This window comes from Lycium barbarum, chromosome 2 (assembly GCF_019175385.1).
Source record: "Lycium barbarum isolate Lr01 chromosome 2, ASM1917538v2, whole genome shotgun sequence".
Taxonomy (NCBI): domain Eukaryota; kingdom Viridiplantae; phylum Streptophyta; class Magnoliopsida; order Solanales; family Solanaceae; genus Lycium; species Lycium barbarum.
The window spans coordinates 119,059,464-119,131,552 of record NC_083338.1 but is presented as its reverse complement, the minus strand read 5'-3'; positions in this window follow the sequence as shown (position 1 = coordinate 119,131,552).

Sequence of the window (72,089 nt, the reverse complement as noted above, 5' to 3'; positions counted from 1 at the left end):
TAATATTAATTAGTAGTATGAAACAAAGAAGATTAATATTTATCGAAGAATTTTGATATTACCCAGCTCCTCTCACCTTTCATTATTATTTAAATATTATTCATAAGTAATACTCCCTCCGGATCAAAAAGAGTATTTACTTAATCATTTGCACACTCTTTAAGAAAATACTAACTTCTAGGCAAAAAGAGCTAATTTGATTAGACTACCCCTAATTAAATAGGTTTTGGGATTTGATCACATAGTACTTAATAGGGATAAATCTGAAAAAATAAGGTTAATTCTTTCTTGATTTGATAAGTGGACACTCTTTTTTACTCAAGAAACAAAAAGCTAAGTGGACACTCACTACTAAAAAACTGCTAAAAATCGACGGATAAAAAACCGACGCACTGCGCCGTTTCACAAAACCGACGTTAAACCGACTCACGGCGTCGGTTTTTTGTATTTCTAATTTTTTTAAATTATTTTAATCAGAAAACCGACGGACGACGTCGGTTTTTTGGGCAGAATTTTGAAAATATAATTCCGCCAAAATAAACCGACATCCCACGTTGATTCATTAAAAAAAAAATATATAAAACCGACGTCGTACGTCGGTTTTATTTTAAAAATATTATAAATAATATACAATTCATTTTGTTTTTTAAAAAAATAATAAACAATTTTTTTTAAAGAAACCGACGGACAGGGTCAGTTTTTTTTTTTTTTTTTTTAATTTTGGGGTCAAAATCCGGTCAAACGTGCGGAAAAACCCGATGGACAGGGTCAGTTTTGTCCGTCGATTTTTCTTTAAATTCATAGCAGACGGGTTTCATACCCATTTCAGCTGCTCCCTCTTCCAAATTAAAACCCCCATTCCCCCAAATCCTACCCGGCGCCGCCCTCCCTTCCGCCCGGCGCCGCCGCACATTTTTCCGCCGCCCAGCGCCGCTGCTTGCGCAGCCCCTTCCCACCTACCCCAAACCCATTTTGAAGGTTAGTTTCTCTTAAATTAGGGCATTTAAAATTCTTTTAATTTTAGTTTTATTTGTAGATTTTAGGCCTAATGCTAGTCTATTTAGCTTTGTTAAACATCATTTGCAATGTTATTAATGTTGAATTTGTGAAAAACAAATGTAAACTTTATTTGACTAGTTTACTTGTCATTTTTTTCTTTGGCTTGAGATTGTGCTATATTTCATATTCTTTGTCAATGTATTTGTGTTAGCTTAGTTATCATTCTTTGTAATATTATTGATGTTGAATATGTGCAAAAATATATACTTTAATTATTTGACTAGTTTTTTTTTTTTTGGATTGTGCTTTTTGTTAGAATTCCATAAGTTATTAGAATTGTTATTGATCATTCTAAATTAGAATTGATTGAGATTGTGCTTTTCAAAGTTAGATTTGTTAAGTTATAGTATTTCTATAACCTCAATACTAAAATGTAGATTTTATTTCTCTAGATTTACTTTTCAATTTTTAGAATTGGTTGGAATTGTGCTTTTCAAATTAAGTTAGAATTATTAAATTATGTTAGAATTATTAAGTTATAATATTTCTATAACCTCAAAACAAAAATGTAGACTTTATTTGACTAGATTTTCTTTTCAATTTTTAGAATTAAAGTTAGAATCCATAAGTTATTAAAGTTAGAATTGTTATTGAGAATTCAAAGTTAGAATTAGTTGGAATTGTGCTTTTCAAAATTATATTAAAGTTAGAATTTATAAATTATTAAAGTTAGAATTGTTATTGAGAATCCAAAGTTAGAAATGGTTGGGATTGTGTTTTCTTAAGTTATATTTTAAGATAGAATTCTTAAGTTATAATATATTTCTATAACCTCAAAAATGTGTGGGTATATTTTTGTAGATGGATCGTATGTAGATGTATAATATGAATAATAGTAATCGTGTGGGTGTACATGATGAATTTGTTGAAGGTGCTGATGGGTTTATCACACATGCAATGACACTTTACCCTTTTCAAAATGAAGGGGTAATTAGGTGTCCTTGTTCTCATTGCCGGTGTATGAAGTATTTGAAACCGGAAGCGGTTAGGGTTTATTTATATAGTCGTGGGTTTAAGCAGAAATATTATGTTTGGACTGATCATGGAGAGACTGATGGGGTCAATGGTATATTTTACAATATGGTTGTCGGTGAAAGTAGTGTGTCGCAGGAATATAGTCACGTCCAATATGATAGAGTTAATGATATGGTTAATGATGCTTTTGGCGTACAATCTGGGTTTGAACCTGAGCAAAATTTTGAGGAACCTCCTAATGAAGAAGCAATGCGCTTCTATCAAGAATTAGAAGAGGCTAGTCATCCACTTTGGGTAGGGAGTCAGCATTCTAAGTTGTCTGTTGCAGTTAGAATGATTAACATCAAATCAGATTGGACTGTTGCTGAAGCTTCTATGGACTCAATGATTAAGCTTGTAGGGGAACTAGTTAGTCCGGAATTCGACATACCTAAGAGTTACTATTAAGCAAAGAGATTGGTTTCCAAATTAGGATTGTCGTATGATAGAATTCATTGTTGTCCAAACGGTTGTATGTTGTTCTATAAGCAAGATGTTGATTTAAATGAATGTAAAATATATGGACATGCGTGTTATAAGCGGACACCGAGTGGGAAGATGGTTCCAATTAAGGCGATGCATTATTTACCTATTATACCTAGGTTAAAGAGGCTGTTTGCATCGCCGAGTTCTGCTCCTCACATGAGATGGCACAGCGAAAATAGAAGGCCACACGGTGTTATGTGTCATCCATCAGATGGAGAAGCGTGGAAACATTTTGATAGAACTTATCCTGATTTTGCTAGTGAACCAAGAAACATTCGTTTGGGTTTGTGTGCGGATGGTTTCACACCATACTCTGTTTCGGCTGCACCCTATTCTTGTTGGCCTGTATTTCTTACTCCATATAATCTATCGCCTGAGACGTGTATGGCAAGTCCCTATATATTCCTAAATTGTGTTATCCCTGGTCCTCGTAATCCAAAAGTTTTGATTGATGTCTATCTACAGCCTTTGATTGATGAGTTAAAACAATTGTGGTGTGAAGGTGTAGTGACATATGATATATCAACTAAGAGCAATTTCAATATGCGTGCTTCTTTGATGTAGACTGTTAACGATTTTCCTGCGTATGGGATGTTTTATGGTTGGATGACTGCTGGAAAGCTTGCTTGTCCTCATTGCATGTAAACTAGTAAAGCTTTCACTTTAAAACATGGCCACAAATATTCATGGTTTGATTGTCATCGTCAATTCTTGCCTATGGATCACCAATTCAAGAAAATGAAACAAGCATTTAGAAAGAATAAAATTGAAAATGATCCCCCACCTCGAACATTGTCAAGAGAAGAAATTTGGGAGAGGGTTTGTCACTTGCCTAAGGTCACAGAAGTTGCCCCTTATAGACTACCTGGTTATGGTGTTGAACATAATTGGACTAAACAGAGCATATTCTGGGAGTTACCGTATTGGAGAGATAATCTTCTACGGCATAATCTTGATATGGTGCATATTGAAAAAAATTACTTTGATAATTTGTTCAACACTATTATGGATGTTAAAGGCAAGACAAAAGATAACCCAAAAGCTAGATTGGACCTAAAGGAATATTGTAGGCGCCCTGAATTGAACTTGCAAGAGTTAGCGAATAATAAAGTGTTCAAACCCAAGGCTAGTTTTTCATTCACTTTGGAGGAGAAACGACAGATTTGTCAATGGGTTAAGAATTTGCGGATGCCAGAGGGGTATGCGTCTAATTTTGACAAGCGTTCTGATATGAATGAAGGAAAATTAATTGGTATGAAAAGTCATGATTTCCATGTTTTCATGGAAACTTTGATTCCTATTGCATTTGGCCGCCTACCGGAAAGAATATGGAAACCAATCACAGAGATAAGTTTGTTCTTCAAGGATTTATGTTCTAACACATTGACGGTAGAAAACCTTCAAAGAATGGAACAGAATATACCAGTCATTACAACTAAGCTCGAGAAGATCTTTCCATGTGGATTTTTTGATGTGATGGAACATCTTCCTATTCATCTTGTACAAGAGGCGCGCCTTGGAGGCCCGGTTCAAACTAGGTGGATGTATCCTTTCGAGAGGTAAGTAACCAAACTTACTAGTTCTTTCTTTAACAGTATTTTGTTAACTAATTACTGTTCCTATTGATATTAAACATGTGTGCAGGACCATTGGAAAATGCAAAAAATTGGCTAAGCAGAGATCTAACATTGAAGGATCTATTTGTGAAGCGTATCTTGTAAAGGAAACAACACATTTCTGTTCATATTATTTCGGAGAGCAAGTGTCGTGTATGAGAAATAGGCCCAACCGTAATGATGAGGGTGGGGTTGAACATAACTACCCACCAATGTCCATCTTTAATCAACCAGGACGAGGTTCTAAAAAGCCTCCAAAACGAACCCTGAGTAGTATAGAGAGGCAATCAGCTGTGACACATGTTTTGCTCAATTGACCTGAATTTCAAGTATATATTCGGTGAGTGTCGAATTATGTTACTGAATTAAATGGGTATCTGATAAGGGTGAAATTAATGAAAATCTTGCATATGTCGAGCAGTTACTTCGTAGAACTTGAGGGCGATAAAGCCATATATTCTAAGTTTTCCCATTGGCTGTACGATTTTGTAAGTGTGGAAATTCATTGCATAATTTCAATTAAATGTAGGCTACATAGAAGTTATTGAATTTTAATTTTCCTCCTTATTATATAGGTTTATCATACAGGAGAACATTCCCAATTTGTGAAAGATATAGCTCTTGGACCAGGCAATGAAGTTAGGACAATGAAAAAGTACATTGTTAATGGCTACAAGTTTCAAACCGAAGAATTTTCTCAATATAAGAAGACGAATAAAGTGGAGTGTGCATTAAAGGAGATGCTGATGGTAGCGGTGTAACTGTTGATTATTACGGTGTGCTGCAGGAGATCATACAACTTAAGTATCCAGGTTACCCTAAGAAGAAGATAACATTATTTCGGTGCAAGTGGTTTGATCCAAGCCAAAGAGGTACAAGGGTGAATCGTCAACATAACGTAATTGAAGTCAAACACACAAGACAATACAATCGCTATGATCCCTTTATAATTGCACAAAATGCTAAGCAAGTCTATTATGCTCCATATCCTTTGCGTAGGGATAAGGCTGATTGGTGGGTGGTTATAAAGACTAAGCCTGTGGGAAGGATTGAAGTCGATAATGCATTAGATGTGGCGTATCAAAATGATGTACCAGTTGTTCATCAAACGGTTGACACAGAGTTAGAAAATAGTTTGGAACATCCTCAACACATATTAGAAGTGTTATATCCCGTATTTTTGAACCTCGGAGCATCTGCTGGGGTGGGGCCCACATACCGAGATTTTTTTTGGAACACCTGAAAAGTCATATGAATCACATATGTAAAGTTAAACACAACTCATGAAGTACCTTTGGACCAAATCAAAGTTGAAACCCTCCAAACGAATATTTTTAAGAAAACGTTTTCGGGTGACCTGACTTTGGGGGGCACAAACTGTATTGTAAGTTTGGAATTTCGAAAATACCTTGAAATAGAAGTTGTAGATAATTGAATTAGCTTTCAATCCATAGGTCGTGGGTTCCCAGGTGAGGTCGGTACAAGGAGTTATGAACGTTTTAAGGTCGAAAGGTCAGTGGGCTAGGCCCAACTCGGGACCAACCGAGTTGGCCCAAAAAAAATAAAATAAAAATTTAGGCCCAATGTTTAAGGGGTGGCCGGCCAAGTGAGGCCCAACCCATGGCTTTAATGAATATTTCCATGTGCTAATTAATTATAAAGGGATCACTATCCCTTAGAAGGTTCAAGAGACTTAGAAGAGAAAGAAGAGCAAAACAAGAGCAAAAAAAAGAAGGCATTTCGGGTTTGGTGTGGAAAATTCACCACCAAAAATCTTGTGTTAAAAATTTGTATTTTGTGGTTTCCTTACTAAGTTGAGTCCCCTCTTCAACTTGGTGTAGTTGGTTTGGAGAAAGGAGGCCTTGGTTCACCAAAGTGATCACAAATTCAAGTAAAGAAGACTAGAGGAAAAGGTAAGAATTTATCCTTTATTCTTGTGTTATGGAGTTTTGTTTGGGTTGTAGTATATAGAAATGTGTTGATTGTATGGAGAAATGGAAGTTTGCAAAGTGGGTGTGTGGTACATATGTGTAGCCATGTGTATTTGTATATTGTATAGCCAAAAATGTATAGAATTCATGTTGTATTCTAGTTGTGAATGTGATGGAATTTATGTTGAGAATGAAAGTGGAATAAATTTGATTGAATGGAGAAAAATAGCATATGGCCGTGTGGTATATTTGACTTGGGAATGAAATGGATTAAGTTTGTTTAGAGTATTGGAGTGTTGTTGTAATGCTTGATATGTGAATGAAGTTAGAATGATATAAGTTTGTATTGAATTGGAATGTAGAAACTTATGTCGTTTTAGTATGGTTTTTCCGACAATAAGGAAATGAAGTTGTTTGGTTGTTAGTTGTGATGACCATTGATGAATTTGGAAGTTGGAAACTTGTTATGAAGTTGTATGCCAAAGATTTGATGTTTTGCATAAGTTATGATTTTGGCGGAAGATTGTATATCATGTATATCGAGTGTATATCTTAAGGAAAACGATATGAAATGTTTCTAGAACTATATGGTCATGATCATGATGGTTGTTGAATATGAAATTATTGATCTTAGTTGAAAGTTGGGTTGAATTGAAGATTATGTCAACTTGTGAGAAAAATGACTAGTTGAAGGATATTTGTGTTTTTAATGTTCATTGTTGATATTGTTGTTGTCGTTTGGGTTGTTGTTGATGATTTATAGCCGAGTTGAATTCTCGGGGTGTCATATGTATAGGGGAAGTGCTGCCGAAATTTCGGTAGCCAAATATGCTTAAAGTTGAAATAATGGCATTAATAATTCACAATTGGTAAACTTGACCAATTGCAGTTTTTCGACGAAACGGGAAGTGAGTTTGGAAAGGCTTAAGGAGCGCGAAAGGTATGTAAAGCAACCCCAATTCTTCCCTTGGCATGCCCCTAGTGTGTTAGGGTCGGATCCGGGCCTCGAAGGACCTCTTGGCCCTCGGAATCCGCAAGACAAAATTTCAGTTTTTCCTTCAGTAGAATTGAACCATTTTGATACGCTTTTTCTGAAATTATGCAATTTTGCTCTAAATTATTCAGAAAGTCATAGAATGTTTGTATAACCTTTTTAGGTGATACTATATGCTTAGAGGGCACAATTTGAGCCCGCCGCCTTGTTTGTCCCAAGGCGGGCCCGCTATTTACGGTTTTGCCCCTAATGTGTTAAAGCTTCCTTTTTAAGCGATTTTTGAAAGAAATGTTTTAATTACCCTACTAATCGCTTAACGAATATTATTTTAAATATTCTGTTAAATATTATAAATTATTTTGACACTCGGAATGACTTCGGGAAAGTTATACTTCTGTAATTTATTATGATATCCGAAATACATTTATTATGATTCCGTCCGACCCCATTGGATTTGTTTGTCTTTGATACGCTTCATCGAGTCTTTGAAAACATTTATTATATTTTTAAATTGCATTAGTCTCTCACTACTCTATTCGTGGATGTCCCAATGTTTCCCACACTGAGCCCGGGCCAGGATATGTTGTCAAGCGTAATTCTCTGCATTGTTCGCCGCGTCCCGATGTGAGGGGGCAGGTATACGCGTACATGGGTCTGTGGAGTATGATGTGCCATGTCCGCCTATTCTGATCTGATCTGTATGGCCATTTTGATATGACATTATATGATACGGGGCCACGCCCCTTTTTCTAATTCCTCTGTATAGTGGCACCAGCGTCGGGAGGGTGGCCACATTCTGTCTGCCGAGTCCCGTGTCAGGGACCGGATATGATATGATATGACATATGTTTCTGTACGCATTCTGTCTGTTTTGGAAATATGCATTTGACACTCTGGATTCTGTACTCATTTTCTGTAACCATTATGATTTGACTTCTGTGATTCCGCTTTACATATTCAGTACATATTTCGTACTGACCCCCTTTCTTCGGGGGCTGCGTTTTCATGCCGCGCAGGCACTGACGACAGGTTCGCTGATCCACACGTTTAGGATCCTATTTCTGCTATTTGGGGCGCTCTCTTCTACAGAGCCCATCTTTTGGTACAGTCTGTCACTGCTATCTGGATATGTACTTTGTTCAGGGTATGACGGGGCCCTGTCCCGTCTTATGATTATGATATGTTCTGTAGAGGTCTGTGGATACATCTGTGTGGGTTCTGTACATATGTTTGGGATATTCTGTTCTGTGATGGCCTTATCGACCTATGTGTGCCAAGTCTGCTTTTCTGCTAAATTCTGTAGCGACCACTAATATTATTATTATATTATTATTCTGTTAATATGCTAATTTGGGGTATCGGGTACGTATAGGTGCCCAGCTCGGGCACTGGTCGCGGCCCACGGGGTTGGGTCGTGACAAAAGTGGTATCAGAGCGGTTCGTCCTCGGAATGTCCACAGACCGTGTCTAGTAGAGTCTTGTTTATCGGTGTGTTGTGCACCACACCTATAAACAGGAGGCTACAGGGCATTTAGGATACTACCCTTCTTTCTGTCTTAGATCGTGCGATAGAGCTGTGTTATCAGGATGACCCCTTCCTAACGAGTGGCTATATTTGCAGATATGCCTCCAAAAAAAGCGACAGCGGCCCAAAAGGCCAAGTCAGTTGCCGTAGGAGAGACTAGCCGGGTCCAGAGGACTACCAGGGCCCAGGTATATATTGCTCCGGAGACTTTGCCCCAGACAGAGGGTTCTTCTACACCGCCACTCGTGGAGGAGATTGGGGCAGCCGTAGCTGCAGATCGGGGGACGGCTCCACTGCCAGCTCCCGCAGTTCCAGTACCTGAGCCTCCAACTCCACGGCCAGGCACTGAGGATCAGTCTATGAGGGAGGCAGTCCAGTTGCTGACTAGACTTGTGGCAGGGCAGGTTCAGGGGCATGGACTGGGAGGTGACCGGGCAGTCAGGCGTGATAGTTCGAGAGCCCGTGAGTTTTTGACTTGTAACCCTCCAGAGTTCTTCGGGACAAAGCCCGAGGAGGATCCTGAGGAGTTTATTAGGAAGATGCGACGCACTCTAGATTTGATTAATGCTTCCGAGACAGAGTCAGTCGCGTTAGCTTCGTACCGGTTATATGATGTGGCGGCAAACTGGTACGAGTCATGGGGGCTATCCAGGGGGGACGGCGCTCCTCCAGCAGTTTGGGGCGATATTTCTCAGGCATTTCTTGGACACTTTCTGCCCCCAGAGTTGCGACGAGCCAGATCTGATAGATTCTTATTATTGAGGCAGAAGGGCCGCAGTATTCGGGACTATAGTTTGGAGTTTGATTCCTTGGCCCGATATGCACCTACTGTGGTGGCTACTACGGCGGACCGGATGCATAGATATATTATGGGGCTGGATCGGTATTTTGTTGATAGCTGCTTAGTATTGGCTGCTCAGCCCGGTATGGACATTGCCCGTATCCAGGCCCATGCCCAGGGCATGGAGGATCGGGGCAGAGGAGGACACCAGCCTGACAGGGGCCAGGATCGGAGACAGCCCAAGAGGGCCAGGTCATCTGGAGACTTTCGGGGCAGACAGCCGCAGCAGCCTAGCAGATTTTCATCTCAGCCGGCGCAGAGCGCGCCTCCCCAGCCTGCAGGTCGCAGATTCGATAGCCCAGGGTATTCAGGAGCAGGCCAGAGCTCCAGGGCTTCAGGTTCGCGGACAGATAGGGGTTCTGGTCAGATGAGGCCACCCAGGGTTCAGTGTTCTTTTTGCGGCAGATACCATACGGGAGAGTGCTACAGAGCCACCGGTGCATGCTTTTCTTGTGGCCGTCAGGGCCATTCTGTGAGAGATTGCCCGTATAAGGGTAGTTCGGGTGGTACAGCGCAGCCTACCGGATCAGCCGCTGGGTCTTCATCTTCGTCAGTGGCTATGCGCCCTACGGGGCAAGGTATTTCGGCACCAGCGGGTCGCGGCAGAGGCCGTGGTGGAGCTTCTGGTATTAGCGGTCCTTCGAACCGTATTTATGCTTTGGCCAACCGCCAGGATCAGGAGGCATCTCCTAATGTCGTTACAGGTACTTTATTGGTCTTCTCTCGGTCTGTGTATGCATTAATTGATCCAGGTTCAACTTTATCATATATTTCACCTCTTGTTGCCGGTAAAATTGGTATTATGTCTGAACCTATAGAGCCATTTGAGGTAGCCACACCGATAGGGGACTTTATTGTAGCGAAACAGGTTTATAAAGACTGTTCTGTGATTGTATGTGGCCGTGATACTAAGGCAGATCTGGTAGAGTTAGATATGACTGAATTTGATGTTATTATGGGTATGGACTGGCTAGCTTCCTGTTATGCTAATGTTGACTGCCAGAATAAGGTGGTTCGCTTCCAGTTTCCCGGGGAGCCAGTTTTAGATTGGGCTGGAAATACAGCATCGCCGAAAGGTAAGTTTATTTCATACCTTAAGGCAAAGAAAATGATTAGAAAGGGTTATATCTATCATCTGGTACGGGTGCAAGACTTGGACGCAGAGACGCCGACACTTCAGTCAGTCCCCGTGGTTAATGAGTTTCTAGATGTTTTCCCCGACGAGCTTCCAGGTCTTCCTCCAGAGAGGGACATAGATTTCTCTATTGATTTACTCCCAGACACTCAGCCTATCTCTATTCCTCTGTATAGAATGGCGCCTGCAGAATTAAAGGAGTTGAAGGAGCAGCTGAAAGATTTGTTGGATAAGGGCTTTATCAGACCCAGTACTTCGCCTTGGGGAGCCCCGGTATTATTTGTGCGTAAGAAGGACGGGTCGCTGCGTATGTGTATTGATTATCGGCAGCTGAATAAGGTAACTATAAAGAATAAATACCCCCTCCCCAGGATCGATGATTTGTTTGATCAGCTGCAGGGCGCTAAGTGTTTTTCGAAGATAGATCTTCGATCCGGTTACCACCAAGTGCGAGTACGAGAGGCCGATATCCCTAAGACAGCTTTCCGGACCCGATATGGGCATTACGAGTTCAGGGTTATGTCTTTTGGGCTTACTAATGCCCCCGCAGTATTCATGGATTTGATGAACCGGGTATTCAGGCCATTCTTGGATATGTTTGTAATTGTATTCATTGATGATATCCTGATTTATTCTCGGTCTGAGGCGGAGCACGCAGATCATCTGAGATCGGTATTAGGGGTACTCCGGCATCAGAAATTATATGCGAAATTTTCTAAGTGTGAATTCTGGCTGTCTTCAGTGGCTTTCTTGGGGCATTTTATTGCAGCTGATGGTGTCCGGGTGGACACACAGAAGATTGAGGCCGTGAAGAATTGGCCCAGACCTACGACGCCCACAGAGGTACGCAGTTTCCTGGGGTTAGCAGGCTATTACAGGAGATTTGTGGAGAAGTTTGCTTCGATTTCAGCGCCTTTGACAAGGCTGACTCAGAAGGGAGCTAAGTTCCTGTGGTCTGACGCTTGTGAACGGAGCTTCCAGTTGCTGAAGGAGAAGCTGACTACAGCCCCAGTTCTGACTCTTCCAGAGGGACCGGACGGGTATGTTATTTATTGTGACGCTTCTGGCATGGGGTTGGGCTGTGTATTGATGCAGCATGGCAGAGTTATAGCGTATGCTTCCCGGCAGCTCAAGAAGCATGAGAAGAATTATCCTACCCACGATCTGGAGCTCGCAGCAGTAATTCATGCTCTGAAGATATGGAGACACTATTTATATGGCGTTCATGTGGATATCTATACTGATCATAAGAGTCTCCAGTATATTTTCAGGCAGAGAGAGCTTAATTTGCGACAGCGGAGGTGGTTGGAGCTTCTGAAAGATTATGACGTGGATATTCTGTATCATCCGGGTAAGGCTAATGTTGTTGCCGATGCGCTCAGTCGGAAGTCTATGGGCAGTTTGGCCGATTTACAGCCAGACAGGAGAGAGATAACCCGTGATATTCAGCAGTTGGCTAGTCTCGGGGTTCGTCTGGCCGATTCTGGAGATACACGGATTTCTGTTCGAGGGGTTTCTGAGTCATCCCTCAGGGACGATATTAAGCGGCGTCAATACGAAGATCCTGTCTTAGCTCAGTACAGGGACACAGCCTATGATAAGGAGAGGACTCCGTTCGAGTTTTCACCGGACGGTACTTTGTTATACAGAGGCAGGTTGTGTGTACCTGATATTGCAGGCCTTCGGCAGCAGGTTATGAGCGAGGCACATTATGCTCGCTAGTCGGTCCATCCTGGGTCTACGAAGATGTACCATGATCTCCGATGCTTATACTGGTGGGACGGCATGAAGCGGGATATTGCAGAGTTCGTCGCCCAGTGCCCTAATTGTCAGCAGGTCAAGATTGAGCATCAGAAGCCGGGTGGACTGTTGCAGGAGATGGAAATCCCGACTTGGAAGTGGGAGGTTATTAATATGGACTTCATTACAGGTTTGCCTCGCACTCCACGGAAGTATGATTCCATCTGGGTCGTTGTTGATAGGCTGACGAAATCAGCCCATTTGCTTCCCGTCAGGACTACTTATTCCGCCGAGGATTATGCCAGGCTCTATATTAGAGAGATTGTGAAGCTTCACGGAGTTCCTATATCTATTATTTCTGACAGAGGCGCCCAGTTTACGGCGCGTTTCTGGAGGTCGTTTCAGGAGGGTCTAGGGACTCAGGTGAGTCTGAGCACAGCCTTTCATCCTCAGAGCGACGGACAGGCCGAGCGCACTATACAGACGCTGGGGGATATGTTGCGGGCCTGCGTTATTGATTTCAGAGGCAGCTGGGATGATCACTTGCCATTGATTGAGTTTGCATATAATAACAGTTACCATTCCAGCATCCAGATGGCTCCGTACGAGGCTCTATATGGCAGGAAATGCAGATCGCCGATTGGCTGGTTTGATATTGGCGAGTCAGAGTTGATTGGCCCAGATATGGTCCAGCAGGCCGTGGACAAGGTAAAACTTATTCGGGAGCGACTGTTGGCAGCCCAGAGTCGACAGAAGTCATACGCGGATAAACGACGTCGACCGTTGGAGTTTCAGGTAGGCGATTGGGTATTCCTGAAGGTATCGCCTATGCAAGGCGTGATGCGGTTCGGCAGAAAGGGTAAGCTCAGTCCGCGTTATATTGGGCCTTATCAGATTGTTCGAAAAACTGGAAATGTCGCCTATGAGCTAGATTTGCCATCTGATTTGGAAGCGGTACATCCGGTATTTCATGTCTCTATGCTTCGTAAATGCGTCGGTGACCCTTCTAGAATATTTCCTGCTGATGATATTCAGGTGACGGAGCAACTATCGTACGAGGAGCAGCCCGTATCTATTTTGGATCGTCAGGTAAGGAGGCTTCGGAATAAAGATGTAGCCTCTGTTAAGGTACTGTGGCGGAACGATAATAGGGAGGAAATGACATGGGAGGCCGAAGAGGAAATGAAGAAGAAATATCCTCATTTGTTATCTATACCCACAGGTAACCTTAAATCCCTGCTTTAATTTATTCCAATATCAATCGTGTGTCATATGTGACGTCTGTAAACATGAACTCCCCCAAAGTATTTTCAAACCCTATGAGATTAATTTAACATTCGAGGACGAATGTTCTAAAGGGGGGGAGGATGTTATATCCCGTATTTTTGAACCTCGGAGCATCTGCTGGGGTGGGGCCCACATACCGAGATTTTTTTTGGAACACCTGAAAAGTCATATGAATCACATATGTAAAGTTAAACACAACTCATGAAGTACCTTTGGACCAAATCAAAGTGGAAACCCTCCAAACGAATATTTTTAAGAAAACGTTTTCGGGTGACCTGACTTTGGGGGGAAAGAACTGTATTGTAAGTTTGGAATTTCGAAAATACCTTGAAATAGAAGTTGTAGATAATTGAATTATCTTTCAATCCATAGGTCGTGGGTTCCCAGGTGGCGTCGGTACAAGGAGTTATGAACGTTTTAAGGTCGAAAGGTCAGTGGGCTAGGCCCAACTCGGGACCAACCGAGTTGGCCCAAAAAAAAAAAAAAATTTAGGCCCAATGTTTAAGGGGTGGCCGGCCAAGTGAGGCCCAACCCATGGCTTTAATGAATATTTCCATGTGCTAATTATAAAGGGATCACTATCCCTTAGAAGGTTCAAGAGACTTAGAAGAGAAAGAAGAGCAAAACAAAGAAGGCATTTCGGGTTTGGTGTGGAAAATTCACCACCAAAAATCTTGTGTTAAAAATTTGTATTTTGTGGTTTCCTTACTAAGTTGAGTCCCCTCTTCAACTTGGTGTAGTTGGTTTGGAGAAAGGAGGCCTTGGTTCACCAAAGTGATCACAAATTCAAGTAAAGAAGACTAGAGGAAAAGGTAAGAATTTATCCTTTATTCTTGTGTTATGGAGTTTTGTTTGGGTTGTAGTATATAGAAATGTGTTGATTGTATGGAGAAATGGAAGTTTGCAAAGTGGGTGTGTGGTACATATGTGTAGCCATGTGTATTTGTATATTGTATAGCCAAAAATGTATAGAATTCATGTTGTATTCTAGTTGTGAATGTGATGGAATTTATGTTGAGAATGAAAGTGGAATAAATTTGATTGAATGGAGAAAAATAGCATATGGCCGTGTGGTATATTTGACTTGGGAATGAAATGGATTAAGTTTGTTTAGAGTATTGGAGTGTTGTTGTAATGCTTGATATGTGAATGAAGTTAGAATGATATAAGTTTGTATTGAATTGGAATGTAGAAACTTATGTCGTTTTAGTATGGTTTTTCCGACATTAAGGAAATGAAGTTGTTTGGTTGTTAGTTGTGATGACCATTGATGAATTTGGAAGTTGGAAACTTGTTATGAAGTTGTATGCCAAAGATTTGATGCTTTGCATAAGTTATGATTTTGGCGGAAGATTGTATATCATGTATATCGAGTGTATATCTTAAGGAAAACGATATGAAATGTTTCTAGAACTATATGGTCATGATCATGATGGTTGTTGAATATGAAATTATTGATCTTAGTTGAAAGTTGGGTTGAATTGAAGATTATGTCAACTTGTGAGAAAAATGACTAGTTGAAGGATATTTGTGTTTTTAATGTTCATTGTTGATATTGTTGTTATCGTTTGGGTTGTTGTTGATGATTTATAGCCGAGTTGAATTCTCGGGGTGTCATATGTATAGGGGAAGTGCTGCCGAAATTTCGGTAGCCAAATATGCTTAAAGTTGAAATAATGGCATTAATAATTCACAATTGGTAAACTTGACCAATTGCAGTTTTTCGACGAAACGGGAAGTGAGTTTGGAAAGGCTTAAGGAGCGCGAAAGGTATGTAAAGCAACCCCAATTCTTCCCTTGGCATGCCCCTAGTGTGTTAGGGTCGGATCCGGGCCTCGAAGGACCTCTTGGCCCTCGGAATCCGCAAGACAAAATTTCAGTTTTTCCTTCAGTAGAATTGAACCATTTTGATACGCTTTTTCTGAAATTATGCAATTTTGCTCTAAATTATTCAGAAAGTCATAGAATGTTTGTATAACCTTTTTAGGTGATACTATATGCTTAGAGGGCACAATTTGAGCCCGCCGCCTTGTTTGTCCCAAGGCGGGCCCGCTATTTACGGTTTTGCCCCTAATGTGTTAAAGCTTCCTTTTTAAGCGATTTTTGAAAGAAATGTTTTAATTACCCTACTAATCGCTTAACGAATATTATTTTAAATATTCTGTTAAATATTATAAATTATTTTGACACTCGGAATGACTTCGGGAAAGTTATACTTCTGTAATTTATTATGATATCCGAAATACATTTATTATGATTCCGTCCGACCCCATTGGATTTGTTTGTCTTTGATACGCTTCATCGAGTCTTTGAAAACATTTATTATATTTTTAAATTGCATTAGTCTCTCACTACTCTATTCGTGGATGTCCCAATGTTTCCCACACTGAGCCCGGGCCAGGATATGTTGTCAAGCGTAATTCTCTGCATTGTTCGCCGCGTCCCGATGTGAGGGGGCAGGTATACGCGTACATGGGTCTGTGGAGTATGATGTGCCATGTCCGCCTATTCTGATCTGATCTGTATGGCCATTTTGATATGACATTATATGATACGGGGCCACGCCCCTTTTTCTAATTCCTCTGTATAGTGGCACCAGCGTCGGGAGGGTGGCCACATTCTGTCTGCCGAGTCCCGTGTCAGGGACCGGATATGATATGATATGACATATGTTTCTGTACGCATTCTGTCTGTTTTGGAAATATGCATTTGACACTCTGGATTCTGTACTCATTTTCTGTAACCATTATGATTTGACTTCTGTGATTCCGCTTTACATATTCAGTACATATTTCGTACTGACCCCCTTTCTTCGGGGGCTGCGTTTTCATGCCGCGCAGGTACTGACGACAAGTTCGCTTATCCACACGTTTAGGATCCTATTTCTGCTATTTGGGGCGCTCTCTTCTACAGAGCCCATCTTTTGGTACAGTCTGTCACTGCTATCTGGATATGTACTTTGTTCAGGGTATGACGGGGCCCTGTCCCATCTTATGATTATGATATGTTCTGTAGAGGTCTGTGGATACATCTGTGTGGGTTCTGTACATATGTTTGGGATATTCTGTTCTGTGATGGCCTTATCGGCCTATGTGTGCCAAGTCTGCTTTTCTGCTAAATTCTATAGCGACCACTAATATTATTATTATATTATTATTCTGTTAATATGCTAATTTGGGGTATCGGGTACGTATAGGTGCCCAGCTCGGGCACTGGTCGCGGCCCACGGGGTTGGGTCGTGACAAGAAGAAGTTGATGAAGATGATGTAACTATCATAGAAAATGTTGAGGAAGAATCGACCGATGGACCTGAAACAAGCGATGAGGAAGAATCATCTGATGAAAATGAAACAAGCGAGGATGAGTGGGAGGATAACTAGTTGCATGTTAGTTTATTCTATACTTGATAATAACACAATTCTATACTTGTTAAATTTTTACCTACGATCAATATATCATTATTGAGTTATTAATTTTATGTATGCAGATGTCATCAGGTGGCAGTGATCAAGGTAGAGGTAGAGCTGGAGGTACTAGTAAGAGAAAAGATAAAAGACCTATAGATCCTACAGCTACTAGTAGTCAGTCCATTCCGTCCGCTCCACATATGCAGTCTACTCCGCCTTCTTTTTTTATGCCTGGCTCTTCTATGCTGGGCCAGTCTGGTCAGTGGGTCTTTCAGCCGACGTCATTTACCTATCCTACTTCTATACCTATACCTATGTATTGCCCACCACGTGGCAGATCTCCTAGCACATCGGCCACTTTGTCTTCTTCTCCTTCTCCAAATGGTACGCCTCCAAGTGTATCTAATTTGCGCTTTAGAGATAGCAGCTCTGAGCCTGAGTCACTGCTATCCAACCAGTCTCAAACCCATCGTCGTCCTCCTGCACCTGCACCGGCTCCTATGCAGGAACCGATACATCATGGTTTACAGTCGGGAGATAGAGATGCGATAGGTCAGATTTTCATCGTGCCTGAGGGAGTTGGGTAAGATTGTCTTTTATTAAGTTTTCCTAATGTTTTTTTTTTCATCTTAATCTAATATGCATTAAATTTTTTAACTGCAGGTTCTATCCAGATCACGACACTACAAAAGTCGTGCTGGATGTTGTTCGGAGGCTTTATGGCAATCATTTTTATACTTCATGGGGTGAAATCCCATATGATACTCGACAGGCTATGTTTAGAGAGTTTAACGTATGCATCTTATTATACATTTCATAACTTGAATTTACTTTTATATAAATCATCTAACATTAGCTATTTGATTTGCAGATGTATTGTACATGGGATCCAATGGACAATGATAGGGTTGCTGCAAACTTTGAGAAGAAGGGGAGTGCAAGGTTGTTTGATTGGTTTTCGAGGGCTAGAAGGTATATGGCGATGCCCCAATGGCTAAACGCTGAACAGTGGGAGAAACTTAAGGAATATTGGCAAACTCCTGAGTTTATCGCCAAGTCTGAGCAGGCAAAGGCTGCCCGTGCATCCCAGAAAGGTGGCTCTTTGCACACTGCGGGTGCAAAAAGTTAGGGGCACGTGGCTAGGACAATGGTAAGTAATTTTATACTTTTAAAGTTACCTACGATCAATATATCATTATTGAGCTATTAATTTTATGTTTAACTTTTTTTTTTTTTTTTTTTTTTTTGCAGAAAAAAGCTACGGGACAGATGTCAACTCAGGATCAGCTATTCCTAAAGACCTACACAAAAAAAAAGAAGCAGGAGTCGGATCCGACCTTATGGGTTGAGGACAGGGCTCGTAATTCCTATGTAAGTGATAATTTTATTATTTAAGTAATTATATATAAGTTTAATTATGATATATTCGTTATATACTAAGTTATACATACGCAATATATGGATCATGTGGACCAGTACAGCCAAACTCGGCCTGAGCATCCGAGCCGTCCTCCACCGGAATTAGAGATAAATTTTTGGTTTAGAGCAGTTGGGGGAATACAAAAGGGTAGAGCGTACGGTCTAGGCCCAAGGAACAACTTAAGTCGCCTTCGGTCAGGTTTGCGAGGTGAAGGGTCTTCTCGACAAGCCGAGGGAGTTGATGGTGTTCAGGTCGCAGCTATGGCACAGCAAATTGCTGAACTTAATAGGAAATTATCTGAGACTGAGGCAAAAAGAGTTGAGGAAAGTAACACCATGAAAGCGAACATTGAATTGCTAATGGCATAAGTTAAAAGCCACATCGCATGTAGACAATTTGGTGTGCCCCCTTCCCCCCCCCCCCCCCCCCCCCTCGGACCCAGAAGATAATGATGACGGTGATTACGTAGCCCGAACACCGGATAATCAGCTGTAGTAGTTTGAATTTAATAATGGACTTATGTTAAAACTAGTTAATGGTGCTTTTGGTTGGACATTTTAATTTTTCTGAACTTTGAAGGTCTATTTAGATCTTATTTGATGTGTTTAGATAGTGTTTGATGTGTTTTATTATTACTTAGGATTATTTTATGTGCTGTAGCTCTTTTAGAATTGATTTGGAGTATTTTAATGCTAGTTTTGAGCAGCTTTTGTTACTGGTTTCTGAGCAGCTTTTGGTACCGGTTTCTGTGCAGGTGTGGTTGCAGAAAATGCATGATTTGCATGCTGGAAATTTTCTAGAAAACCGACGGAAAACCGACTCAGTCCGTCGGTTTTCTGGAAATTAATTTTTCAAATTTTCCAGAAAATCGACGGAAAACCGACTCTGTCCGTCGGTTTTCTGGAAATTAATGCTTATATTTTATAAAAAAAAAACCGACGCACTGTGTAGGTTTTTTAATTAAAATAAAAAAAATTATATAAAAAACCGACGCAGTGCGTCGTTTTTTTCATAAAATATATATTATTTATATATAAGATAAAAAATCAGAATTTAATAAAACCGACTCTGTCCATCGGTTTTTTAATTTTTTAAATTTTTTGAATAAAACTCGACGAACTACGTAACCGACGCAGTCCGTCGAAAAAAACCGACGTGGTCCGTCAGTTTTCAAAAAGCGAGGCTATGAAAACCGACGGACCTTAAAAGGTCGGTTTCCCGTCGGTTTCATTAAAAAAACCGACGCTAGCCGTCGGTTTTTGTCAACGGTTTTTTCCGGTTTTTTAGTAGTGACTATTTTTGATCCGAAGGGAGTATTGATTAGTATTACTGATATTTATTAACAAATGTGTTAAAAACTTTTGAGATTTTAAAAATAATAAAAAGAACACTCATCTGGCTAGAATATAAAGAAATATTAGAAGAAATTAGGTAACTATATATTAACTATAACCAATTTCAGAAATTTGTCTGGTCAACATAATTTTTAGATTTTTGTATGCTAGAAAGCCATAGGAAAGAAAAGATTTTTTTTTGAAATTAGTTACAAATTTTTGGAGTAAAAACTTATGAAATAAACTTCAATTGGAGGAATAAGTGTTCATTTATCAAGTCTTTGTCATAAAATCATCGAACCACTCTCCTCCGTCCCTTACATCCTTTATTTGGCATAGCATTCTAAAATGTCATTTGTGTTCACAAGCTGTGGCCTGGTATCCTGGCAGTGGAGACACTCTTAATCTTTGGACGCATAACTGGATTCCCCTTTATCCCACGCTAAGATCTATTATACATGGTCCTTTAAACCAGCAATCATCGAACCACTTAAAGCATCAAGAATGCTAATCCAGTGCTTAATCTTATGGCTATAAGTATTTGACAACCTGTCGTTACGTGGTCAACCAAACACTTTTTAAAGGGTAAAATAAAGTACTCCCAACATGTCAAGAAAAACACAAGAAAATAGCAGGAACAACTTGATAGGATACCAAATATTTCATTTAAACCAAAATACCAGGGAAGTGATTACCATCACCAAGAGATTTCCGCAAAATCGCCCTGATAGTATTTATCAGAATCAGAAGAGCTACCTCCAAATCGACTTATATGAAGTGTGTTTGCTCAAGAAAACCCATGAACCGTTCGGTTAGTCTCTTATTGTCACGACTTATTTCTATCCTTCTCCCCGTTCCATGAAGTCCCGGAGTAACTCGGAAGCTCGTTATTGTGTCTTGAAGATGTCCTCCATCCGCTTTTCCACCTTTTGGGCCCCAATATGAGTCTTGATAAAGGCATCCACTAATTCTGCAAATGACCCTATAGAGTTTTCGAGTAAGAGCGAGTACTAGGTTAATGCTCCCATTGTGAGTGTTTCCCCAAACTTTCTGACTAGCGCTGACTCTATCTCTAGCTTTGTTAAGTCATTCCCTTTGATCCTGATTGTATAGGCTGTGACATGGTCCAGGGAATCAGTGGTTCTGTCGTATTTTGCGAGGTCCGACATCTTGAGTTTCTTGGGTATGTGTAGAAGCGTAGCACTTGGATTCCACGGTTGTAGAGAGGATCGCCTTGAGGATTTGATCGATACACTTGTTTTGCTCCTTGATTTGTTTCAAAAGGATCTCCAGCAGAGCTAAGATTGAACTATATAGTTCGGGGCATCAGTGCCTTGACCTGTTTCACCAGTCCCTGAGCGTCCGACCTCTAGTTACCGGAAGTCACTCGGTACTAGGGCTTCCTGTACAGAATTCAGAGTGTTCTTGGCTGGTTTCACTCTTGATTGCACAGTTGGTTCAGCATCTGCATTCCTGGTTAAGGCTAACAATGCCTCATTAATCAGCCTGTTTCAATCTCGTTGTTGGGCAATGAAGCCTTCCAAAGTAGGTTGTGCCCTTCCTTTTTCTTTACTCGGACGTCCTTGAGGCGAAGCTTCCCTGTGGTGCCGAATTCCTACAAGAACGGGCTAGAGTCGATTGCGGCATTTGTGATCTGCTTTGTTTTCCTGCCAGATTTTATACTTCAGCCAAGTTCTCTATTCCGGTCAAGTTTTGTACTCCGACAATTCTTGTAAGTTTTGTACTACGGCCAAATTCTGCTCTCCAGCCAAGTTTTGTTCTCTGCCATTATACATCACAAAAATGACAAGCACAAATCAACAAGCACTGATGAACAACAATCAACAATGATTTTGTCATAGAATATAATTTGATTGCGATTCAATAATCCGGTGTTATGTCACTTTAAAACATAAATAATAAAATAATCATGTCCGGATAGACTATTGCTAATCAAATAAAATAAACATAAAATGAAAAACACAGTGACAAACAACTAATATGGACATGAAATGATAGAAATAATACTCTAATTAGCATAGGAAAATTAATCCACGATAAATGAATTTTCCTTTCTGTACACCACATTATCACCCTTTACAACATTCACGGATTAGCTGCAGAATTGCCTCTCCAAATTAACACCTGAAATTCGAGTCTGAAATCATTACACTCCCAGATTTACAGAGTAAAACGTCTCATTCTTTCAGATAATTTTCTCTTACAAATCGGAGTCATCTTTTCTCAGACCTTCTCATTGCCCCGCTTTTTAGGGTCATTACCCACTCTTTCCGTTTATACCATAGTGTTTTCTGCAACTTCAACATGATCATATAAATGTCAGAATCTCCCAGCTCAGCAGTGATTGTGCAATCCTCATTTGATCTTTGTGATGAACCAGTCACTACAAGATATTTGCTTAGCATGTTATTCCATATGAATGAACTTAGAGAAATTGTGTTTGTAATGTGTGGAGAATGAGAAGTCAACGGAAAATACAATTTCATGATTGAAAAATACTGTAAAGGTGTCCCAAATCAATATGGATTTTGTTGTGACCAAATAAACTACACCATATGTGTCGATACAAAATAAGAGTTGAATCTGTCTAACAATTGATAACTAATGCGTGATTCATATGATTGATGAAACCAACGAAATAATTAGTTGGTCCCTACCAATGGTTGAACGACATAGAAATACGATTAACTATTTTACAACAACAACATACCTAGCGTGATCCTACAAGTGGGGTCTGGGAGGATAAACTTTTTTCTTTTTTGTGACAACGGTAACTTGTATATTGAGAAAAGGCACTAGGTTAGTGCCATAACCATAGATACAGAGAAATAGGACAACAGATCCAACCATGACATCGTAACTGTTACAAAGCACCTATTAGATCTATTAAGGATACTGCCTCCTCCACAAGAGATTCTTTACACCAAAAATGAAGAAGAAAAAAGCATTCATCTTAAAATTCTGTAAAGAGCTACTTGTTCCTTAAAAAATTCTTAAATTTCTTTCTTTACACACTGTCCACCATATACAAGCAGTAACCAATCTCCACCATTTCTTCTGTCTGACTACACCCCTTTCCAGTTCCAGTTCCTTAGCAGGTCACTAGTGTTGGAAGGCATACACCATTTGAGGTCCACAATGTTAAGAAAAAGTTGCCTCAGAAGATCAGTGACAGGACAATGAAGAAACAGATGGCTATTGGATTCTGAATCTTGAGCATAAGTGAAATTCCCTTCTCTTGAAATTCTCTTGAGTCAGGCAAGCCTCTCTCGCCTCTAGCCAGGTGAAACACAAAACTTTTGTAGGAGCCTTAACTTTCCAAATATATGCACAGAGTCTGGTAAGCAGACTTCCCTGAAAAAGCACCATCTTTGCCAGGTTTCCAATAAAGCTTATCACAAGACTCTGCTAGCCCTTTGAATTCTTCAAGAGTCTAAGAAAATTCCGCAACTCTTTCTATTTCCCAGTCATTTAGGGCCCTTCTAAAAATAATATCCCACCCTTGAGGATCCATGTTGTATCTAAACTTGCTTCAGGGAGGGAGGCAATGTTGTAAAGGCCAGGGAATAAATCTTTTAGAGTACCATGACCTAACCAGTTTTCAGTTTCTTGCCCTTTTAATCTAGTAGCCACACATTCATTGTCAATCAAAGAAGCATCCAGGATCTGTCTGCCTCTTAAAAAGGCCATCTGATGGCCATTCACCAGCTTATCAGCCACCTTCTTCAACCTCTCTGTCAATTGTTATGGAATAATCTTGTCCACTCTTCCTATTAAGCTAATAGTCCTGAAGTCCTTAAGTTCCTTGGCACCACTTTTTTTTGGGATGAGAGCAATATATGAAGCATTAAAACTCTCCTCAAAATATTCATTGCAATGGAAGTTCCTGATGGTGTTCATAACATCCTCTTTCACAATCTCCCAGCACTTATGAAAGAAGCCCATAGAGAATCCATCTGGGCACCTTATCTGCTGCACAAAGTCATAAACTCTCCACCACCTTCTGTTCTTCAAATTCACACTGAAGGAATTCTTTTTCTTCTTCTGAAATTTTAGGGCCTTGATAAACTGTTTTGTATTTTAAAAAATGAGCATAATATCTCTGTGCACCTGTTGTGCAGTGCTTATGTAACACAGACACAGAGACAGCAATAATTCTAACAGGCAACAGATGCTCAAATTTCTTCTTACTGTAATTTTAAAAACTACTGATACCAACTCTTTAATGATAGCATAATGTAATTGGGCCCAGGGCATAGGCATAAACTTTACATCTGTAATTTTATGTAACACCCAAGCATCTTACTTTGCTCTAACCATACTTTTTCTTTGATGCTGCTGTATTCCAACAATAAAACAGATAATTAACCATTACGTATATATATGCGCCTTAAGTACTCTTCTTCAGGACCGATAATTAGCTGAGAGAACATATTAAACCAAAATACAGTTAACACCTTAGTCTAAGGTCCCTCAGGGCTCAGAGACAAACAGGGTCTGTTTAGAAGCAGTATTGTCATGCGACAGAAATAAAGTTGGTAATTTCTGCCAAAAACAAGAACATGCAGCCCCCATTTAGAAATTTTATTCATAGAATAGGTAAATGAACTAAGGAAAGAAATAAATCTTTCATCAGGTTCCTTCCAGTTTTACCACTAAGCATCATTGGACAAGAAAATCTGAATACCTTCCATTTCCAGTATAACTGATTAATAAAGGCAGTCAGCAACGATAGGAAAATATTCCAGACAGGATTAAGAAACGTCAAAGGAAATTCAAAAGAATAAACTAAATAAGCAAATATACAGTCAGCAATCAGATGTCAATTAGCAGTAATTCTCTAGAGAGGATGAAGTTTCTTCCACGTACGTTCTATAAAAACTTTGATTCAGAACATGACACAATGGTTTAAAACCTTGGCTGATATGAGAAGCAACATGGGTGGTGTAGTAAATCTGGTGAACGTATAGAGGAAGCCTAAAGGATCTTCTCTCACTTTGTAGACCCATTCTTGTAGGATAACCATATTAGCTTTGGTTATTAAATCCCAAATTTTGTCCATACCACCATGTTGCTAAAGATAGATATGATATTGACATCAGTACATAAATGATATTCCAAAGAATTTGAGCCTAAAGTTTCTTGTGTCGTTTAACTCAGGGACACATTCTTCTTCTTGGACCTTGCTTAGCCAATGATTTCTTCTAAAACTGTCAACCACAGGTAACATACAACATGTACTACCATTATGTCCGTAAATGTGGCAAACAATAGCTTCCTAATGCCGACGGATCAAACTGAGAGAACATACTCGCCAAGACATGCCAAAGAGATCAGTTCCCCTCCCCTAGACAGAGAAGATACGTCTTTGAGAAGACTTTGTTTTTTTTTCATAAGAAGTAAGAAGATTTTTTTTTTCTATAAGCAAGAAGATATATTCTTCAGATCAGGGATTGGCATTCATAAAATGACTTTACCAAAACTAAAGTTAATTTCTCCGCAACTTTTCTTCTCCATTTACCAAAAAATATCATTCCACAATTTTGCTTCTCCACCAAAAGCATCTTCTGCTTTAATATCAAAATGCCTACATCTATTGTGTGTCTGCATGGCCATTGCATGAGAAACAACAACAACAACAACAATAGGGTAGAGCATACACAGACCTTACCCCTACCTTCAGAAAGTAGAGAAGCTATTTTCGATAGATCCTCGGCTCAAAGAACGATGAAAAAGAGGCAGTAGCAATAAGCAGAAACAACAGCAAGATAATAAGATAACATTGCATGAAAAGCAGAAGAACGAAAAATTAAATGTACAAGCATTCAAGCAAGAATACCTTATTCCTCATATTGAGATAGCCATATAATAAAAAAAAAAATGACAACTACCTTGCAGACACATGATTGAGCCTCTTTGCTCATTTTGCGATCAGAGAACAACACCTTTTGACTTGGAAATTGATGTAACAAATAAAAGCACTAGGGTGATTAGATCCAAAAGTTGCAAAAGAGAAGTCTACCCTGTCTTTCAATACAGATTTTAAAATGATAAAAATGCCTAATTGGCAATAAGATGAACCAACAGTAGCATTAAGCTAACATATCAATAAAGTTGGTAAAACTCACAAAAATGCTCTATCAGCTTCTACTTTTGACATACAAATCATTACACCTCAGGCTTCTCATCCTTGAAAGGCAGCATATAACTCTGTAAGAACTTTGACTCAGAACATAACACAGCAGTATAAAGGTTTTGACTGCACTTTGTAACCTCCTTCCATTTGAGTAGCTTCAAAATGTCATGTCTAGGCATAACCCTTTTCTCCAAGCTATACGCTAAAAAAGAGGGACGAGAAGCAAGGTAATGGGACTCATATCCAAGTTCCTTCATTAAAAATTTTAATCCATTTCTGAGATTAGCCACGGACAGTTTCAAACAGGGAGGAAGTTTTGAACCACGTGTCGGTGATAATACAATGAAATTATAATTATAATTGAAAAAATAAAATGAAGAAATAAAATTATCTTCGGTTGAGGCGCAGACCTGCTCTCTTTAAGAAAATTCAAGTCCCTGCTAAATAAATCTACCGGTAAAGCAGTAATTTTTCTGACTTGTTCCCGCCAGAATATAACAGCCCGATCACATGTACAACTCAACAAACTCTGAATAAAATGTTGAGTCCAAAGCTCCACTAAAAAGAAAAATACCTTTCTCCAACTAATAAACTCTCTTTTTTTCCTTACTTTTTCAAAAGCTCTCCAAAGTATATATTTTTCTCTACCCCAAAAGCTAAGAAAGACTTCTATTTATGATTTAGAAAATCATCCAAAAATTAAATAGGACATGAATGGAGTAGTAAAATAGATTGATAATGGAAGAATTATTATATGAAGTTATATGAGTTACAAAGGAAGAATAGTGGCCATATTCTTACCACTAACTGATTTGATTTAAAGGAAATTAAGGCCACAATCCGGTAACGTGGGAGAAGAATTGACAAAGGTTACATGGGAAATAAATCTGCCACTAACTCATTCGTGTAATGAGGCACGAACATCAGCAGTAAAAGAACATTGAGGAACTTTAATATGAGGCAATTTAATATATTTTAAAATTAAAATGCTAATAGGCACCATCAATCCCCCACTGATTTTTTCTACTATTAAGAGGAGTTGGTTGGGCTCACTTTTTCGTCGTCCGTTTCAATTTGATAAAAAAAAAATTATGAGCCCCATATACATTAAATAACAACTAATATAAAAAAAATGTAGGCCCCATAATTCTAATATATATATATATATTCGTTCTAATTTAATAAAAAAATTGCGGGCCCCATATATATTAAACAACAACTAATATTAAAAAATAATGTAAATTAATAATGTCCAAAAAAAAAGTGCATCCCATATTAAAAAATCAAACAATATTCATGTAATTTTCAAAGTATCTCATTAAGTTAATAATGATGGATTCATTGCTATGTGCGTATTCGTAGCAAACACTAATATAATAAAGTTTTAAATACGGAGCACAAACTACAATGTTATATTAATCGTGTTTTGAACATAGTATTCCATATTAAAAAAACAAACAATGTAAAAAAAAAGTGCAAAAAACATTGTGGGCCCCATAATTCTAATATATAACATATATATATATATATATATATATGCATAAAAATAGTGAAAATTAATAATGTCCAAAAAAAATGCATCCCGTATTAAAAAATCAAACAATATTCATGTAATTTTCAAAGTATCTCATTAAGTCAATAATGACGGATTCATTGTCACGTGCGTATTCGTAGCAAATACTAATATAATAAAGTTTAAAATACGGAGAACAAACTACAATGTTATATTAATCGTGTTTTGAACATAGTATCCCATATTGACAAAATCAAGCAATATATATAATAAAAAAAAAAGTGAATCCCATATTAAAAAAATAAACAATGTCAAAAAAAAAGTACAAACTTTGTATTCATAGCAAACACTAATATAATAAAGTTTTAGATACGGAGCACAAATTACAAAGTTATATCAATCGTGTTTTGAACATAGTATATATTCGTAGCAAACACTAATATAATAAAGTTTTAAATACGGAGCACAAACTACAATGTCATATTAATCGTGTTTTGAACATAGTATCCCATATTGACAAAATCAAGAAATATATATATATATATAAAAAAGTGAATCTCATATTAAAAAAATAAACAATGTCAAAAAAAAATGCAAAAACAAATTATGGGCCCCATAATTCTAATATATATATATATATATATATGCATAAAAATAGTGCAAATTAATAATGTCCAAAAAAAAAAGTGCACACCATATTAAATATATATATATATATGCATAAAAATAGTGCAAATTAATAATGTCAAAAAAAAAGTGCACCCCGTATTAAAAAATCAAACAATATTCATGTAATTTCCAAAGTATCTCATTAAGTCAATAATAATGGATTCATTGCCACGTGCATATTCGTAGCAAACACTAACATAATAAAGTTTTAGATACGGAGCACAAACTACAATATTATATTAATCATGTTTTGAACATAGTATATGTATATATATTATATGCATAAAAATAGTACAAACTAATAATGTCCAAAAAAAAAAAAAGTGCACCCCATAAAGAGTGGACCTCATACTAAACAACATCAAGCAATATAAAAAAAAAAAAAAAAGTGGAACCCACCATCTCCAAACTCACTGTAAAAAAAATGGATCCCATATTAACAAAATCAAGCAATATAAAAAAAAAAATTGAACCCCATATTAAAAAAAAATAATGTCAAAAAAAAAAGTGCAAACTTTGTATTCGTAGTAAACACTAATATACTAAAGTTTTAGATACGGAGTACAACCTATAATGTTATATTAATCGTGTTTTGAACATAGTATATATATATATATATATATATATATATATATATATATATATATATATATATATATATATATATATATATATATGCATAAAAATAGTGCAAATTAATAATGTCCAAAAAAAAGTGCACTCCATATTAAAAAATCAAACAATATTCATGTAATTTCCAAAGTATCTCATTAAGTCAATAATGATGGATTCATTGCCACGTGCATATCAATCCATTAGTGGGAGCAAATGAAATTGCTTTTCTTCAAAACGTTAAGTAGTCAAACCATGCAGTTTTCTTTCTTTTTTTATATTAGCTTGAGATCTAATCTAGATATTAAAATGTTGTATTTGTTATTCCGCCATGTCATTTATTTGTTATGTTCACTAAAATAAATATACTTAAAATATTTATATTTTAAAATAAGATAGAATTTAATTGCTTTTTTATTCTTATTCTTACTCTAATAAATGTGAAAAGAGATTAATGTCGTAAAAACAAATATCAAATGGAGATCAAATAATGAATAAGGTAAATTAGTCAAATTATAATTCTAATCGACGTTTTCTTAAAAAAAACATACAAAAGACAACATGACAAATAAAATGAGCTAAACCGAGAATATTTACCAAAAATTAAAAAACAGTATTTCTTCGTTTAAATAGAAAATCAATTTCTACTTTGTTTCGTTTTAAACATGTAAAATTAATTTAATAATTTGAATTAGAATTATCCAAATCAAAATTTGATAAAAAATAATAAGTATTTTACACCTTTAAATTAATCGAATTAAAATTGAAAGTATCAACTGATGCTTAAATATTGCTATTGTTTTATCTCAAAGAGAAGAAAATAGTTTCCTTTTAAACAAGTCTTCCCTTTTAAAAAATATTAATAAATTTGCCGATTTTGTATTCGTAGCAAACATTAATATAATAAAATTTTAGATACGGAGCACAAACTACAATGTTATATTAATCATGTTTTGAACATAATATATATATATATATATATATATATATATATATATATATATATAATCACTATTCAAAGACAACTACATACACATAGATGCACTATAATCTAAAGTGTTGGGCCCGTGCGCAGCACGGGCATAGGCCGTCTAGTAATATTAATATAAGAGAGTTTACTAGCTGAAGGTAGATTATTATGCGTAATGAAGGTGTGCTCTGCATTGAACCTCCACTTAGTAAAACAATAATCTTTACTCCAGAGCCATAGTGGTCTCAGACTTGAACTATGACTGCTTAAGGGAAATAAAGAATTATTACTCACACATAATAATCAAGGTGTTGACATGAGCTTTCATAGCCAGCACATTACGGCCTTGTGCTATCCCGGTTTCATGAGTGCTTTTGAGAACGAGCCCAATTCTTATAGGAAGCGGCCTACTTCCACACTCACATAGGTGAAATCTGTCAAGGGTGCTTCTGTAACTTAACACCCCACTCATACGAGCTACAGAATTTCATTAAGAGTTTATAAACTCAACCTCCACAAACTGTCACAGAATAATGCACTCACACCATAGGGAGGGAATAAATAAAATAGTGCATTTTCTCAATAAGTCATCATATGATTCATTTTTCCCATTGAACCTAGTTATAAGATCTCTAGTCCCCAAGTTGGGTTTCCTCATATACGACTTGTGAATTTATGGGCATCAATCCCATTGTCACGACCCGACTAGGGGCCATGACGGGTCGTGACAAAAGTGGTATCAGAGCAGTTCAGTCTTAGGAAGTGTCTACGAGCCGTGTCTAGTAGAGTCTTGTTTATGGTGTGTTACGCGCCACGCTAATAAACAAGAGGCTACAGGGCATTTAGGAAAAATGACCATCTTTCATCTTAAGAGATCGTGCGATAGAGTTATATTATAAGATTTTCTCCTCTTAGTAGTGTGCTATGATTTCAGAAATGCCGCCAAAAGGAAAAGTTACAGCCGCCAGAAGGGCAAGACTACGATGAAAAGGCGGGTAGAAAGAGAGCCGCCAATGAATGTAGAAGAGGGCGATTCATATAATGAGGCCCCATCTAATACTTCTTCCACCCCGCCCAATGTAGAAGAACAAGGAGGAGCTTCAGCTCCAGTTCCTCCACCGGTTGCTTCGGGTCAACAAATGACCGAGACTATCCATTTATTGACGCAGTTAGTTGCCGCCCAGGCACAGCAGCAGACTGCGGGTTCAAGTGATTGGGCAGCTAGTACCAGAGCCTGTGATTTTATGAGTTCGAATCTTCCGGAGTTTTTCGGGTCAAAGCCGGATGAAGACCCGCAAGGTTTTATTGATGAGATGCTGAGAACATTGAGGATTATTCATGCCTCCGAAACTGAATCTGTGGATTTGGCATCTTATAGACTCCGAGATGTGGCGGTATTGTGGTACAATAATTGGCTAGCATCAAGAAAAGAAAATGCGCCTCCTCCCGTGTGGCAAGAATTTGTAGATGCCTTCATCCGCCACTATTTGCCACTAGAGGTCCGCCGAGCTAGAGCGGATAGGTTCTTAAATCTAAGGCAAGAAAATATGAGTGCCCGGAAATATAGCCTTCAGTTTAATTCCTTGGCTAGATATGCCCCGACTATGATGGCCAATATGGGAAATAGGGTGCACAGGTTTGTGAGTGGCTTAGGGCCACATTTATTTAAGGATTGTTTGACGGCTTCGTTGCAAGATGGGATGGATATTTCCCGAATACAAGCCCATGCCCAGAATTTGGAAGGACAACAACCTCCGCAAAGGGGTGATCGTGATATCGATAAAAGGCAAATCAAGAGGGCCAGATCTATGGGGGCAGGAAGTGATTATAGAGAGGGATCAAGGCAGACACATTTTAGACACTTAGGCTAGTCGGTGACTAGTGCGCCTCCACGATTTACGGGTAGGTGATTTGATCGCACCTTTCGTTCAGGACAGGGTCAGAGTTCGAGGGCCTCAGATTCTCAGTTTGGGGGAGATTATAGCCAGAGGAGACCCCCAGTACAGCGATGCAGCCAGTGCGATAGATTGCATTCCGGAAAGTGTCACCAAGGATCAGATGCTTGCTATGTCTGCGGCCAGGTTGGGCATATGATGCGAAATTGCCTATTGGTGAGTGGTAGAGTTGGGGTTCAGCCCACAGGATCAGCGGCTGGTTCCTCTTCAGTGCGTCCGGTAGGGAAGACTTCCCAGATTCCAGCAAGTCGAGGTAGAGGCAGAGGGGGAGCATCTACTTCAGGTACCACTCAGCCCCGTGTGTATGCTTTAGCCGGACGACAGGATCTCGAGTCCTCCCCGGATGTGGTTACAGGTACATTATCTGTATTTTCCCATGATGTGTATGCATTGATAGATCCGGATTCTACCTTGTCTTATATTACTCCGTATGTTGCTGGTTGTATTGGGGTGAAACCTGAGCCAATTAAACCTTTTGAGGTATCTACTCCGGTTGGTGATAGCTAGAAAAGTGTATAGAAATTGTGTACTTGTGATATGCATTCACCAGACCAAAGCTGATTTAATTGAGCTGGAAATGTTAGATTTCGATGTGATTATGGGTATAGATTGGTTGGCCTCATGTTATGCTAATGTTGATTGTCGGATGAAAATAGTTCGATTCCAATTTCCGGGAGAGTCCGTGCTTGAATGGAAGGGTAATACAGCATCTCCAAGAGGTAGGTTTATTTCCTACCTTAAGGCAAGAAAGATGATAGCTAAGGGCTATATTTATCACTTAGTCCGAGTTCATGATACCAAAGCAAAGTCGCCAACTTTCCAATCCGTTCCGGTAGTGAATGAATTTTCGGATGTATTTCCAGATGAACTTTCAGGCCTTCCTCCAGAGAGAGAGAGATTGATTTCGATATTGATGTGTTTCCGGACACCAAGCCTATTTCCACTCCTCCTTATCGAATGGCTCCGGCAGAATTGAAAGAGCTAAAGGCACAGTTGAAAGATTTGCTTGAGAAGGGGTTTATTAGACCTAGTTCATCACCATGGGGAGAACCTGTCCTTTTTGTAAGAAAGAAAGATGGATCCCTACGAATGTGCATCGATTATAGGCAGCTAAACAAGGTGACGATAAAGAACAAATATCCCCTTCCAAGAATTGATAATTTATTTGATCAACTACAGGGTGCCAAGTGGTTTTCCAAAATAGACTTGAGGTCAGGGTATCATCAAGTGAGAGTTAAAGAAGAAGATATTCCCAAAACAGCTTTCAGAACGAGATATGACCATTATGAGTTCCGGGTGATGTCATTTGGGTTGACTAACGCTCCGACAGTGTTCATGAATTTGATGAATAACGTATTCAGGCCACTCTTGGATTCATTCGTGATAGTATTCATTGATGATATTCTGGTATACTCTCGCGCAGAATCAGAACATGCCGATCATTTACGTATTGTTCTTGGTATTCTGCGAACCCGAGAATTGTATGCAAAATTTTCAAAGTGCGAGTTTTGGCTGAATTCTGTGACATTTCTGGGTCATGTTATTTCAGATGATGGCATTCGAGTTGATACTCAGAAAATTGAAGCTGTGAAGACTTGGCCAAGGCCTACGACGCCTACAGAAGTTCGTAGTTTTCTGGGATTGGCAAGGTACTATAGAAGGTTCGTAGAAGGATTTTCGTCTATTTCGGCCATTGACGAAGCTAACCCAAAAGTCAGCTAAGTTTCAGTGGAATGATGCTTGTCAATGCAACTTCTAAGAGTTGAAGGACAGATTAACCTCAGCCCCAGTCTTGACGCTCCCAGAAGGGCCAGATGGCTATGTTGTATATTGTGATGCTTCCGGTGTTAGGTTAGGATGTGTGTTAATGTAGCACGGTAAAGTCATTGCTTATGCTTCGATACAGCTGCGGAAACATAAAAAGAACTACCCAACTCATGATCTCGAATTAGCTGCAGTTATTCATGCATTAAAGATGTGAAGACATTACTTGTATGGCGTGCATGTTGATATCTATACTGATCACAAGAGTCTTCATTACATTTTCAAACGGAAGGAGTTGAACCTGTGGCAGAGGCGGTGGTTAGAATTATTGAAAGATTATGATGTAAGCATTTTATACCACCCCGGAAAGGCAAATGTAGTAGCTGATGTGCTTAGCCGCCGATCGATGGACAGCTTATGTGAAGTTCCCCCGGAAAAGAAAGAATTAATTCATGAGCTCCACCAACTAGCTAATCTTGGAGTACGTTTAATTGATTCAGGTAGTGCAGGAATCGGTATTAATGATCCCACAGTTTCGTCCCTGAATATGGAAATGAAAGAGCATTAGTATGAAGATTCTCATTTGTGTCATTACAGAGACACATTTCATGAAAAAGAGAAGTCTCCATTTGAAATTTCCACGGATGGAATTCTTAGATACCAGGGCAGGCTATGTGTTCCGAATGTTGTAGAACTACGTCGTAGAATTCTAGAAGAAGCTCATTATTCTCGGTATTCTATTCACCCAGGTGCAACGAAGATGTATCATGATCTCAAGTTGATATATTGGTGAGATGGCAGGAAGAGGGACATAGCAAAATTTGTAGCACAATGTCCAAATTGCCAGCAAGTAAAAATCAAACATCAAAAGCCAGGAGGATTATTGCAAGCAATGGAAATCCCTACTTGGAAGTGGGAAGTGATTAACATGGATTTTATTGTGGGGTTACCTCGTTCTCGAGGCAAGTATGATTCTATATGGGTGATTGTGAACAGATTAACGAAAGCAGCTCATTTTCTTCCAGTTAGAACCACGTACTCAGCAGAAGATTATATGAGGTTGTATCTCAAAGAAATTGTGCGACTCCATCGTATTCCGATATCCATTATCACAGATAGAGGAGCGCAATTTACAGCCAAGTTCTGGAAATCTTTCCAAGAAGGTCTAGGTACTCAAGTAAAGCTCAGCACGGAATTCCATCCGCAAACTGATGGGCAAGCCGAACGTACTATTCAGACCTTGGAAGATATGCTACGGGCATGTGTATTAGATTTCGGTGGTAGCTGGGACGGTCACTTACCTCTAATCGAGTTTGCATACAACAATAGCTACCATTCCAGTATCCAAATGGCTCCGTATGAAGCTTTATATGGAAGGAAGTGTAGATCCCCGATTGGGTGGTTTGAAATAGGAGAAGTACAGCTAATAGGCCCTGAGTTAATTCAGCAAGCGGTAGAAAAAGTCAAGGTGATCTGAGATCAATTGTTGACAGCCCAAAGTCGCCAAAAATCTTATGCGGACAACCGCCGGCGAGACTTAGAATTTCAAATTGATGACTGGGTATTTTTGAAGGTGTCACCAATGAAAGGGGTGATGAGATTTGGCAAGAAAGGGAAATTAGATCCTCGATATATTGGACCCTATAAGATTATCCGCAAGGTGGGTCATGTAGCTTACGAATTGGACTTTCCTTCAGAGCTTGAATCAATCCATCCTATTTTTCATGTCTCAATGCTCTGCAAGTGTATTGGAGATCCAACGAGGATTGTCTCAATAGATGATGTTCAAGTGACAGAAAAGCTAGTCTATGAAGAAGTACCCATTGCCATATTAGACAGGCAAGTACGAAGACTTAGAAATAAGGAAGTAGCCTCAGTTAAAGTCTTATGGCGAAATAACAACCGAGAAGAAATGACTTGGGAGGCGGAAGAGAAAATGAAATCCACATACCCGCACTTGTTTCAGCCCCCAGAGGAGATCCAAGATGAAACACCAAGAGTATGAGGTATGTATACTTTCTTTTTATGCATATTGGTCGTGTGTGGCCAACTATATTGCTATTGTGTTGTGGCCCTGTGAGGTAATGTTATTTTGGGTCGTTGTGACAGGATGGTAGTGTCATATTATAGGGGAAACTCTGGCGAAATTTTCGTAGAATTCCCGAGTGTTTAACATTCGAGAACGAATGTTCCAAAAGGGGGGAAGAATGTTACACCTTGGAAAATTTCCCGTTAACGCACAGTGAATAGGCTAGCGAAGGGCACGACGTATACGATGTTTTGATAAGTAAGAAATAGCATTTGATGATCCTAATTGAGATTCAAAGACATTTGACGTAAGAGAAGAAGGTTGTCAAGGAAAGCAAGGGATATGTTGCGTGTCGGGTAAGAATTATGAGCGACAAGTTAATGATGGCTTAAGGACGTTTCGGAGAAGAGTGATAATGTTCCTTAGATCAGTATTGAGGAGTTAATCAAGTGTCAAGAAGGGTCCACAAGGATTGGAGATCAAACGAGTCAACGAGAATAAGTTCGGATGAACTGGCATTATACGGCCCAACATACTAGCCGTATAAATTATACTGGCCGTATAATCAGCCCAGAATAGCACACTTCACTGGACCAAACATACGGTCCAGACATACGGTCAGTATAAAATATACGGACCGTATGTTCTGGTCGGGACAGTTTTTTTTTAGTTAATATAAGGACCCTCTCTCATTTATTTCATTTCATTTCCACTCTCCACACTTCAAGAATCCTCTCCACTCTCCATCCACAAGAACCTAAGAGAAATTGATGATCAACTTTCTCAAAACCACAAAATCAAGTGTAGGAAACATATCAAAGTTCATCTAAGCCAAGAAATCCCAAGGGAAGTGGACTAGGGTTTTTGTGCAAGAAGAGAATTCCCACTCAAGGCTTATTCTTCCATTATCTAAGGTGAGTTTTATGATCATTCCTTGTTGTTTAAGGTGTTGAAAGTTAAAACACTTGGGTTGTAGAAAGATATAGAAAATGGGTCATAAATGTGGGAATAGTGTCATGGTTGGGTAAAGGCTTGGATTGAGTCATGATTATCGATATGTTGTGATTGTAAGTATGTTATGAACGACATTTAGAACAAGGAATAGGTATTATATGTGAGAAAATGCAATAATGAACTATGACCATGATTATGGAGAAATTGGAGTGAAATTGCAAAATATGGGTAATGTAGATGAATGACGATTGTTGCTTGTGATATTGTGAATGTTGTTATCGATGTTTGGGATTTGATATGGAATATGGGGAAAGTTGTATAAACAAAGGAAATGCTGCCCAATTTTCTTTAGCTTTAGTAAGCACGTTTAAGTAATTGATTAGCTAATGTTAATGCGAATTCTCTTGAAGGTAGAAACGTGGGCATTGAAGGAGAACAAGCAAGCGATAGATTAGTTAAATGAAAAAGGTATGTGAGGCTAGTCCTTTCTTTCTAAGGCATGAATCCTATGGCATGATTTTTCCTTCTTCTCCATGAATCTCCTACATCCCGGAAAACAAAGAGTCTATGCTCATGAATAGCCATATGAGATAAGAGATACATTATGAGCCCAATAATGATGATGATGAGTTTAAGTCTAAAGATTCTAGAGTTCATGATATGATGTTCCTACAAAGTTAATGATGTTGTTATTGTATACACTCACCTTATATACTATTTCCTTCAAGGTGAGGCAGAATGCTTATAAATGCTCCATAATGGAATCGGGGGTTCACGACCTTATGTCACCTCGATAAAGTACAGCTATCTTTGAGTTTCTATGCATGAATTATGATGAGTACATGTTGATGATATTACACCGCGCCTATATGGCCGGGCAGACACCGCTAAGGCGGGCAGCGTATACACCATGTCTAGATGGCATGGGCAGACACCACTAGTGGGCGGCATGAGATGGTACCCCAGAAGCGGGAGGCCTGGACGCAGGCTAATGATTATCACACCATACCTATATAGTCGGGCAGCTTATACATATATGCATACATGATATGATAATGATTATGAAGTAAGCCACCATGCATTATTTCTTTTATAATTGATAGTCAGTTACGGTTGCTCCTTATTTGATGCTTCCTTTATCTCATTGACGTATTATTATTATTATTATTATTATTATTATTATTATTATTATTACTATTATTATTATTATTATGCCTCTGATACTCAGTACAATGTTCGTACTGACGTTCGTTTTCTTTGGACGTTGTGTTCATGCCCACAGGTAGACAGGGAGACGGTGCAGATCCATAGGAGCTATCAGCAGTTTTACAGGAGCACTCCATTATTCCGGAGGTGCTATTTGGTTTATTCTTTTGTGTATATATGTATATTTTGGGCACGACGGGGTCCTGTCTCGTCCCTATGTCTAGCACTCTAGTAGAGGCTCGTAGATACGCATATGTGGGTAGTATGGTCTCACGATGCTATTATTGTATCTATATTATTATTTTGATAGCCGAAGGGCTTATGCATATAAAGGTAATTATGTTTTCAAATGAATAATAATTTTTCTACGATTTGAGTGTGATAAGTAATAGAATGAGTGGTGCTCGGTGGTTAGCCCCAGGTACCCGTGATGGCCCCTAGTCGGGTCGTGACACCCATCCCCCTCGATGTGCTCCAGACCTTTTCTCTTGCCAAAGCCTTGGTTAGTGGATCTGCAAGATTATCACAAGATTTGACATAATCAACGTTAATGGTACCACTTGTCAAATATGAACTCACAGTATTGTGTTTTCTCCTTATAGGTCTGGATTTACCGTTATAATAACGGTTTTGAACTCTACCAATCGCAGCAGTGCTATCACAATGAATTAAAATAGGAGGAATTGGTTTTTCAAAATAAGGAATTTGAAATAATAAATCTCTTAACCAATTCGCTTCTTCACTAGCTGAAGCTAAAGCAATTAGTTCAGCCTCCACGGTAGAGTTAGCAATAATAGTTTGTTTTTTTTATTTCCAACAAATAGCACCACCTGCCAACGTAAAAATATAACCAGTGGTAGAACAGGAATCACCAGATAAAGTGTTCCAATCTGCATCAGAAAAGCCTTCAAGCACAGCAGGATATTTTTTATAAAACAAGTCATAGGTTTTTGTACCAACTAAATATTTCATAACTCTCGTTATGGCATGCCAATGTTCACTACCTGGCTTGCTTGTAAACCTGCTAAGTACTCCAACTGCATACGCAATATCAGGCCTAGTGCAATTAGTCACATATCTCAAACTTCCAATTAAGCTAGCATATTCCTTTTGATTTATCACATCATTTTCACTTTGAACAGGAAACAAGTGAACACTTGAATCAAAAGGAGTTACAACATGCTTGTGATCAAGAAAGTTATATTTTTTCAAAATTTTCTCAACATAATGTGACTGGTCAAGGAATATTCCATCACATGTTTTAGTAATTTTTATTCCAAGAATTAAATTTACCTCACCAAGATCTTTCATGTCAAAATGGCTTCTAAGAATATTTTTAGTTTCATCAATAACATTCATGTTAGAGCCAAAGATCAATAAATCATCAACATAGAGGCAAACAATAACATGTGAATTATTCCAAGACTTATGATAGATGCACTTATCACATTCGTTTGTTTTAAAACCATTTTCAATCATGCAGGAATCAAATTTCTCATGCCATTGCTTTGGTGCATGTTTCAAGCCATATAGGGATTTAGTAAGTTTACACACTTTGCTTTCTTGGCTTGCTTCAACAAAACCTTCGGGTTGCCATATAAATTTCCTCATTTAGGTCCCCATTTAAAAAAGTAGTTTTTACATCCATTGGTGAATATGCAAATCAAAAATTGCAGCAATAGCAATTAAAAGTCTTATGGATGTAATTCTAGTTACCGGAGAAAAAGTATCAAAAACTTCTAGGCCTTCTAGTTGTTTAAAACCTTTAGCAACTAGTCTAGCCTTATATTTATCAACAGAGCCATCCGGTTTTAACTTTTTTTGTAAGGACCCATTTACAACCAATTGTTTTACAACCCGGTGGTAAATCAACTAACTTCCAAGTTTTATTGGAAATAAGTGATTCTATTTCATCATTTACAGCCTCTTTCCAAAAAAATAGCATCATGTGAAGATAAAACTTCTTGTAAATTGAGAGGGTCATCTCCAACATTAAAAACATAAAAATCAGGACCAAAATCTTTTTCTACTCTAGCTCTTTTACTTCTTCTTAACTCAAAATCATCAGTTTCTTTATTTTTCAAAACATAAGTAGAAGAACTAGGTAGTGATAAAATATTTTCGTTAGTCCTATGACCCCACTATTTTTAGAACCAAATGGAAATTTATCTTCATGAAAAATAGCATCACCTGATTATATTATTATATTATCTTCAAGATTAAAAAATCTATAGGTTGTACTATTTGAAGCATAACCAAGAAAAGCACAAGTAGTAACTTTTTTACCCAATTTACTTATTTTGGGATCCATTAGCCTTACATAAGCTAGACAACCTCAAACTCTTAGATATCCCAAATTTGGCTTGTGACCTTTCCACAATTCAAATGGCGTTAATTTTGTCTTTTATGAGGCACACGATTCAACACATAACAAGCAGTCAAAATAGCTTCACCCCAAAAATTTAGAGGTGCACTAGACTCAATAAGCATGGCATTAGTCAACTCAACCAAAGTTCTATTTTTTCTCTCCGCTACACCATTAGACGCAGGAGAATAAGGTGGAGTAGTTTCATGAATTATTCCCAATGATCTAACAAAAGAATTAAACTCATTAGACTCATATTCACGGCCTCTATCACTTCTAATTCTTTTTATTTTTCTACCAAACTGATTTTCAACTTCGTGGAGATAAATTTTAAAATTTTCAAAAGCATCACTTTTATTTTTCATCAAGAAAACATATGTATACTTAGAAAAATCATCAATAAAAGTAATAAAATATCTATTTCCTCCACGAGTTAAAATTCCTCCAAGTTCACAAATATCAGTATGAATTAAGTCTAACAATTCAATTTTTCATTCAACTTGAAAATGAGGTCTTTTTGTGATTTTGGCTTTACTACAAGCCTCACATTTTTCAAAATCCTTTTTAATCATTGGGATTAATCCTAGACTACTCTTGATTACCACATAACGATTATTAATATGACACAAACGAGCATGCCAAAAATTAGTAGAAGAAAGCATGTAAACAGAACTAGTAACTTTATTCATCTCAACATTCAACTTGAACATCCCATCACAAGCATACCCCTTTCCCACAAAAATACCTTTTTTCACTATTACATATTGATCAGACTCAATAATTTGTTTGAAGCCTGCTTTATTAAGAAGAAAACTAGACATCAAATTTTTTCTCATGGAAGGAGTATAAAGTACATCTTTTAAAGTTAACACCCTTCCTGAGGTAAAGCTCAACTCGACATCTCTCTTTCCAAGCACTTGAGTAGTGTGAGAATCACCAAGCAAGATGGTTTTTGGCTCCTCAAATGGAGTATACACTTTGAACCAATCTTTGTCATAGCTGATAGCAGACATGACGGTTTGCACCAGAATCAGCCCACCATCCATCAACATTTTCTACTATATTTATGTCTGTTATCACCGCCACAAGTGGATCTTCGGTAACATTCGCCTGAGGTGTAGGACCACGTTTCCGAAACTTGCAAAATCGAGCAATATGCCCACTCTTTCCACAGACAAAGCATGGTCCTCCATTTTGTGCTTGTTGATTTTGTGTTTGGTTGTTACCACCATTATTTTTCTTGGGAGGTCTACCATTATTTTTCTTGAATATTTTCTTCTTAGGCTTTATTGAGGTATTTTTGTTAACATTAGGAGCAGCATTATTTGAATTAACCAAATTTACCTTATTTGTGACGGGTTGTAAGTTGCTCTCTTCCGTTTGCAAAAGTCCATCTTGGCCCCTTGCCTCTTCCTCCATGCGGATTCGCATAATCAACGTCTCAAGAGAGGTTTTCTTTTGTTTGTGGCGCATAGTTTTTTGAAATTCCTTCCATGAAGGTGGAAGTTTATCTATTATGCCACAAACAACAAGGTTATCTCCAATTTTGATCTCCTCGGACCTAAGCTCTCCAACAATCATTATAAAGACTTGAGCTTGATCTACCACTGATTTGTTGTCCACCATTTGAAAATGAAAAAATCTACTAGCAGCATATTTTTTTGCTCCAGCTTCCTCGGTATCATATTTACTCTGCAACGCTTTTCAAATTTTCTTTGCAGTAGAGTAAGTTCTATCATAATAATCATAAAAATTATTTGATACACAATTAAGTAAATAATACCGACACTTGTATGAATCTTCATCGTACTTTTCAATTTTTTCTTGAAGAGAAATAAGTTTTTCATCATTCATGGAAGAGTTGTCTACTTTATTTGGATTCTTCTCAGTTAACACATAAGAAACATTGAAAAAACTTAAGTAGAAAAGTACTTTACCCTTCCATCTCTTAAAATGAGTACCGTTGAACCGAAATGGTTTGTTAAGATCTCCTACTTTGACATCCGCCGATTTTTCAATTGTAGCCATATGAATCTCCTTAAAATTGTTGGTGATAATACAATGAAATTACAATTACAATTGAAAAAATAAAATGAAGAAATAAAATTATCTTCGGCTGAGGTGCGGATATCTCGCTCTCTTTAAGGAGATTCAAGCCCACTGCTGCAAATCTACCGGTCCAGCAGTAATCTTTCTGACTTGTCCCCTCCAGGATACAACAGCTCGATCACATCGTACAACTCAACAAACTCTGGACAAGATGTTGAGTCCAAAGCTCCACTAAAAAGAAGAACACCTTCCTTCAACTAATAAACTCTCTTTTTTTCCTTACTTTTCAAGAACTCTCCAAAGTATATATTTTTCTCTACCACAAAAGCTGAGGAAGACTTCTATTTATAGTTTAGAAAATCATCCTAGAATTGAATAGGACATGAATGGGGTAGTAAAATAGGTAAATAATGGAAGAATTATTATATGGAGGTTACATGAGTTACGAAGGAAGAATAGTGGCCATATTCTTACCATTAACTGATTTGGTTTAAAGGAAATTAAGGCCACAATCTGGTAACGTGGGAGAAGAATTGACAAAGGTTACATGGGAAATAAATCTGCCACTAACTTATTCGTGTAATGAGGCACGAACATCAGCAGTAAAAGAACATTGAGGAACTTTAATATGAGGCAATTTAATATACTTTAATATTAAAATGCTAATAGGCACCATCACCATGTAAGGATATCAAACTCGGACCATCCAAAACTCCTGAAAACACCTAATTTCTTTTCCACAGTCGACTGATTAGCTGATGCAAGTACATAAACGCCATAAAAAAAAACATGTGGCAATCCCTTGAAATGTGGAAAGTCTTTTCCACTCGATCCACTACGTCTTCGAGGTACTCAGTCTTATGAGTGAAAATTCTAAGATTCAAAGCATAAGCTTCTATATACCCAAACTTGAAAACCCAACCTTTTGCAAGAATGACACATTGGGTGGCATTACCTCATAAATAGCATAACCAAGAAACACATTAGGATACCTCTTAATGATCTTAACAACAAAATCACCATCACAACCCAACAGTGTCCTAATATAATCAACATTTGGTCTAATAACACAACATACTGTAGTGTTGAAGTTAGTCCCCCTGTTTATAATCATTTTAACAAGGTCAGACCCCCGCAAACCAAGTTCTTGATAAATTTCCATTTTAGTTTTAAGGTGTTTATCTACATCACAAAGCAGCAATGTGGGGACTGAAGAAACAACTTTCTTGATGTGTGTCTTGTCTAAACCAGCTTGTTCAAGGAAATTAAAGACTAACTTAGGATTATATTTTCTTGGTTTCAAGCGACTTAGCTTAGCACTTGTAAAAAGGGCTTCTTCTTTGGAGAAACCAAGTGAGTTTACCAGTGTTTCTACCAAGAAATTGGTGTGGGAAGTAGCAGCAACTGTTGAGTAAAATCTAAAGTGATATATGTAGAGGAGATGCTTAACAACCGTTTTTTTGTTTTTAGCTAATGCTACAGATACTCTATTTGCTAGTTCTATTATAGTGCCCTTAATTATCTGCAAGGCTGCAAAGTGTTTTTCGGACACTTACCTCAATTTTGCTTCTCTTCGGTTCCAATTTAGGTGGCCCTTTTAGAATTCCGTGATTCAAACAGTTTTTTTTAATTTAATTTTTTTATGTCTTTTAAATATTTTGAATTGTCAATTATTATAACTAATAACACTTTTTACATAGTTTTGTTATGAAAATATTAATGTGTGGATGTCTATTATTCCTCTACATATAACTCCCACTACTTTAAGTTTATAACTTTCGTAGAAGTAACCCTCATTACTTTATGACCACTATTCTCACACTTTATTTATATAACCCCCAAATAGTTACTACTCATGTTTGTGATACACCCTTTGGTGTTCTCAATGTATTCATATATATAGTTGGCTTGTATGTAATAGTTGGACATACTTGAACATACTTGGATTTTTTTTTTTTAAAACACACTTGGATGAATAAGAAAGCTCTCATCTCTTGTCTCTCTTTATCTCTTTATTATTCTTGCTTTATCTTTTGATATATTATACTAAATATTTTAGAATGATTTTATAACACGTTATCAGCAGGAATTGTCTTACTTTCAATTTATCTAGATGAACGGATCACATATGAAGCAAAGAAAAAGGAAGGCCAACGGGCATGATGCTAACACAGAGATACGTTTGCCATATTTCTATACTCAATTTATGTTTTATTTCTATACTCAATTTATGTTTTATCAAAATTAATCTATTTGCGATAGTAACTCTTTTTCCGTGGATTTTGTAAAGTCGTATATCAGATCTGGACATGTACTATGTCACTTTATGAAATGGTGGTACGAGTCTCTCATCGCTTTGGGCAACCATGAATTAACAGAGAGCTTCAATGTTATGCAATTGACTTCGGAACATAACGTGGCAATCATTTCCAACTTGTCCTCAAAATTGGTAACATGTATTGCTATTCTAATTTTTTAATCTAGTTTTTGCAGGAATTGTTCAAGAAAATTATTACCGTTAGTTCGAGTAAGCCTCTAAAACTATTTACACAGTTGGTTCGAGTTTTGTTTCCCTCCAGGTATGTCATGTTTTTAATTAGTTGTTAAGGTTCATTATGGTGGGAGATTCATTACGTTTCCCTATTGACCACATCATGGAATTGTACATTTTGTGATCTCTTTTATTTGTTTTGACAAAATTTATTGCCGGGATGTAGTGCTTTTCACTGTTTAAGCCAAAGATATTTGTAACCCGTGAATTTACAAATGAAATGTTGGAGTACAATTGGTCAATGTGTCTGTTCATCCTAACTATTAAAAGGAGCCTTACTTCTGAGGTATGTAAAATTTGAAAGGTCCCCCAAATGAGGTATGTACACTTAACGTACATTGCAATTATGTTTTAACAATTAAATATTACTCCTTCTGCCACGGTTTCGTCTTTATAAACTTATTATCTTAGTTGCTTTGTATACAGGTCAGGATGGAAATCACTTTTCATTTTTGATAAATTGATCTGCCATTAAAAAAAAAAAATCCATGCTAAATTTGGCACTCAATGGACACACAAGAAACTATGTCCGTATGCAGTTGGTAGTAAGTCGAGTGCAACCACTACAAGTGCAAGGCTTCGATCTAAATTGTTAAAGCTCATCTTCTGGTGTATCAATAAGTTGGTGACTCAACTCAAAAGTTTTGATGCACAAACTATTATGCCATTGGTTGAGGGTAAGGTGTTGAATGCAAATCTCATCGCATCAAGAGGGTAAGACATCGGGTTTGAGTTTCGGTACACTATGATGCTAATATAAGATTTTGGGTTCAAGTCCCATCTTTTTATGGAAAATACGCTTTTATATGAATAAGACGTTGGGTTTGAGTTCTAACGCACTATACTGATGATATAATGATGACTAAGGCAAAATAATATGTATTTGATGAAAAATTGTAAAGCCCGTCTCACTTGATATGCTCCATTCCGTGAGGAAAATGTGGTAGCAGTTCATAATAAGTCTAAATGAAAACAAATGATTAAATGAATGAACGTGGACTTGGCAAAGGACAAAATAATATTAATCATCATTGTGGTAATATGAGAGGAAGAACATTATGTGTTCTCAAAATGGTCCTTCTATAGGCAAAGGTAATTTTTATCATCAATATGATATGAAAGATCATTGGGCACGCGGTTGTCATGTGACCTAATTTGATAAAATTTTATAAATCCTCCATCGAAAGAAAGGAATACAATTTCAAACTGATGTCGATGTGGGTCTATGAATATGATAAAGGCAATGAACTAATAATGAATTTATGAAGCACGTATATATGGTTATAGTCAATTCCCCAAAGAGAATGTGACTTGTGATAATCATCATGGATGCTCGCCCAGTTTTGAAAGTGAAATATGTAAAATTATGGATAAGGACGTGCTCATGTATGGTTGGATAAATATCACAACTCACCTTTACGGTTTACGGGAGGTTTGAGAGAAAAAAATTATTTTGGCATAAAAGGTCATTGGTACTTTTAGTATGACACAGATATTGTGGTATGTCTTATCATGAATTACAAAAGGCTGAAAGTGAGAAATAAGTCTTGTTTATAAAGGTTTTGGCCATGAACATTATGACAATTACTCCCTAAAAGGAGATGTTCACCACATGGATGGTATTACGAAATATGAGGTAGTACATAATTAATTGGGAGCTCTAAAAAAGCTAAATTGTTACTACCCGGAGGAATGAAATTGTTCATAATATTGGTGTTGTAGTAAGTCTCAAAAGAAACTTTATAAGTTTTAAAGGCATTGGCCACATATGAATTATATTGAGACTATAAATTATGGGAAGGTTTAATATCTTCATATTACTACAACTATAGCGGGTAAACAAAATGTATTTGAAATGTTTTGCCTGTTTTTCCTCCGAATTTGTACTACATAAATACAAGCATAATTGAATCACATTATACGAAAGTTGGCATGACCGGTTGGCCATCTTGGTTCAATTGTGATGCAAAAATAATTAAGAATTCATGTGGTTATATATTGAAGAAACAAAATATTCTTCAAGAATTCTCTTGTGCTGCTTGTTCTCGTGATGAAAAATTGATTAATTTACCAGCTAAGGCTGGTATTGTATCCTTTAATTTTTGGAATGAATAAAAGGTGATATATATATATATATATATATATATATATATATATATATATATATATATATATATAGTTTCTTTTGAAAAAGTTCACGTGACGATGGGGCCCAAAGAGCACCCGGTTGAACTCAAGAGATTCTTTAGCATTTTGAAATCCGAAGTTGAAGTTCGCCAGACACCTATAAATAGCAGCATTTGTGAAGAAGCAAAAACATCACGAACAAGAGCATCAACCACCTCTCTCTAGAAAATTTTCATAATTCCTTTCTCTTTCATCAAATGCTCCAATCCCTTGCCCAGTCAAAAACTTGTGTAATATAAAACCCTATTGTAAATCAATATTAAGTTTTTAATAACTACCCCCTAGTGTGAAGTAGTGGAGTAATACGGAGATCTACTTCTAAACATAGATCTGCAGCATTTATGGTAAGAAATCATAGCGAAATAGTAAGAGGAAAAGCAAGAATGGTAATAAACTATAAAAGACTCAATGATAATACTAGGACAGATGGATATAAATTACCAGACAAAACAAAATTAATAAATAGAATACAAGGAAAGAAAATATTTAGTAAATTTGATTGTAAATCAGGATATTTGCAGGTACGAATGCATGAAGAAAGCATAGAATGGACTGCATTCACCTGTCCTGAAGGACATTTTGAATGGTTAGTAATGCCATTTGGATTAAAGACAGCTCCACCAATTTTCCAAATAAAAATGGATAGTATATTTGGAGAATACAAAAGGTTTGTATTAGTATATGTAGATGATATACTAGTGTTTAGTAGAGATATTAAAGAACATTTAGGACACCTACAAACAGTATTTAGGCTATTTGTAGAAAATGGAATAATAATTAGTAAGAAAAAAATGGAATTATGTAAAAATTATATAAATTTTTTAGGAGTAGTACTAGGAGAAGGTAAGATAAAGTTAAAACCTCATATAGCTAAAAACAACTTTAGAAATGCCAGATAAGTTAGACAATGTTAAAGAATTACAAAAAAAAAATAGGAATAGTCAATTATGCTAGACATTTTATAAAGGATTTAGGAAAAATAGCAGGACCATTGTATTCAAAGACTGGATCTAATGGTCAAAAACACTTTAACACTGAAGACATTAAATTAGTACAAAAAATTAAAGAAAAAAATAAAAAACATTCCCGATTTAAACATGCCTCTAGAAACAGACTATTTAATTATAGAAACAGACGGTAGTTTTGAAGGATGGGGAGCAGTACTAAAAGCAAAACCCAATAAATACAGTAATAAAAGTGAAGAAAAGATATGTGCTTATCAAAGTGGTAAGTATCGAGAAAAAGGAAATATGAGTAGTATAGACGTCGAAATTTTAGCTGTAATATATGGCTTAAATAGTTTTAGACTATATATACTAAATAAACTAGAAATATTGGTAAGAGCAGACTGTGAAGCTATAGTCAAATTCTATCAAAACATTAATGATAAAGTAGCAGTAGACGAAGATGGTTAAACTTTATGGATACTATTTCTATGTAAAATTTACAATTTGAACATATAAAAGGAAAAAATAATAATTTAGCAGACCAATTAACTAGACTAAAGATTACTGCTAACTAATTTTTTATTTGAACAGCATGAGACCTTCCAGTTCTCAGACAGCAGACAAGGGGAAAGGCATAGCCTCAACCCAAAACACATACAGACAGACAGTATTAGGTAACCTTCATTTTATACCTACATCTTTATTAGAGAGAAATACTATGGAAAGAATACAATTCGGAGCCAATAACTTAGTAGCTTTCCAGCCATCTAATTGGACTTTTAAAGTATTACCAGAGTACGTAATAGACAAACAGCAAAGATGCTTAGTGGATAATTTATGGATTTCACATAATAGAAAAGACGCTAAACATTTTGTAGCTACTATAAATTCTCTTTGTCAGTATTTTACAGACCGAAATTTAGACAAAAAATTTAAATTTTATGTTGTAGTTCACGGTAAAACTAATGGTGTTTTTCAAACTTGGATAGAAGTTTTAGACTCTATTAAAGACATAAGAAAACCTCTTTTTAAAAGATTTAATGATTTCACTGAAGCATTAGACTATGCTAGAGGAGTATTGGGTCCAAACTACTATATTTCTCCAGCTCTCAGACAAAACCCAGATAAAATCCCTCAATACAATGTACAAAAAGACACAGACAAGATAATTTTTTGTGATCATTGTTCTACTATGACTGAAGTGGTCAAGAGATTAAATCAGCAGAAAGAGACATTGGTTCAAGAAAAAATGAAACTCTTGGATCAAGTGAAGACATTAGAACAAAGACTACAAGCTCTTAAGTTCGAATTGATGCAATCTCAGAGTGCTCCATCTCAGACAAAAATGGATGAGACGGGTGTGCACTCCCCAATGAATGCAGTCAAACCCACTGTATCGGGTAAGGATACAGCTAGTCCGGTTCAAACGGTAGCCGGTAAAGACTTACCAAATCCGTTGATGGCTGTCACTTTGCCAAAAGGTGAAGATAAGGGATGTTCATCTCTCCAAACAAGTCGGAGACTACCAAAGACACTTACGCAAGGAGCGACTTCTACAAAGAAAAGCACACTTGCAAAAAAGAAGAAGAATGAAAAAATAGAAAGTATAGTAAAAGAGACATTAGAAAAAAAATTCCAGACAAAGGAACAAGATAAATATATAGTTAAAAATCCTAGTCCGGGATTATCTCCAAGTCAAGGGATGTCACCAGTCCATAGTTCAGATTTCGAAGGAGATGATATTAATTTCCAAGACAGTGCATTTCAAGACTCTCAAGATCCAAATGATGTAGACTCAGGCATGAGTTTTGACTCTATTGCACTACATAATTTAGACACATAAAAAAAATTTATATATGTGTGTATGTAATCAAACAGACGTAGTGGAGGAAATAGTTATGATGAGACAAAAGGCTGAAAGATTCGTTGAAAAAATCAACGGCTAGCAGACATTTACAGAAAAAGAAGGCTTTATTAAAAGCAACTTTAATAAAGCAGTCACAGTAAATGGACAGATCAGCCACAGTAAACGGACAGATCAGCTAAAAGACTAGTAAATAAAGTTTCTTTTGAAAAAGTTCACGTGACGATGGGGCCCAAAGAGCACTCGGCTGAACTCAAGAGATTCTTTAGCATTTTGAAATCCGAAGTTGAAGTCCTACAAAAACAGCTAAAACAAAATGAAATGAACTTTTGTAAAAGCGTAGTTTACACTACACAAAGCTATGATAAAGACAATTACAAAAAGAAAAAACATAAAAAATACAAAACACATTATAATAGAAATTATCCTCAATATAATAGAAAGAAATATTATCTTAGAAAATCAGCAGCCAGAAAACCTTATTTAGACAGAAATAGGCATGTAAGAACATATCGAACAGAAAGGAATTAGAAAAATAAACTAGAATGCTTTACTTGTGGAAGTGTAGAACACTTAGCAAATACATGTCCAAAAAGAATAAATAATAAGACAAGAAATTCTCAATTAATTGAAGATTTTCAAGAAACGTTAATAAATGTAGACGAATATATGTCAGACACAGAGAGTATATATTCTATAGTAAGTGTAGACACTGAAGAAAAAATCAAAACAGACCCGTCAGACTCAGAAGCAGAAGAATTAATCAATGATATAGGATTAGAAAATCTAGACTTAGAAGCAATAGATAATTTAGCAAATATAGCAGAAGACTGTAACCATGAGTTCGAACGAAATAAGGGATTGGATAGTAATGCATGTTTCTTTTGTAAATGGTATCCTAGTAGAGACAAAAGAGCTAAATGTAAAAATTGTTATATAGAAGGATGTACAATGTGTATAGAAAAAGAATTTAAGACAAAAATAAACAAAGAGGAAACTCATAAGAAAATTGAAGACCCTACTATTAATCTAAGAATAATAACATTAGAAACAAGAATAAATGAATTAGAAACTAGATTATGTAACCTAGAAAAAAGAAAACAAAAAGAAGTAGATAGGGAAGACGAAGAAATAAGATTATCAAATATACAACCAATACTGAAACCATTAAGAACAATACCAGAAGATTCTCAAGCAGAATTAATGAGTATAGAAGACCATGAAGCATTAGTATGTAATGAAGATAAAAAATTAGGAACAATAAAAATACTTGCAAGAATTAAAATAGATGATTATGAGATAGAAACATTAGCATTAGTAGATTCAGGATGCACAAAGTGCATAATAAACAAAAGAATAGTTTCACCCAATTTAATAAAAATTCTAGAAAAACCAGTTGCAGCCATGCAAATGGATGGAACACATAACATATAGGGTTGCTTATCGGGCGGATCAGACGGATAATTATGTTTAACGGTTCGGCTTATCGGTTATCAGCTTTTAAATGTACTAATCCGCTAGCCAACCGATAAGATATCGGTTGGTTCGATATCGGGTTAACAATTATCGGATGGTTATCGGGCGGTGTATCGGCTAAATCTAAGAGAAAAATAAAAATTAAAATCACAATAGATAGTTTAGCTTCTGCCGACGAAGTTAAAATCATAGCTTCCAATCCTTTTGCAACATTCCCATATGTTTGTTACATATCGTACAGTGACTATATTACAGTTTGCTTGGACAGTGTTTACACTAGTAATTCTGCCGTTGTTTCAAATGTGAAGTAGGCAACTTGTAACTGAAGGCATTAATGACTATTTATATTTCCTTATACAATCATGTTTGGTCGAACAAATAGTTAAACCTTTTGTAATATAATAACAAAAGTACTTTTGCAGTTTGTGATTTCACATATATCTAGGAGTAAAAACATAAATATAATAATTCTTAACGGGTTAACGGTTTACCCGATAAGGATATTGAGTAATCCGCCCCCGCACCGATAAACCGTTAATTATAAAATTTTAATCCATTCACCAACCGTTAATCCGATAAGCCAATAAGCTGATTTGCGGTTGGGTTATCGGTTACGGTTTGGTTTTGAACAGCCCTAATAACATATATAAACATTATGTTCATAAAGCCTACATTAGCTTTATAAATACACGTTCAGAATTTTACAAACCAAGCTATAAAATGGATAAGATATGGGTAAGAGACCTTAATATAAATGTAGACTTTGTCATAAGATTAGACTTTATGTTACATAATAATGGTAGCTGTATGATTACAAGAGATGGAGTAATTTTCTTAAAAAATATTACTCATACACCAGTACAAGTTCTTAAGACTGAAACTAGGATCCGTCATAAAAAGATCCCTACCACAGACCTGCAAAAGAAAAAAGATAGTTGTTGTAAAGAATGTCAAGAAAATAATACATGTTGTAAAGACAAGCCAGAAATAAAAAATTTAACTCTAGAAGAAGAAGAAATTCTAGGAGAAGAGGATTCGTTAGAAAAGAATTATACTTTAATAGACATAGAGACAGAGTTATATAATTTTAAAACAGGAATAGAAAGAATAGGAATAATAAAGAATCAAAAAGACCTAGATAACATAATAAAAATACTAGATGAAATAGAAATTATAGGAGAAAAACCATTAAAACACTGGAAAAATAATAGGATTGTATGTAAATTAGATATAATAAATCCAGACTATATAATTAAAACAGCTTCGAATGAAGCAACAAACCAAGATGTAGAAGATTTTAAAGTACAAATAAAAGAATTATTGGATTTAGGAGTAATTCTTGCATTTTTATTGTTCCTAATTTTTTATCTTCATTACATACTAACGCTTCATGGTCTTCTATACTCATTAATTCTGCTTGAGTATCTTTATATGGGTACATTTTTCTTGTAGTATATCCATTATATGTTGTATTCTATGTCCTATAGACCATTTTAGATTAGGATTTTAGATTATATATATATATATATATATAGTCACCAGCCATGTGAACCGGTTAGCTAATATATGTTTTTAATAGAAGCATATAAGTTATGGTCACATGCACATTTGGTATCAACTTGCAATTTGATTTTTGCAAGGTTGTTTGCTCAATTTATAGATTAAGAGCACAGTTCCAAACTACGAAATTATGTTGATAATGCTGGATTATATCCAAATTGGTTTAGCAGAAATTTTTATGCCTCCAATTATAGCTAAACAATTGGTTATGAGAACAAATCTTCCAAAAAGAAATTTGATATGAGATGTGTTATGTAATATGTAGCATGTACGCATCAAGTAAGCGAGTTATAAAAAGTTCCCCTATCACAGTTGGTTCAGGGTCAGGAATCAAATAATTCCCATCTAAAAATTTGAACGTGCGGTATATGATTCAATTTCCACCACAACACACAAAGATAGGTCCCCAAATAAGGTTGGGAGGTAAATTTAGATTTCCTCACATTAGGGGGAGGGATGATAAGCGGCTGGAAAATAAGGTATATGTAGAATTATCACTGATATGATCCTCCTTGAAAAGATAATTCAGGTTAACTATCAGACGCATTGCTGAACCACAATTAAATATTTTCCAGCTGCAAATGCTCAAGTTAGAATTAAAGTCCTTAAAGGACATAGTCTATGACGATACACCAATTGGTTCCAAACATAAAATTTCTTGACGAAGGAGAGGAGCAAATGATCAAGATGATCATACTAATAAGGCAAGTGCATTAAAATAGCACCACAACATAATATTTCATACAACCTTTGGTTAGGTTCAAGTACCAGAAAATGATGAAAAATAAATGATCTCCATAAGTTATGTCGTACTGGAACTGATATCAAATGACCATCGACGGTATCTTTTGATATAATATAGCGCTCAATTTTATAAACTGTGACGAGGATCTTGAATTTAAATCTGTCAAAGGGTGGACAAATAAATGATTGGCCAAATAAATATACAATTCAAGTATATTTTGTTTCACTGGGAAAAGTGATATTTTGGATCTATAGTCCAAGGATCTCAAGATATAATGTTAGTGCGGTACAAATAAATTATTGTGTGAAAAGTAAAATAAAAAATAAAGTCGTAAGATATAAAGTACGGCTTGTGCCTTGTGCCATAAAGGTTTTTCGCGAAAATACTGACATTATTGTGTGGAGATAAGTTCTCTCGTGATGGATATTGTAGACACTGAAATTTTATCCGATTTAGGTCGGGCCTCTAGAAAAAAATCCCAATATCCATTAGGGTTTCTCGGAGGCTACTCTACCCTAATCCCTAGCTCACGCCTATATAAAGGAGGCATATTCCGTTAAAAAGGCATCTTGAATATCCCATAAACTCTGGGTATTCATAAAGAGATCAAGACACATCTCGAGTATCCGTTAGACTCCAGGGGTATTCACAAAGAGATCAAGTCATATCTCAAATATCCCATTAAGTCATGGGTATTCAATATTCATAAATAAAATCTCAGTTACTTCATATTTTGTTTGTGGTTGCAATTTATTTTTCGCATATCAAAATTTGTAGCAAACAAATTAGCACGCCCAGTGGGACCAAGTTTTCCCTTCATCTCTTCTCTCACAAATCAAAAATCCGAAATTGCAATGATGGATGCACATAATCGGGGGCAACTATGACTGATGAAATCTCAGAAGTCTGATTATCTTTGAGATTTGGGTTCGCATTATAGCTTGTCCTACGTGGATTTGGTGTTACTCAGGGAGATAATTTCAATTCATGTCCAAAGTGGATACATCTATTCATACCAAGCAAAGGCCGAAAGACATTGGAAAAAAATAAAGCAGCCAAGAGTATCTCTTAAACCACACTGCAGTACTCCAAAACGGACATGTAAACTGCGTCAGAAAAAAGTGGATTGGAGAATTGGTCTTCACATTGGGGACGGTTGTCATCTTTCACTATTACTTCAAGTCTCGTCTTTGAGTTCCGTCAAGTCTACACTCTGACAAGCCTTGAAGTTGGGGCATTTGTAGACAGAAATAAAAAAATTAACTCTAGAAGAAGAAGAAATTCTAGGAGCTGAGGATTCGTTAGAAAAAAATTATACTTTAATAGACATAGAAACAGAGTTATATAATTTTAAAACAGGAATAGAAAGAATAGGAGTAATAAAGAATCAACAAGACCTAGACAGAAATAATACATGTTGTAAAGATAAGCCAGAAATAAAAAATTTAACTCTAGAAGAAGAAGAAATTATAGGAGCAGAGGATTCGTTAGAAAAAAATTATACTTTAATAGACATAGAAACAAAGTTATATAATTTTAAAACAGGAATAGAAAGAATAGGAGTAATAAAGAATCAACAAGACCTAGATAATATAATAAAAATACTAGATGAAATAGAAATTATAGGAGAAAAACCATTAAAACATTGGAAAAATAATAGAACTGTATGTAAGTTAGATATAATAAATCCAGACTATATAATTAAAACAGCTTCGATTGAAGCAACAAATCAAGATGTAGAAGATTTTAAAATACAAATAAAAGAACTACTGGATTTAGGAGTAATCTAAACATAGATCTACAACATTTATGGTAAGAAATCATAGCGAAATAGTAAGAGGAAAAGCGAGAATGGTAATAAACTATAAAAGACTTAATGATAGTACTAGGATAGATGGATATAAGTTGCCAGATAAAACAGAATTAATAGATAAAATACAAGGAAAGAAAATATTTAGTAAATTCGATTGTAAATCAGGATATTGGTAGGTACGAATGCATGAAGAAAGTATAGAATGGACTGCATTCACCTGTCCTGAAGGACATTTTGAATGGTTAGTAATGTCATTTGGATTAAAGACAGCTCCACCAATTTTTCAAAGAAAAATGGATAGTATATTTGGAGACTATAAAAGATTTGTTCTAGTATATGTCGATGATATATTAGTATTTAGTAAAGATATGAAAGAACACTTAGGACACCTACAGACAGTATTTAGATTATTCATAGAAAATGGAATAATAATTAGTAAGAAAAAAAATGGAATTATGTAAAAATTATATAAAGTTTTTAGGAGTATACTAGGAGAGGGTAAAATAAAGTTACAACCTCATATAGCCAAAAAAGCTTTAGAAATGCCAGATAAGTTAGAAAATGTTAAAGAATTACAACAAAAAAAATTAGGAATAGTCAATTATGCTAGAAATTTTATAAAAGATTTAGGAAAAATAGCAAGACCATTATATTCAAAAACTAGATCTAATGGTCAAAAACACTTTAATACTGAAGACATTAAATTAGTACAAAAAATTAAAGAAAAAATAAAAAACATTCCTGATCTAAACATGCCTCTAGAAACAGACTATCTAATTATAGAAACGGACGGTAGTTTTGAAGGATGGGGAGCAGTACTAAAAGCAAAACCCAATAAATATAGTAATAAAAGTGAAGAAAAGATATGTGCTTATCAAAGTGGTAAGTATAAAGAAAAAGGAAATATGAGTAGTATAGATACAGAGATTTTAGCTGTAATATATGGATTAAATAGTTTTAGACTATATATCCTAAATAAACCAGAAATACTAGTTAGAACAGACTGCGAAGCTATAGTTAAATTCTATCAAAAGATAAATGATAAAATTAGTAGTAGAAGACGATGGCTAAATTTTTTAGATACCATTTCTATTTATAATTTACAATTTGAACATATAAAAGGAAAAGATAATAATTTAGCAGACCAATTAAGTAGACTAAAGATTATTGCTAACTGATTTTTTATTTGAACAGCATGAGACGTTCCAGTTCTCAGACAGCAGACAAGGAGAAAGGCATAGCCTCAACCCAAGACACATACAGACAGACAGTATTAGGTAACCTTCATTTTAGACCTACATCTGCATTAGACAATAACGCCATAGAAAGACTACATTTTAGAACCAATAATTTAATATTTTTTCCGCCATCTAACTTAACTTTTAAAGTATTACCAGAATATGTAATAGACAAACAACAGACATGTTTAGTAGACAATTTATGGATATCACATAACAAAAAAGACGCTAGTCATTTTGTAGCCACTCTAAATGCACTTTGTCAGTATTTTACAGACAAAAATCTAGACAAGAAATTTAAATTTTATGTTGTAATCCATGGTAGAACTAATTGAATTTTTCAGACCTGGATAGAAGTTTTAGATTCTATTAAAAATATAAGAAAACCTCTTTTTAAAGGCTTTAATGATTTCACTGAAGTATTAGACTATGCTAGAGGAGTATTGGGTCCAAACTACTATATTTCTCCAACTCTCAGACAAAATCCAAACAGAACCCCTCAGTACAATACACAAAAAGACACAGACAAGGTGATTTTTTGTGATCACTGTTCTACTATGACTGAAGTAGTCAAGAGATTAAACCAGCAGAAAGAGACATTGGTTCAAGAAAAAATGAAACTCTTGGATCAAGTGAAGACATTAGAACAGAGACTACAAGCGGTTAAGTTCGAATTGGTGCAATCTCAGAGTTCTCCATCTCAGACAAAAATGGATGAGACAGGTGTGCATTCCCCAATGAATGCAGTCAGACCCACTGTATCGGGTAACGATACAGCTAGTCCGATTCAAACGGTAGCCGGTAAAGACTCATCAAATCCGTTGATGGCTGTCACTTTTCCAAAAAGTAAAGATGAGGGATGTTCAAGACGGAGACTACCAAAGACACTTACGCAAGGAGCAACTTCTACAAAGAAAAGCACACTTGCAAAAAAGAAAAAGAATGAAAAAATATAAAGTATAGTAAAAGAGACACTAGAAAAAAAATTCCAGACAAAGGAACAAGGTAAACATATAGTTAAAAATACTAGTCCGGAATTATCTCCAAGACAAGGGATGTCACCAGTCCATAGTTCAGATTTCGAAGGAGATGATATTAATTTCCAAGACAATGCATTTCAAGACTCTTAAAATTCAAATGACATAGACTCAGGCATGAGTTTTGATTCTATTGCACTACATAATTTAGACACATAAAAAAAATATTATATATATATGTGTGTGTGTGTGTGTGTGTGTGTGTGTGTGTGTGTGTGTCTATGTGAAATAATCAAACAGACGTAGTGGAGGAAATAATTATGATGAGACAAAAGGCTGAAAGATTCGTTGAACAAAGCAACGGCTAGCAGGCATTTGCAGAAAAAGAAGGCTTTATTAAAAGCAATTTTAATAAAGCAGCCACAGTAAATGGACAGATCAGCTAACAGACAAGTAAATAAAGTTTATTTTGAAAAATTTCACGTGACGATGGGGCCCAAAGAGCACCCGGCTGAACTCAAGAGATTCTTTAGCATTTTGAAATCCGGAGTTAAAGTCCGCCAGACGCCTATAAATAGCAGCATTTGTGGAGAAGCAAAGACATCACCAACAAGAGCATCAACCACCTCTCTCTAGAAAATTTCCATATTCCCCTTCTCTTTCGTCAAATGCTCCAATCCCTTGCCCAGTCAAAAACCTGTGTAATATAAACCCCTATTGTAAATCAATATTAAGTTTTAATAACTACCCCCTAGTGTGAAGTAGTTTTTGGGGTTCCCCGAAAGGGAAACCTCTCTCCTTCTTCAAACCATGTAAGTTTATTTATTATGTTTTCTGTACTAATCTCCCTATTATGTAAATTATTTTGTGATTATTATGTTTAAGTAATTACTTCCTTATCATCATGAATTTGTTATTCTTAATATATGGTTATTCTCTTAACTTCTTAATAACCTCGATGGATTAACCTGTAAATTCCTAGGTTTTAAAGAGGTCGTTTAAATGTCCAAATGATAAAGGATGATGCTGGCCGCAGGTTACCGGGGTGTGGTTAAAGAAGATTGGTATTAAGAACAAAGGTTAAGAGAAAGAGATGAACAGTATAACAAGATTCGTGACTGGACAAAGTCCAGATTAAAAAAAAAAAAAATATATATATATATATATATAATAAAAAATAATAATAATAATTTGGGAGATAGACAGAAAATTAATTATAACTACATGATAAGAAGAAATATAGGAGTGAGGAAGTACCGAGTAGGATTGTTAAAAAATTTATTTGAAAAAAATATTAATTTCCTGCTTTGTCCTTTGAACTTTTCTTATTGAAAAATTTACTACCCCCCTCTAAGTTTGGTTATATATATATATATATATATATATATATATATATATATATATATACACACACACTAATAACCAAAAGTGATTCAGACCATATTAATCGTATGAGAACACTACCCTTTGTTAGACAAATAGCTATTAATCATTGGTAAATATATAGAGATATAGTGATGACGAAATAGAGATAGACTCAATAATAAGCCAAAAAGAATTAATGGAATCTAGTGCATCCAGTTCTAGTCCATTTCAAAGAACAACAGGAGAACAATACACAGTGGACACATGCACAGGAAATGCACCTAGAAGAAGAGTTTTTAGAACAGCAGGAGAACCTATAGACAATGTTAAACCATCAGGAAAAAGAATGCATATAGAAGAACCTATTATTCTTCAAGAAGGAGCTAATAAAGGTAAAATATTAAATTGGGTGGAACTATTCTTTTGTTTATTTATTCTGAACAAAAGCGAGAATGGTAATAAACTATAAAAGACTTAATGATAATGCTAGGACAGATGGATATAAGTTGCCAGATAAAACAGAATTAATAAATAGAATACAAGGAAAGAAAATATTTAGTAAATTCGATTGTAAATCAGGATATTGGCAGGTATGAATGCATGAAGAAAGTATAGAATGGACTGCATTCACCTGTCCTGAAGGACATTTTGAATGGTTAGTAATGTCATTTGAATTAAAGACAGCTCCACCAATATTTCAAAGAAAAATGGATAGTATATTTGGAGACTATAAAAGATTTAGCAAATATAGCGGAAGACTGTAACCATGAGTTCGAACGAAATAAGGGATTGGATAGTAATGCATGTTTCTTTTGTAAATGGTATCCTAGTAGAGACAAAAGAGCTAAATGTAAAAATTGTTATATAGAAGGATGTACAATGTGTATAGAAAAAAGAATTTAAGCCAAAAATAAACAAAGAGAAAACTCATAAGAAAAATACTTATATATATATCAATATACTTAGGTTATATAACTTATATATATATATATATATATATATATATATATATATATGTTTAAGTTATATGTATGCTATATATAGTTATAAGTTATATATATATATATATGTTTAAGCTATATGTATATTATATATACTTATAACTTATATATTATAACTTAAGTTATTTATAGCTTAATTTTTTTCTAAGTTTATATATATATATATACATATATATAGATATATACGTATACATATATATATATATATATATATATATATATATATATATATATATACATATATATATACGAGATCAAGATGGGTTTGTACTCATAGTGGAATGTTCTGCAGACTTCCAGATAGATAATATTAAGTGGTAAACGGAAAGAGCACTTTAAGAGCAAAGGAAATCAAGGAGGACCTTGAGGACAGAAGTACAAGAAAGTGTGGTTATAAATTAAGTAAAGGAAGTTATGTGATCGGCGACGATGAGAGGAAGTTTAATAAATTAGTAAGGTTGGCTAAAGGTTGAAAGTGATGGCATAAGACAGTGGACTTGGAATAGAGATGCGATTACAAAGGAAACAAGACGAATATACGAGGAATAGACATACATACGAGCAAGCTATGGTATCGTAAAGGGAAATAAGAAATGAACGAAGGAAGAAAAAAAAGGCGTATTTTACAAAAAAATCATGACGAGAACAAGAATCGGTGGGACATTAGAAGGATTATGACACGTGATTATGATATAAACAATTAGTTAAGAGAAACTATGGGACATTATGAGCTAAATTAAGGAAAGGACGAATAGTGAGAATGAATGAGAGAGAGTATCGACTTTTACTGGTATGGTATAAACCTAACTCGGAATCGGGAACCAAGAGTAAGAGGAATCTCAAGGGTACGGGTGAAAGGATACCTACGAAGGAAAATTACGACTGAAGGAGCATGGTATAGTCGGGAATTCTATAAGGAGTCCAACGAATTTCGACGTCACCATTGATTCATTAACCTAGGGGACTATTAGGCATGAAGGAAGGAAGTGGTTTGAATTGTGTCCAATATATGTGGGCATTTGACTTGATGCAAGAATCCAGTTAGCAGAAGAGAAATAAGTCAAACCATGCGATGAAAGTAACTCCGACATTATATGGAATAGAGGAGTTGAGGGATCACTAGGGTCGGCCAGATGACTACCAAAGATGGTCAATACTCGAATGTTACTGGTATATGAGAACATTCTTAGATGAATTAGAATATTTCCAAGTACGGAAGAAGGAAATGTACTGGCTTGAAGGAGTCGAAATTCGAGATGAACTAATATAGCAAGGATATGCTGAAGAAAAGTAGAAATGGACTAAATGCAAGTATATTATAAGACAGACATGTAAAAGGAGGCATAACAAGATGATGAAGGTTTAGCAAATCAAAGGGAATAAGTTTTGTCAATGCAATACGTTGTGTTTCAGGCTATGATTCGAATCGCTTGTACCAGAATTGTTTTTGGTTACAATTAAATATGCAGCAAACGTACCCCAAAAAGGTAACAGAAGAAGTGAGAAGGCCTACAAGTGACCAAGGATAAGTATCAGGGACAGTTGGGATTAGTAAAGGGAAATCGTAGCACTGGAAGAGGTGAGAGTTTTTTTTTTTTTTAAAGGAATATTTTTAGGAATTTCAATGATCGTTAAAAGAAAGGAAGACACTATGCCTATGGATGCATGGCAACAGTACTGCCTGAGACTAGAAAATATCTCCTGCATCGTGACATCACAAGTCACCATTTATATTAAATTGTGAGAGTATATATCATAGGACTATATAACTAATCGTCCTGATGAAATGGCTAGAAAAATGGTGTGGGGACGACAATAAATATTTGAAGAAGAATGAAAGCTAGTTAAGCCTCAATTAGCCACTAGTATAGGAGAGCCAAGGACTTAAAAGGGAAGCATACTCGTATTGAAAGGAAGTTGTGGTTAAGTAAGATATTATTTTAGTCTCATGCTTATGAGTTATTTTGTAATGATGTTAAGATTGCAGGAGAGGAAATTGGAGGAAAGATTCAAACATGGATCTGAAGAAATTTTGAATAGTAGATTAGCTTGGGATATGATCATTAGTATGTTGTAACTTGTAAGTATAATCTTGTGATGAGGGATAACAACATTGATAAGAAAATGTTGTATACAAGTGTATAAAGGATGCTGCTGAGGATTGTTGTATGGGTCGAATTGAGTCCCATTTGAATATAAATCCCTTGGCTATGGTATTTTTGATGCGTTGGATGAGTTGTTGGAATTAAAGTAATTAATGAGAATAATAAGCCATTAGTAAGGAAATTCTATTGCAAACCATCTGGGTGCTACCATAGGTGGAACTAAGATGACAATGCAAGGAATTAAGGAGTCCGACCTAAGAATTAACAAGGAGATGAGATGATATGTATGAAAAATCGATTAGTACAAAGAGAGATAATCTAAAGTAGCACTAGTGAAGCAAACAAGGAAAAGTGTCGCAGCCGAATAAGAAAGTTGTCCACTAGCAGAGAATTAGAGGGCTACGAAACAGGAAGGACTAAGTCAATAGAAGGTGAAGTCATGGAAGTACACGAAGATAGGATCGCAAGAAAAGGATTCAAGGATATAAATAAAGGAGCTATACATTTAATGAATTAAGAGATCCGCTTGATTGATAAACTGAAATGACAGATAAGTGTGTCAAACTATGGGAAAGACTTATTAAGAAAGAGTCGGTCAAAGGTTAAAAGTAGAAGGAGAACCCCAAAGGAAATGATCCAAGGATATCGTGTTTGATTAGAACAAGCGGGTGATAATGAAATCTCGTGGAACAAGCAACATGATGGATCTTATTGGAAAAGCGATGAATGAAGGTTACAGACAAAGGAAAGAATGAAAATATTCGAATTCGCTGCATGACTGGGAATCTTGGTTATTCTTCGACAAACTTCTGAATTCACCCTAATTTATTAGCCGAACTAAGGATCAGAAACTTTAAGAGTAAATTGAAGGAAAGGAATCATTAAAGAAGAGATTTGAGATGTTTTGATATAAGTTCAAGAATTTCCGTTAGCTAGCACAAGTGCAAGAAGTCCAATTAAAGGAAAGAGAAATTAAGCGAGACGTTTCGGTGTTAAATTAGTTGAAAGATAAAGTACCGCAAAGATTAATTCGACTGCTATAGAAAGCAAAGGATGATACAACATGACCAGTCTTGAGGTTATCTTTAAGGGAAGAAGAATAAGAATAAGTAAACTCCAAGAAGACAGAGGCCTAGGACATCTGTAAAACGTAAGAAAGGTACGTGGAAATCGAAGAGAACAAGAATTTCTTAACAAAAAGAAAATGGGATCAAAATTGGATAAAAGTATGTGGTAAGTACCGGATAAAATAGCATACAAGAATGTAAACAAGGGAGGTTTAAGAGACAACGAGAACGATAAAGCATGAAGAGTTAGTAGACAGACAGATAATAAGAAAAGGGACGACCTTTAGTACGGGCATATATTTTGGCAACAAAAGAAGAAGGATAAGCTGCGTAATTCGGATAAATTCAGTTTTAAATGGGCAAGAAAGACTGCAAGTAAGTAAAGTAAATACTGACAAATGCAGGTAAGAATATTGACATCCACTTCAGAGCGAACCCTACTTCAACATTCGAGGACGAATGTTTTTTTAGGGGGGGGGGGGGGGGGAATGTTACACCCCGTAGTTTTGTACGTTGAGATTTATGAGTGTTGATTGTTTTAAGTATAGACTCTGGATTTACCTTTAAGAATATATGAGATTATATACGCCAATATTATGATTATGGGGGTTTAAGTTCATATAATAAGCTATGGAATGATTGAAGGGAAAGTGAATCAAGGAAATTAAATTTGTTGGAACCTTGAAGAAAATATGAGGGGCAATTTTGGCCCAACTTGGAGGAAGAATATCTTTTAGTATATGAGGAGTTTTGAAGCAAAGCAAAAGCCTAAATTAAAGTTCATGAAGTCTAGTTTCAAATGCAACAAACCGCTCGTCGATATGACGTTGGAATAGAGAATTATGGACATTACCAGTTAGGCGGGAAGAGCAGGGGACTGCACTGCGTGGACGCACAGTGTTGTGCGCTGCTACAATGCTACAGTTCTACAGTGCCTTCGACTTCAACCCACTATATAAGGGTTAAAACCCCCATTTTTCTCCATAATAATTTCTCAAAACACTCAGCAACATAAAGGAGCATACATACAATATAAAAGTGAGGATTTTGAGTAATTTCAAGTGACGAAGTATTAATCGAGGTCCAAGTAACGTGTAGTCGCGATTATAGTTTTATCTTGCATTGGAATTGGATTGGATTCAAAGTAAATATTGAATATATTGCTGCTATAGCAAGAATAAGGTATGAATCTCTCGTTATTAATATTAATTTCAGTTTATTTATAGAGATAAAGTTATTAAATAGTCGTATAACAAGTTGGTTAGTTGAGAAACTTGGAAAACATCATGTGGGATGTTTTATGGAGCCTATTGGTGTTGATAATGTTGTTTTAATGTTGGTATTGTTGTTGTTGTTAATATTGTGATGTTGGGCTAGGCATATAAACAGGGGAGATGCTGACCGTATTTCGGCAGATTCTAAATGGATTTAAATTGAAGGCTTAAGACGAGTGTATGAGGATGAGCCTAACAATAGTGTGAATTGTTTTATATATAGATTACGAGACTACAAATGATCTTAAGTAAATTGCAAGACAGGAAGTAAGTTGGAAAGTCGAGAAACAAGCGTCCAGGTATGTTAAGGCTAGTCCCTTTCTTTCAAAAGGCATGATTCCTATGTTATGATTCCCTATATGTTTCCAAAACCTTCTTACTTCCAAAAGTTAGAAGTTCATGATTCTTAAAAGCTTCTTATGATACTAAAGATGAGATGTTTTCTATGATGAACATGATGATGATGATGATTCTAACTCTAAAAATTCAAAAGCTTATGATTTTAATGCTATTATGAGATTATTGAGTTTATTTCATCATTTCCTTAATTCTACTCATTGTTGTTGATCTCACCTTATGTTACTTGTTCCTTCAAGGTGAGATATAGCGATAATGATTGTCCCATAAAATAAATCGGAGTTTGCCGACCTTACGTCACTCCGATAAACTTGTAGCATTTATATGAACTTTCATGCATACTATTTACATTATGTACATGTATATATTATATTTATGGATCGGGCTGTACATTTCTCGACACTAACAAATTATATTTATGGATCGAGTCATACGTTCCTCGGCACTAACATATTATATTTATGTATCGGCCCGTACGTTCTTCGGCACTAACATATTCTATTTATGGATCGGGCCGTAAGTTCCTCGTCACTAACATATGTGGATCGGGTTGCACGTTCCGCAGCACTATGCTTATGGATCGGGTTGTACGTACCACATCACTAACATTTATGGATCGGGTTGCATGTTCCGCAACACTAACACTTATATATATATATATATATGCGCTTACTTACATATGATTTCTAAGATTCAAGCATTACATATGGTACGTTCCCAGATGACAAGTTATCTTGGTCTCATGTTATGTTCCACATTTCTTCTTATGGTATTTTCATGCCTTACATACTTAGTACATTATTCGTACTGACGTCCCTTCTTGTGCACGCTGCGCTCATGCCCGCAAGTAGGCAGGGAGACGGATCAGACCCGTAGGTGTTTTATTAGCGGATTCTCAGGAGCACTCCACTTATTTCGGAGCTGCAGTCTATTTGGTATTGGTCTTTATGATCATTTGTATTCTATGTAGAGGCTCGTAGACGTGTGTGTACAGTTAGACATTTTATAGCTCCACCGAGTCATATTATTGTATAATATATCGGTAGCCTTGTCAGTTGGTAATGACGAGCATAATTGTTGATGATTATATAGAGATGCCCCATTATGTTGTGGTATGTGTCCTTACAGGTTATGACAACCATGAGCTACCTTTGGGGTCCACCCAGCAATGTTTATGAGATGCATGCTTAGAGGTACTCGGTAGGTTAGCTCCGGGTGCCCATCATGGCCCTCTGGTTGGGTCGTGGCAATAATATTTTTATTAATATGCTGGCAAGATGTAATTTTACTTCTACGTGGAGATACTCGAGTAAAATCAAATATTTGTATAGATTTATTATTTTTAACCGTATTGTCAAGGATTTGTTGGTTATGCAAATGCAGGAAGATTATATGCTCTATGTAACATTCGATGGCACGCAAGTTATTTATTTGCATATGGGTGCCATATTTATATTGTTCTGTTAAAGTCAATTAATTGATATTTACACAAATCATGCAAAGATAACAATGATCGTGAAGCAAGCAAACGACATATTGATATCGGGATGAGCTCAAGGATGTAACATCTTTGTGGAAGTGAGTTGGTCACAAAGACATGACTAGTATCAGCACTTGGAAATCTGGTATATAAGATCGTTGGAAGGCATCATCTACAATAATTGATACGTTGAAGGTGGAATATAATAAAACATGTCTCACTGAAAGTTATTTTCACACACGATCTTGAAAGGAATGGTGAAAAGATGTTCAAGAAATTCAAGTGACAATTTAGCAGATTTGTTAACGAAAGCACGGTCAACCTCAACATTTGAGAATTTGACATATAAGATTTGAATGTGTGATCTTCAAAATATCAAATGATGTTTTTATCGAGGGAGTAAAATGCACGTTGCACTCTTTTTTCCTTAGTCAAGGTTTTTTCCCACTGGGTTTTCCTGGCAAGATTTTAAATGAGGCAGCAGATAATGCATATTACAAGATATGCGTGCTCTTTTTCTTCACTAAGATTTTTTCCACTGGGTTTTTCTTATTAAGGTTTAAACTAGGCATATTATCTAACAATAGACATCCAAGGGGGAGATTTATGAAAATATCAATGTGTGGATGTCTACTACTCCTCTACATATATCTCCTACTACTTCATGTTCATAACTCTTGTAGAAGTAACCCTCATTACTTTATGATCACTATTCCCACACTTTATTTCTATAACCCAAATAGTTACTACCCATGTTTATGACACACCCTTTGGTGTTCTCAATGTATTCCTATATATAGTTAGGTTGTATGTAATAGTTGGACATACTTGAACATACTTAGATGAATAAGAAAGCTCTCATCTCTTGTCTCTCTTTATTGTTCTTGATTCATCTTTTGATATTGTAACACCCCGTACCTTTAACCTAAGCTTTGCCCATGATCCTAGACTTAGGAAACTAGATAAAGAATGTGGGAATTTGAAATTTCTTCTTCAGTTGTAAGATGGGGGTTTACGCCTATGAACAGTGATCGTATTTCAATATACGGCTCGTATATCAAGTCGTAAACTGGTACCAAAGAGTTCTGAGCATTCTAGAATTTGGCATTTGGAGGTTACATTGTTAAATACGGATCGTATTTCAAAATACAACCCGTATTTCAAAAGGTATTTGGAATTTTGGAAAAACTTCCTAGATGAAAGTTGTAGAGCTTTGAAATACCTTTCCAACGGCATACTATGGGGGTCAAACGGACATCTGTGCAAAGAATTATGGCCATTTTACTGAAGAGCAACAGTGCAATCCACATATAATACAGACCGTATTTCAAAATATGGCCCGTCTTTCAAAATACGGTCAGTATTTTACTGGGCGTAAAAATTAATTTTCCAGAACAGTATATATTCATCCATATCAGTTTAAATCATTATTTTTCATTCCTTAAAGCCCTAGAACGACCTCCTATCCTCTCCCATCATCAAAAAGACCAACGTAAGTCTATTCTAATCATTCCAAGTCAATTCTAATATATATCCTTGTAATTTAAAAAAGAAATCATCATTCCTAACTTATGGTTTTCAAGAAAACCCATCTCAAAGTTCAAGATTCAAGATTTTGGAAATCTTCTTCAAAGTTCAAGTCTTTTATTCAAGTTGGGAGCAATTCCAGGTATGTTAAGCATACTATCTACACGAGGAACATTGTTTAATCATCCTCATACCTCAATTATCATAATTCTCAGAAATCCATCCAGTTCATGATTTTGCCCTAGTTTTTTATTTTCATAACCTAGGATTAGAGCTCAGTTTTCTGATTGTGTTCATACTTGTTATGCGTGCTATAGACTCTAGCTTAATCTAAAAGACTTGTAATTCAATATACGAGTCTCAGAATGCAGTCTAAATCATCAGTCAGGTTACAGAGCCAGCAGTCAGTTTTACACCTGTTGCTTCATGTTTGATTAGGCCTAAGGCCATAGTTATGATTCACATGCATATGTAATTACTTTGGGCCTGAGGCCATAGCTTTGAGATCTCATTATTTATTGGTCCTGAGGCCATAGTTAAATGATATTTGCACAGGCGGTTTCTATACAGATCAACTGATGATCTAAGTATTCTGTTTCATTATCCTTTATTGTTCATGTATCCCTTATCATTGATTCAGTTGCTTATCATACTAGTACAGTTCAAATGTACTACCGTCCTTATGCATGGGCCTGCACTTCACGGTGCAGAGTCTGACTTTCAGGAGGATACAACAGCCACTTAGCTTCCAGCACTTTGAGCACATTAGCTAGTTGGTGAGCCCCTTTCATTCAGGGCTTCCCTTCTATTTCCATCTTTCGAGTATTAGTTAGTTCATTAGTATTTGAGGTATGTCGGGGTCTTGTCCTGACCTATTTATTCTTACAATATTTTGATCATAGAGGTTTCATAGACACAGTCATTAGCCAATTATGTTAGTTTTGCCTCACAACATTTATTTCTGCATCCTCTATTATATTAGAGTTAGAATATTCTCTTGGTTTATTTTATATCTTGCATGCTTTCATGATACAAATATTCGACTCAACAGTCATGGGTTCGCTCGGTCATAGACAGTCAGGCACCGAGTGCCGTGTCAAGTCCAGGCCATGGTTCGGGGCGTGACAAAGCTTGGTATCAGAGCCCTAGGTTCAAGTGTCTTAGGGAGTCTATGAAACCGTGTCCAGTGGGGTCACTTTTATATGTGTGTGGTGCCCACACATATAAATAGTTGAACAGCAAGACATTTAAGATTATCTCACTTCTTTCAACTCTAGATCGTGCAATAGAGTTATGTTCTCAGAAATCACTTGGACTCGTGTGTTGTTTCCCGTTCTACCAAATACGCCTCGTATCAGTGGATGGGGAAGATGTAAATCTAATCATTATCGATGTGTTGCATTCAGATGTAGTCATCAAGAATTATTCTAATTCGTGCCATGAAGCTTAGAGCAGTAAGTAACATTCTTTTTCCATCGAATTCTGAACGTATCAAGTGTGTAAGCGGCAAGAAGGAAATTCGAGACCCAAGACTTTCCAAATAGTGCATGGTATGTTTATCAGGTGTTAGTACCATTTGAAAGACAAATTTCGGTATGGTAGCACATGTAGGTTATATACCCTATAGAGTAAGTTTATTTGGACTCTTTGACTATGGAGCTATAGTATAAGGGTGATGGTTCATACTTAAGAACCCACGAGGTAGCATATTATAAATTTAACCGCAGTAGGCATAAATTGTCCAAGGTAGTTTTGAGCAGGAAATAGCTTAAGAGTCAACCACCTGTAATATTAGAAAGTCTCGACTTTTTCAAGGATATATCTATTTTTGCCATATGATCTATGCACATGAATAGGAACGGACTGATGTGATAAGAAAACCACGAGCAAATGATATTGAATTTTTTAGGGTTAGTTTTAAATTATTTAAGCTTATTCAGATCAGACCTAGAGAGTATGACGTTAGTAAGTTACTACAAGAAGCAAATATTACTATGAGATAAAAGATATGATAATTCCCTCTTAGGTTATGTGATTAAGTATTTATCCCTGATGTGTATAGTATGATATAATTTTGAAAGCGTATAGGGAGTTTGTGGTTAGTTCCAATTCCTTATTTGAGACAGATGAAATTTCCCTAAATGTGTTCTATGTCTATAGTTCAGAAACATAGTATACAACCCCAGAATAGAGTCAGATAAGGAGGAAAAGTTAGAAATAACATTATGCTTCATTTTAGTACTCCGAGAAGAATTAGAGAATATGATGCTAACAAGTGGTTAACAGAAGCATAGTAAGTAAGTTTGAATAGATACAGTGAATTATAAATTTTCAGCAGAGTTAGTAGAAGTACGATTTGAGTTACTTAGTCAAGTTAGAACTACTAAGTGGGTAACTATCTGTATACACCAAAGGCATGTTAGAACCCAAAGGGTTTAAGTTAAATTTGAGGTATAGAAATTGGTGAAAGAAGAAAACCATCTAAGCAGTAAGAGATCAAGTTACATAAGAAGATCCTTTAAGAGTTATCAGAAAAGAGTTTTCCTCAAGACGGACAAAGCATGACAAAGCTAGTGTGTCAGTTATGTGCATTAGAAACCCGTTCATTTAAGTAATCCAGTTTTTCCAGTAAGTAAGACTTGCTTGAAGTAAGCCGAAGAAATGAGTCGTCAGTATGTTAGAGAAAATTAGCGGAACCACTAGATGACCATTATCACTAACTCAAGGGATCCACATGCTTTAAACGACAGCTTTTGAACTAAGGGGGAGATTGTGTGATAAGGTGCCGGTATAGATTATGTGTTTCGTAAGTTGATAGGTGTTAAGGAGATTATATCAAAGCATCACAATTTCATGTGGCCAAGATAAAGTGCGTAGAATGTGATTTTTGTCATGCTGTTGAGATCAAGTACTAGGTAATTATGTTATGAGATAAAGTTCTAGATCAAATAGCGGATTTTAAGGGTATAACGGTTCCAATTCCAGAGTAATTTATGTACTATATGGTACTAATGCCCAGACGTAATCTACTCGTGCCTTTCGTACCCATATCATGCCCATGTTAGAGCTTTACACTCCATGTTTAAGATACAAGAATTAAGACTTCATACGATAGTAAGCTATGCAAGGGAATGTCCTTTCATGTTTTGCACATCAGGTGTGCTCATGTCTAAAGTTAAAAACCGCATTCAGGTCTCACGTATCTATCATGTTTTTATATTCATGTCCATGTTCTAGCATCTAAGTGCTTTTCAAATCTGATGATGATCTTGACCCCTATGATTATGTTATCCATGTTACCACATACTCGTGCCCCAATCCATTTCGTTATGTATCCCACTTATAGCGGTATCGTAATAATGATGTTGTTAGATAATAATGAAGGTGAACCAAGATGGATGTCCTACCCATGATTCTATGTAATTCGTGCTTATGTTTCTTTGGCTAATGTGTTAAACCATCTCGTAGCTTGGCACAAAGGATGCCCTTATCTTTTCCGAAGTACCTATGCCATTTTTATGTTCAAAGTGACTTTCTACCCATGTCTTAGATGCTCGAGGAACGAATTGTTCATGCCAATAATCCATTCTTTCATGAGCTTTATTTATAACAAGGGCAATTACTCACAGTGATAAGAGTAAGCTATGTTGAATCATGTCCCATCATTTCAGTATATCTAAGTTTTAAAGGTAATACTTTATCCATGCCTTATGGCTCTGAGTATCCAAGAGTTAGCCTACAATTGTACTCTACACAAATCACACTTATACCTTATTATTAGCTCAATACTCATGAAATCAGGCCCAGATGCCACGATATGCATCTATGATGTACTCATGTAAATATCAGGTTGTTCATGGTCTCATGCCCCATGTCGTGTTATTCACGTTTCATGCCATATGAATCACGTTCCCATGTACGCATGTTCCACGTTACGTCCTTCATGTACAATGCACCATGTCATGTCTGTTCTCTAAAGCAAAGTATCTCATGTGAATAGTACCAATAATTCTTTTTCTGTCAGTCCTCTATAACTCACTTACGAGAATGAGCAAGATGGGCTAAGGTATTCATAATCATGATTAACAGCTAATAAGATAATCAGAAGTAAGGTGCATTCTTATATTCAAATAAATATATTTTCATGTACCCTATGATGCTTATCTCAGGAGTATTCTATTCAAATCTGATGTATTCATGTCATGCCTATGCTAGAGATTTATGAATACTTATGTTAGGCTCATATTCTTGTTATACGACTCAAGTCTGTCGCATTCACATCGAGTTGTTCTTACATTCAAAGCCTAAGTCATACTCCTATCTCACATCATACGTATTAAGATACCCTGTGAGTTGTGTGTTGGTACTTTAGTTAACTGGCAGGTGTTTGAGAAATGTCGTGAGGGTCTGAATTATGAAGGAAGTCCTACCATAAATTTTGTAGATTCCAGAGTTAGTAGCGATTCTTAACCACTAGTCATAAATCGAGGACAAATGTTTCATGATTCTCATTCAAGTAGGTG